We start from the raw sequence: 62,150 nt of genomic DNA, 5'->3' as shown, positions 1-62,150 counted from the left end.
CTGTCTTTTTCTTTAATTGCATCAAAAGCAGTTTTATATAAAATGACCATGTGAACCACGTGTAGCGTGTCCTAAAGAGGTAAACTGCTCATACAATGTGAAAACGCTTCAAAACGGAGATCTGAGATAGACAGAAAGCTCTGTGAATGTGCACCAATGAGAAGGCTGGTAGTGCCGACCATATGCTAATGAACACGCGTTTCCTTTTAGGTTTGACAAAAAGATTTGTACGTAGAACAAAAACCTTTATAAATTAACATAGTAAGGATTCGACTTTAAGTAAAACCACATTTTACTGTATGTAACAGGTAAAAGTTGAACACTACCACGGGAACTTAAAACCGTGAGTAAGACCTCTGTACATACTGAGTATAAAGGTTCTTCCAACGGTGAACAGCATCTTCAGTGAGGTACATCCTTACCTGTTACTCCTACTAAGGAGTTTCAGATCATGATGAATGGAGACTCATGAGATATGATTAATATCTCCATCTTGCAGGGAACAGCAACACCCTACAAGACCATTCTGATGAATATGTGGAAAATTAAAAATGTGTTCTGTCAATTTTGAAAAAGGAAGTGATTAGTTGTTGAAGGCTGAAGTTAAATTGCCATTTTTTTCTTATAAATAGATATTAACACAGTCGAGAATGGCACAGTTAGTAAAGATGTTGAAATATTTATCAGTACCATGTTATAACAGTCATGTTGTAGTTACACTATGTTTTATTCTAGGTAGAAGAGCCCTGGAAGAAGAAATCAAGGAGCTCAAATTAGTCAGTGACTCTTTGCAGAAAGAGCTGGAAACTTGTAAGACAAAATCATCACTAATATTTTCATTTGATCCAAATGTTTATTTTATTATTGTATATTGTTACTAGGCATTGTTGTTGTTTTTATAGTACACACTGAAGCTTACCAACTGGAAGGAATCCATAAAGAAAAAGAAGGTACACACTTTATTCTAGTGGTTCTCAAACTGGGGGGCGGGCCACTGCATTTATTTCTAGCAAATTCAGTTCCTTTTTTATTTGTTGCTTCCCCAGTATAGTTAATGATCGATACGAATTAAAAACATTTATGTGTGGTGAACTTTTTTCAGCTTCTGAAGGGGACCATGACAGAAAAGGTTTGAGAACCACTGCGCTTGTCAAACAAACAATTTTAAATGTGGAATTGATTGTAGCGCAATAAGTATGAATATTTGATACCATACAGAGTTAATGCTTTGGTTGACTGTGTCTGGAAACATGGTGTGTAAACTGTGTTTCTATTGTAAATACACAGACAATAAATATGAATAAGATGATGAGCACAATTACTGTGTTATGTTTCCCCAGAGTTGTGCAGGAAGCTACAGTTCCAGTGTGAGGAGTCTGAGCAGGACTCTGCCAGGTGAGCTCAACACTAACCAGAGAAAGAATGCTATTGAATGTCTCCATCTATAAGGAATGTGCTTAGTCTCCATATTGTGTGTTTGTGATGTGTGACAGTAGATGGCAGCAACGTACCATGGTAGAATGGTGGGTTTTTTAAATGTCCTTTGATAAATTGTCTGGTGTTAAACCTTAACATATCTTGTTTGGATCTACTGTCACATATTGGATTTGTTTTCTTTAGTCCTGATGTAGGCTGTGTTATTTTTTACTTGTTAATCTTCAATTTTCTATTTTTATTATATATAGACCATTTAGACCAGACCATTTTAGTGTTGTCTTGTCTAATTTCCTATTGATACAATTTTGAAAGTTTCCAAATAATGTACCTTTTTAATGATACATTTTTATTCAATGGGATATATTGACTGTTGTCTCCTCCACCAAATTGGAATTAAGATAAGTACCTGTGTCTTACTCCAATTGCATTTGCGGTTTTTGTGAAAAGAAAACTTTGTTGTTGTAGCATCAAGGCTAATGAGTTGATGATTGATCAACCATAGATTTGTTGTTGGCAGAAATAACAGGATTATGTGGTGATGATGATGTATTGTATCCAGTATTACACACATCAGCTTTACATTGTAATAGACTTGGCCCTTTACCTGGAGATGGACTCAGGTAATTGTTTCCTATATATGGGATCAAAAGTCATAATATGAGGAATATGTTACAGATCAAAGTAATGAAGTGATGATAATACTTAATAAATAAACAATTTGACACTGTAAGACTAGGTGAATTAATGGTACCATGGACATTTTTTGATATGTTTATATGTTGTACTGAGTGATGAATCGTTGTGTGTTTTGCAGGCAGTTAAAGCGTAACAAGAAAAGTGACGAACTGCTGGAACAGTACAAATGTGAAATCCAGGAATTCAAGCTTAAACACCGGAAGCAGCGGTACCTAAAAGTGCAATTATAAATTACATTTAAAAACATTTAACAAACAACCTTGTATGTGTCATACAGTTACTAAAGTCAGCCTTATTTTCGCAGGATGAGGTTTGAAAACCAACTTCTTCAACTGATAGAGCTGCATAAGAATCTGCACTCCGTCTTTGTAAGTTTGTCAATTTTATATAAAAATGATTGGGACTTAATTTCCATCTGTATCTTTCCCCCACATCTCTAAAATAGAAATAATGAAAATGTGACTTGTTGATATTGTTAATGACTGTTGTTCTTCAAATTGTTACTTAGACTCCAAAAAGGCTCCCAGATGAAATAGTGAGTGCTGAGGATACAAAAAGTCAGCTGTTATCAGCTGGTAGGTAACCTCTCGTAATTTATGCACATTCTTCTGCAAGCAAGCACGCAGTAAAACATTCATATGTGTACATGCATGAATACAGTGTTTGTTTTCCATTTCCAATCCCTTTGATCTGGTCATGTTTTGTGATTCTTACAGAACAAATGAAGTTGGCTCAGCTGCACCGACTCTCTAAAGAGCTAGAGGAGGTGAAGAAACAGAAGCACCCAACTGCTACAGAGACTCAGGAGGAGTAAGACTTCCTGTTTGTAGGGAGTTTTAAAGAATCACAGGTAATAGTCTGGCTCTGAAGGAAACCTTAAATCTCCCAAATGTCAGCTACTGAATTCCATCAGTCCAAGGGTTGTTGAATCCTGCCAAACCTGTACAGCAAAAAACTAAAACTTCAGTTGACCTCATGAACGAACGAAATGAAATGTTTGCTTACCAAGATAAATGTATTCCTGTATGCTTGGTTATTTTTCTTTCTTGTTTTTAAATGAATTGTTCAATGAGACATAGGCTTGTTTATTAACTATTTTACATTTGATGAATGGTGTTTTTCAGATTGGTAGATACCAGTAGTATGTGTATGTATGCTCATCTTACTTAATTATTGTGTACTGATGTAATAAAGATGTTCATATATTTAAAAATATAAAGTTGTATAAGTGTTGTGACAATGGGTTTTATTTTATGAATCTTGAGTGCCCATAAATGAAACCGGTACAACCATTCACTACGATATACACACGTACTGTATATATATATATACATATATATACATGCGCACACAGCCACATTCAACTTCAGTTTTAAACAGATTTAATAAAAGAGTTGCAGTATTTCAAATACAATGTAATACTATCTCAGGTTTTTTTTGTTTTTTTTTTAAAAAAAAACACATTGACCCGTGCAACTGATTTCCCTCTAATTACTGCCTATTCGTTTTTACAGCCAAGACCACATACTTGCATATTAATTAATAATAAACAGAAGGCACTTTGATAGCACAGTGAGGGTGATCATAATCTAATTTGTTACTTAGAATAGCCAAGCCCTTTTTTATATAAATATATACAATATAATCCCGCATAGAAAACTGTAACCCCATTAAGTGTCCAAAGAGAAATAGATCTTCCAATCTTTTGATGTACTGTACAAAAACACACTCAACACAAAATTGTTTGATGCCCAGCCGAGCTGTCAAGCAGTCTGGGAACTGTACCATATAACTAAATCTTTGGTTTAACCATGTTTACAGACCAACAAAGGAGTTGAGAGTCCTGCATTGGGCGTAGGTCTCAGAAGTTAGGTGACTTATGTAAGACATGGCTCTGCTCCAGTACTGCAAAATGAAGCTATCCCTTTTCTCTTCCTTTCCTTTAGAGGTCATGACTAAAGGTCCAGGTAAAGAAAGAGAAACGGCAAATTTTTGAGTCTTTTTTTTTACAGTGATTCAGGGCAACTGTAAATGCTTTACATTTCATTTACATTCCGTAAGAAAGACTAGTACGCTTGCATTTAAAAAAAAAAAACTCCACTCCTCTAACCATGAAAGCTTGAAGGCTTCCTCTCTGACTGGTTATTTGACATCTTTAACCCTGAGAAGTGGGTCCACGCCTTCATAGAAAGGTACACAACGTTCTCTTGAGAGGGTAAAGTTCACTACAGGCCCTATATTTTCGAAACTCTATTGCTGCTGCCTCAATATTTGAATTATACTTTTTCACATTTTCTCACTTTCTGATTCAGATTTTGTCTCTCTCTTCGTTCTCTATAATCTCTCAGACCTGCCCTTAAATTTTCACCCTTCATCAGTTTTGCATCTCATTCTGTTCCTCTTCATATTCTCAGCTTTGCTTTCTGGTCTGGGTTAATAATAATTATTATTCCAGCTTTGGTAATGCCCTTGGTGGGCCATTGGCACATGGTGAATCCACAAGGACATTTTCTCCCACTCTCCCTCTTCAGTTTCAAACAAGTCCCAGCTGCACAGACAATTGCAGAAACACACAATACTGGTACTGTGCACGTGCAGTCATATACCACCATGTTTTATAACTGACATGTATTTTCTTTCCCTCAGGTGCAATATGTAATGACTTTCTCTTATCCTCTCTAACTCCCTCAGTCACGTTCATACAAGCTCCATTATAGGTAAGTTGTCCTACCTTTTTCTGTTTGGTGAAACATTAGCCCATGAAACCAGCATGCAAGTAGAGTCACTCTTCTTTCTCTGTTACCATATAAGGTAAAAGTTGTACCAGGTCTTGGCAAACAGGCACATTCCAAACGCAATGACTTTAGTTTGTTTTCAGCATTTTTATATATTGTCTTTTCAAGTTTTATTACTCAGTGTGAAAATCCAGGAAAGGCTGCAGCGTGGAGCCACAGAGGTACTTTGACAGTGTTGTTGGCACATACGGGCAATGGGTCTTTTTGATCATCTTGCATAAATAGTTTCCATATTAAAGGTCGCTCCTCCATCTTTCGTTATCCCAGGTTATTCCCCATCTGTTAACAGAACAACAGGGATAACAGTGAATGCAAGGGAGTATGAAATCCCACCCATTTTCATCTTTCCTTCCTCCTCTCTACAGTCAATATTCTGAGGCTTCAGGGGACAGTACTAAATACAGTGTTCTGCTTGTTTTAATGACACTTAAATTTAACCAGTGTATCAACAACGGTAAAACCAAATTCAGTCATGTCTAGTGTATATATAAAGCAATGAACATTGTCCACCAAAATGTATTTTCACAGCTTAAAAGCAAACACTATGTCAAACATTAATCATTGTTTGGGAAAATAAACTACTTTCAGTTATACAAACATCATTACTTATCTAATTAAGTAGACCATGTATTAAAAAAATATCATTAAAAACAAACTGTGTATGAACATTTCAAAGACTTAATTTCATTTTCAAACTGACTTTCAAAATCAAAATTTTCATAATACCTAAATATGAGTTTAAACAAATCTGGTCATTTTTATGGCTCAGGAAGTTGCAAAGAGATTGTTTTCTCACATTTGACTTTTATAGTTGTTCTGTATACTACTCACACAAGTGTACTGTATACTGCTGCATCTGATCAACTCAAACAATATAGGACTTGGTCTTGGTCAAAGGCTTTTTGTAATGTCATTTAATCTAAACTCCTGATTCCACCAATACATGTCTTCACTACTTTTGTTGTTTACACTAAAGACTACTTTTACTTTTGTTCATATCTCTTTCCCATCCACGCTGCAAACATCATCCTTGCAGTGATAGACTACCTCAAAGCGGCTGTAGACCTTCTTCTCCTTCCTCAAACTCTCTATCCTCTTCAGCAATCCCTCCCGCTCCTGGATGTTGCCCTGCGGTCGTGGAAATCTAATTTTTTTTATGGAGCTCTGTCTCTCCAGATCCTTTCCCCCGGCGTCACTATCTCTGTCCCCTCCTGTTTCTTCTCGCTCCAGTCGGTTCTTCTGGCTGTTGGCTGAGATCTGCTCTAGAATGACTTTGGTGTCATCTCGTAGGTTGCTACTGAACAGAACAGAGCTTCCCGGGGCCTGGTATCGAGATGGGCCTGATGTGCCGGTTGATGTCTTGTGATTGGCTGTAGTTTGGTCGGTAGTGGTAGCTCCTGTATCTTTAGCTGATGAACTCAGCTTTTTGCTTGAATCTCCAGTGCTCTCTAGGACTGTGCTCATGCCCCTATCGTCTCCTGAAGATTTCTTTTCTTTATCCTTGGGCCCCAGGAATCCCTTTAGCCTCTGAGTCTGCTTCTTTAAGAAGTCAAGTGTCTTACCTTCACCCTTTCCCTCACCAAGTGTGTTGATGGATGTATTAGATCCCATAACTTTTTGCAGACCTTCCTTTAAGTCATCACGAGGCAAAGTTGAAGAACTCTGAGAGCGGCTCTTTTTCATTTCACTCTTCTCCGCATCTGTAGCGTCTGTGGTCAGAGTCTCCTCACCACAGGAGATGCGGCGAGGATTCAGTCCTTTGAGCTTCAACGGGTCCCTCTTGAAGATCTTAGGTGAAGGAAGGGGCTTTAGAGACTTGAATATATCCTTCTTTAGACCCTCTGACGCACTCTCCTCTTTATGAGGTTGAGCTGTCTCTGAAGGCTTCAGGTTGCTTGCAGATGGCTTGGCAGAAATTATGGGTGGTTTTGAGGAACTAACTGAAGGTCTGCGAGTGAGCTCTGCCAGTTTTGCAGAGATGTCTACCCTCTTTGTTTCAGATTCTGTTGAACTAAGAGAGACAGTTCGGATCTTTGGAGTCGTCGCAGTGTTTAGGGGAAGTATATCAGAAAGGTCTGGCTTTTTTTCAGCAGGCTCTGGGGCTTTTAGTGATGACTCTGTCCCCATTTTTGAGGCTTTTCTCTTGGCAGCCAGGTCTTTGAAATACTGTAATCGATTGGCTGGGTCATTCATGTTCAGAGATGATGTCGTGACTTCAGATTTCTCAACAGTTGGTGTCGGTTTTACCTCTTCGTTAGTTTTCTGAGGCTCCTCTTTTGCTTTAATCTCATCTTTCAATCGAATCAATCTTTCTTCTTGCTGTCGCTCTTTCTCCTTCTCCTTTTCTTCTTTCTCTTTCTCCTTATCTTTTTCCTCAGCCTTCTTTCTCCACTCAAAAGGCTCACGAGACCATGACCTCCTCTTCTCTAGGATCTGAGCCACAATCGAGGAAGTGCGTACTGAGTCTAACTCCTCGTCTTCTTCTGTGGCTGGTTTTAGGCCCAGGCTACCACTGTGCATCTCTGCCTTGGAAGACGAGAAAATAAGTGAGGAACGCAGACGAGAGCTACGTTGAAGGAGTGGGTTAGCACGTGTGCGGAATGATTCATGTTTGGACAGGAAGAGATCTGGAGCGTCTTTCACCTCCACATCCACACCCACCTCCCTTGCTACACCCCTCTCTGGCTCTCTCTCCCTTTCCTTCACTGCCTCTCTCTCAACTGACGTAATCAGATCCTTGGTTGTTGTTGGGGCAGAGTCTTTGCTGTTGCTCTCAGGTAACATTGGCTTTCCAAAGCGTGGTCTCAGGATATCTGGTCTGGGTTTGGGGGGAACATTCAGTTGCTCCTTTATTCCAAAGCGGGGAGCTGAACTTTCAGTGGCAGCTGGCTGCTGAGATGGTGGCGGATCTTCAAATGCATCAGGCCCCATAGGTTGAGTCAGACCTTCTTCTCCACTGTCCTCATAAGCGCTAAGATAGGAGTGGATTCTCCATCTCCTCAGGCCTTGCCTTGCATCTCCATCTTGATCATGCCCTTGATCAGATTGTTTGGGAAACTGTTTCTTATCTGGTGGGTGGGGCTGCGTGGGTGAGCTCTGACAGGCATATGCCTGACCGATGGTTGGCCTCTTATGGGAGGAACCTCCTCCATACCTCCCAGCTAATGGAGGAGCCAGGTGCCCCTCAGGTCCTCTCAAGTCCTCAGATGAAAAGTAATCTCGGCCATAGTTTCCGGGTGGAGGCTCCGGATCTGAGCGATAGCTTGAGTCTGAATACTGGTCAATGGAGAGGTGTGGAGGACGACCTCGAAGTCTGTCGTAGTGTCCGTGACCAGAACCAGGCCCAGGCCCTTCAGTGTAGTAATGGCTACTTTGGGTCAGCTCCCTGTAAAGAAAATACAGTGGTTCTTATTTGTTTGATTATAAATTTGTTATGTGTAAAGACATGCTCACATAAGATGTGATGCATTTGATGATTCTGAATACTTGATTCCAAACAGTAGGTATTAAAGGGTTAACTACCTGTGGTCTGTCTCATCCAGATTATTCATGACTCTGTGTTTCATGTATTTCCTTGAAGATGTGTAGTTTTCCTGGGTTCCCTCTGCATAGCTGTGCCTCTTGAATGCACTGGAACTCATCTCCATCTGCCTGGAAACTATGGACCTTCCCTGCTCCAAGAACGACTGCTGCAGACGAAACTGTTGCTGTGAATATTTCCCAATTGTAATTCCTGCCCCAGGTTCAACGGTGTGACGAAATGGGTCGTTCCTCCGGAAAGGAAGTGCAAGGTTACGATCAGAGTCTCCATAGGGGAAGGCAGAGGTAATCTCAGGCTGTCTGTGGTAACCTATGGGATTACGCAATGACTGGGTCCTCTTCAAACCCAACTGGCTGCTGAAGTAACTGCTGGTGCTGCTGGTGTCAGAGAGAGCAACTGCTCCATCTGATGGGCCAATGACTAGAGGCTCTGACTGAGCAAAGAGAATGCGAAACTCTTCATCAAAGGTGGCAACCAGTTCCCCGAGGAAGAGGTGCGCGATGCAGCGGTGGATCTTTTCGTAGGACCACATGAAACTATAAGAAAATAAGAAAGAACAGTGGAGGCAATTAAAGTACTTGTATTTACAGAATGAATGGTAAAGGAGTCTTGGCAATTTAAGGAACTCATAATAAACAAAACTGAATGACTCACCTGTAGTTGCCACTGAGTACTGCCCTGCAGTCAGCCAGTAGGAAGCGATCTTTCACCTGCCCCTTAAATGATTTCCCTGTCCGGGAATAATAGGTTATTCCTGCCACAGTCCTGACACGCATCATCTGTAAAACAAAATTTCAATCATGTTATGGACAAGTGCAAGCCTTAGTGGAACTTTTGTGTTATAAATAATTAAATAACCTGATAAATGCCACAGGATAGCAGGATAGAGTTTTACCTGGCTCAGAATGGGGGATGACTACGTACGACTGAGACTGGTAAAAAAATTATTTTATTACAATATTGGAAGAGGGGTGAGTTTGAGGGAGAGCAGAGGCAGTCAATTGCAGAGGTTACATCCTGCAGGAGTGACGCTCTGTGGTGCACTGGGATTTTATAACTGAACTATGATCGTTTTGAGGAAATCAAAATGAAGTGAAATTTTGAGGAAATGTAATGAAAAAGCAAACTCACAGGAACTTGGTCCAAGTTGACTTTGCAGTTGATGACCATAGAGACAAAGTGATGGACTCCCAGCTCATCCAGTAGAATGTAAACAGGAACGTGGCGTGCTGCTGCATCCAAGAGGTCAGCAAATATGTCAACATCTGTGAACTTGTCCATCACTACAGCAATAACCTGGAACAGAAGAGAAAACGACAAGAAAACTAGTCAAGGTTTGCTCAGTATAATAAGGTCTTTGTTAGTCTAGTTTTATAATTATTTTGTAGCCTTGTTTCTGTTAGTTAAATTAATACGTTATTTAAAATTGCAACACCTGAACATTGACATCATTTGAAGGAACGTTGACAGTGGAAGCTCTTCATCGTGTTTATCAGCATTAGAAGATAAAGCATAGAACATTACGCTCGACATAATACATGTACATGTTTATGGTACTTTTAACGGGTTTCTCTTGTAAGTGTGAAAATTAAGTCGGATGTTAAGACTAATTTATTCATTTATAGATACTATGAACACTGTATTATTGAATTTAAAAATTCCAAATACAATAAACACCTCTCAACCAAATAGTGTAAATGTGCATTTAACTACACTGTGTATCAGCAATACAATCTACTAAACCTACTTAACAAACACGGTATAGACAGATTAATGACTCCTGTCTCGTAGAACCTGTCTGTCTTCTATGTGCATGTTGAAACACTGACTTTATGCCTAAACACAGGAGAGTCACAGTCACACACATTTTGTCACAGTAAAAGAGACATCCATGTACTCTCTAAACACAGACAGAAAAGGAGGAAAGACACCAACAGGTTTGACTGCTTGTGACATTTGGAACTTTGCGTTAATTATATTTTCAATTTTGCCAAAGGCCAGCAAGTAAGAAATTCATCTGAAAGGGTGTGGTGACAAAGTTGGCAGTGGCAGATAAATAGTAAGTAACTAACAATGAGATAGCATAACCCACACATACACTAATCACTGGCAGCCCTTTATCTCAAATGTTTTTTTGTTTTTTCTTTGAAGAGATAACATGCAGTACATACTGATAAGTGACAGAGACAGAGTTTAGAAATGGTGTGTTCATTTATTACATCATACCAAGTTTCCCACCCATCCACTTTTAGGTCAGCAATGAAAAAGTAGTGGATGTGCATAGAAACAAAAACATATGTAGCATATTTGTAGTTGTACACACTGAATAAATATGAATTTATGAGCGTGGAATGCATTGTTCTCATCTTCAGATGCCATTCTTTCTCAGGCTGAAAGTAAACCAGATATGCAAGTTTAACTCATCTCCCCGTTTGCTATCCCTCCCTTTTACTTACTTGGCATGCATTCTTGATGAGTCTCCTGGCCTGCTCCTTGATGCTTGGCATGTCTGGGTCGGAGGGGTTGACCAGAGTGGTGACTTCTGTGGGCCCATTGAAGCTGTGCTGTGGCAGCGGCCAGCCCAGGTCCAGCCCCGGGGCAGCCACGTCAGACTGCACCGGCCAATAGGTGTCGGAGGAGCCATCAGCATCTGGACTTCCCTCATGGTATGTCAGCTCTGGGAAGGTGGAGGTCTGGTTGGGAGCCTGGATTGTGGACTTGATATATTCAATTTCCTGCTGTGACAGGAAATTGACCACATCTGCAGTCTGGAGGAACTCATAGTAGCCCTGGTGTGACAGGAGACACATTCATTACATCATAAAACCAATGTATACCTCTTTTTGGAGTATTTGAAATTAATATTAATTCGACATCAAAACACTCAAATAGAAAACTGCAGTGTTACCTTGGTGTCATTTTCTATCAAAGCATCGATAGCTAGACGGTACTCCTCGCGGTAATGTGGGGGCAGGTAGTTTGGGTCGAGGGGGTTATCACCAATCGATGAACTCTGAGATCGGCGGGCCATGGCTGGAGAGGGGTGGGGTCAAAGGTCACGGCTCAGGAGTGAGAAGAGGAATTTGAACCTGTGCAGAAAAGTCAGAAAGAAAGAAAAAGGTCAGTGAACAGAGAAATTATGTTGGTAAATTAAAAAATGTGATGCACAATGTTTTTAATATTGTTTGTATTATTATTATTTATCTATTCAGTCTGTACAGCCTGTTTTAGAGCAATAACATACCAGGTTTCTAAGAATCCCAGAGCAAACACAATAGCATGCAGGGACACAAAACAATTCAATATTCTCATGTGTTCAGTCACACTGCTTTTGTAGTTGCAACTAGATAACACACCACTCCTCCATCCGTGATATACAATACTCATAATTCAACTAAATATTCCTTAGGGTGGCGAGAGGAAGAACGCTTTGTGTCCGAATACACAAGCAGACAGATTAGCTGTAACCTCTTCCACAAAGTGGCTATTGTGGTCAAAGCCTGTGCAGTAAGTTTAACGAGTACACCTTTCATTATAACACACCTTTACCAACACAGAATACCATGTGCTTATACTCCAGCAGACGTTAACAGTTATGACAGATCTATTGTTCTATTGTACAGAAATATTGTTCTTCCCAACCAAGGGACACGTTTCTAAGTTTACAAGGCAAATGAATGCAGTCAAGGAGAGAGCGATTATTATTAAGCTGTGTTTGATGTTAATGCGAGGTTGATTGTCATTAATATTACACGAATACAAAAATGGTGTGGAACTTTCACTAAACTAAAAAACTTATGCTATATAATATTTGCCTGGATGCCTGTAAACAATCATAAGGGGCAATACAAATAGATAATTTACAACCTTCAAGGACAAAATATCTGACCTTTTTTGTCATTATTCATTGTACAAATTTTGTCTTCTGTAGTTCATTGTAGACTCCATTTTTATGATTAATCTCTGCGATTAAAAGTTAATATATTTACAACTTAGTTACATGACAGACCCTGCTTAATTGCCCGTTTGATGTAACATTAGAGTAGTATTCAGTGACTAAATATCCTAATTGTGATAGCTCAAATGATTAACTGAAATTCAATATGGCTTGTTATAAAACTGCACACAAAAGGTAAGAGCAAAGAAAAACAAAAGGATATGGAAAATTCAATGGGAGTAAGAAAGACGAAAGTCAAGTGAGAGAAAAAGGGAGGTGTCAGGGAGAGGTGGGAAAGGCATGAAGAGGTGTACGGACAGGTTCTCTCATATCTCTGCTCAGTAAACCTTTCATGTTGGTGCGTCATGCTTCAAGTCGCTACTCAGACCTCATCCTGAAAAATCTGTGTCAGTCATAATTCACTAATTGATTGAGGAGAGCACAATGAATAAGCTATTAGCTACGCCATGGCTTGAAGTGACTTATACTTCACTTAATGTAGTGAAAGGAACATTGTTACATAACAATTTGTGAACGTGCGATTGGTTAAATGAGAAAGAGAGGGTGCAGTTTAGGATTCACAGAGCCAAGTTCAATTCATTCACATAATTCAATATGTGAATGAACCGATTCATTAGATACTAAATCAATTCTCTTACTCCAAGCCCAAAAGAGACAATAAGCCACCACTGGAAAAACAACATAGATGGAAGACAACTAAACCGGACAAACAGAAACTTTATGACAACACAACACAACAAGGAAGGACATAATAATAATTAGGGCAATTATTTTCGTTATCAATTCATTTGCAGATTATTTTCACAAGTAATCAATTAATCATTTGATATTTATATAAATGACAGAAACAGTTAAAAATGCCAACCACAATTTCCTTAAAGCCCAACGTGATGCCATCAAAAAGCCTGTGTTGTCTGAGCAACACTTCAGAACCTAAAGATATTCAGTTTACTATCACATAAGAAGATAGAAAAGCAGCAAATCCTCACAATTGAGAAGCTGAAACAAGGCAATGTTGGGCATTTTTGTTTGAAAAATGACTTAAACGATTAGTTGAATATCAAAAAAAGTTGCTGATTAAGTGGCCAGTTTCAGCTCTAATAACAACAGTTGGTTCAATCCACTGTGGCCATCATTATTTGGCATCTGTTAATTATTTTGTGATTAACTGTATTTGCATTCATAAGGTACATGATTACTGCCACTTGTAGGATTAGATGAAGGAAGAGAGAAAGAGGAAGAACACACGTGATAAAGGTCCCAGGCTGGATTCCAACCCACAACACACTTATGAGTTAGGCACCATCGACTGAGCCAACCAGGACACCCCCTCATTGATATTTAATGTGGTCCTGATAGCTGCATACTGGATGGGTCATCTGATGGTGGAGATGTGGGTTGACAACCACTAAACAGCTCAAGTATCCAAAGTAAGCTGGTTAAACACTTAAATTAAATCTCAGGAATATACGCGGGTTCCTTCTGCACATTGCAGCTTGTGGTCTAAACGGGAAGTGTTTTTGACTGTGTGGATATATCACCATGGAAATGTACAGCCTTAGGAACTGTGGTTGATTGACAGTCTGGGCTCATGCTCAGGGTGTGTGTGTGTGTGTGTGTAACCTGGGGTCTGGGTGGGAGGTTGAGTAGGTGTTTTGTAAGGTTGTACCTGCTTGATGTGTTTTCTGTAAACTTCCATGCACACTTACAGGTCAGTGATAGCAGAGAGTCCTAACCCGCAATCACTGGGAGAAGCTGGTTTACTCAGAGGCCTGGTGAGTCACCGGGGAGCCCGGCATGGCCTAGCCTGCAGATAACTTGCAACAAGCTGCTCTGTGGTGATTCATCTGCTTGCAAAATGGCTGACATCCTGTTTCCTTTCTCCGTTCTAGCCATAGAAAATTAGGCCTTTGCGGTGTGCTGTTCCCATTTAAAAGTTCCACGTTGGGCAGGGAGGCATGTTAGGCGCGCATTACTGCTTGCAATGAATAATTTTACTCCTGCCAAGTTTCTAAAATGGAAGAATAACAACTACTTTGATCTGTTTTGTTCTTTAATTCAAAGTTTAATTTAAATTCAGCAGCCTGGGGCTTGATCCGTAAACAAGTGAATTGTGCTGAGGCAGCAGTAAAGTGCATACCTGAGGGCTTGTGATAACAGCCATGAACAGAGAGATGCACACCTGCCTGTGCTCGTCATAATGTCATAACCTCAGAAAAGCATATGTGGCAACACAACAACAGCCAAAACTAAAGTGTTTTTCAAATAATGAAATAGTTATATAATAGTTACTGTTGTTATTGTCTTTCAGTTACAAAAATGGCTGCAACAATTAATGTCATTATCGAATAATCTTTGATTCATTTCCTTTATTAATTGTTTAGTCAAAAAAATCTGAAACAGTCTGACCAACAGTCAGCCCAAAGATATTCAGTTTATATCACACAAGACAAAGAAAAGCAGCAACTAGGAGAAGGTAACGTTCAACATTTTTACTTGATTGATTGATTATCAAAATTGTTGAGATTACAACACTGGAAGAAAAGGGCGAACCAGTGCAAATCGACCCCCAGGTGAATATGAGCTAAGTGGGTGATTCAAGAGCAGAGACGCACTAAAGAGAGCCTGAGGGTTTCTTATTCACCTTCCTGACCTTTGTGTCACTGCAGAATGAATAACACAATGTAAGAAGCATGACAGACTTTCTCCACCTCACCTGGCTGACATGACAGGATATTCAAACAAATGCTGCTTCTTTGTTTGTAGTTATAGCAACCGCAGTCAGCATCAAACTGTAGATAGTGACACATGATAACAGGGATCTTTCTCTCTTTTTTTCCCCTCACCCTGTTATACAGCTTTCCGTTGCTCACACGAGGACGAGCCTGCCCTAAATGCACCATTAACAAAGGCAGTTTGAAACACTAAACCACCGCAGGGTAGGCAGGCGGCAACCGACTGCAGCTCCTCAAGGCTGATATATCCAATATTCAGATGTGCCCAATGTTTGCTCACTAGGCGTGTAAATGGCTCATTCTCTGCATTCCTGCGTGAACATTGCCATGAGAAGAGGGAGAGAAGTGAAGAGCTGAGGGAGGGACATTTTTTATTTATCTGTCTCAACATGTGAATCAGAGAAATAAGCCTGAAGAGATACAAACTATCACTCCAAACTCCAAAAAAATATTTTCACTCTCTTTCTGTTTTCTCTCAGATGTGCATTGGAACACGCCTCACTAAACAAACACCATGATTGATCCGGCATACCTCTTCGGTCGATTCATTTTGTGTGATAATTCGACGTGAATGCAGTGAGAAAACAATGCCAGAAAACAGGTTTGGAGGGATGAGCCAGTAATCTTCTGATGCTCATGTCAGGACCTTTCAATGCCACTTTCGACAGATCAGCACACACAAACAGAGATAAGAGCAAACAGAGCACGACTTGTCTCGCTGTACATCATCACACCTCAAATGCCACAAAAACAACAGCTGAAGGTCAGGTGAATGTATACTGTATGTGAGAACACATGGCGGCACCGGTCCTCCCTTTTTCTAAATGTGGTTTACACAGCAGCACTGCTAGAAAAACAGGTCCTCTGAGGTCCTCGTCATTTGTTCCAACTGCCTTAATGTCTGCGGTCATCTCGAGTGGAAAACCCAACAATAAAAGCATAAAAATGTTTCTACTTTGCTTCCTTACTCCCCTCAGAAGCACATTATTGCTCATACATGAATTACAACACCTATATAAAGAAGACAATGACCCCTTGTGACACATACAATGCAAACAAAGCTATGAATGGGATGCAGCCTCGGCCATATGGCTAGTGTGACAAGATATAATCTATAATAAGAAGCAAACAAGCGCCACAGAAAAGCTGGCACGACAAACTTTTCCCCCTCAAATTACAACCACATGTTGGATTATTCCTTCCCAGTGACTCACTTTGAATGAATCGAGGCAAAGCCTGTGAAGGTGAAGTTTAAATCAATACATTGCTTGTCTGGGGCAAGAGCTGCAAAACACATTGATCTGTGTGTTTGTGTCTGTAATACTATCAGAGCCTGTAGATCAAAGGATGTAGGATGAGGTAGGTGTCTTCCTTGCTCAACAGACGAGGCTGTATGATTAGAAGGCAAAGACCCTCTAATATGTCACCATTATCTTTAAATTAGAGGGATCTCAAGTTAGCCTAATGACATGACGTGCAATGCATACATAGTATTGTGCAACCAGGGCATTGGACATGCTTGTAAAAGTGTCTCTGCCTTTTCAGGCCTTATTTATAGCCCCATACAGTACAAGACAGACAAAGCCCTACACAGTACGTTCTCATTCTTGAATGTCTTCAAAGGACTGGAGAGAGAGCAGCACAGTTAGTCAGAGCCACCCAGCATAGAGCCTCCTGTGTGTGTGCTCAGACTATAATAACAATACTGTTCAGGTTTTGCAATGCACAGCAGCTACCTGGATGACTTAATTCTCTATAAACTTCAGGCGGGCTGGTTCAGAAAGTAACCAGCATTTCACTTTTTTTTATTCCACCCACACTAATGGAGTGATGAATGTATTAGGACTTATTAAACCAGGGAGATGCCATAAAACAATAGAATAGATTATAATAGAGCATGGGACTGACTGCAGTAGTATAGTATATAATAGGTTACATTAAAACGATATAGGCTAGGTTCAAAACAAGGCAGAATAGAACTGACCCTCTGTACAAATGGTTCTTTTGTCGCAGTTTGTCTATATTTCCACTCCGTACCTCCAACTTTGCTGCAGAACTTGTCTCTTCTCTTTGTACCGACGGTGAATCCGCCGACGAGCGTCTCCTTCACGTCGGTGCGTCACATTCCTCAGATCGGGCAACAACTCCACCCAAACCCCCGGTGTGCACCCTCCAGTGCCGACCAGCGAAGACAGGCGAGGCGAACACGGACTCCAGGCCCGGGCTGAGCGCTTCACTGGGCGGTGTGTGGACCTCCAGAGCCGCCGCCACTACGGCACAGAGCAGCGCGGTGAATAAGGAAGGAGCGGGGCGACTCCTGTTAGGCAGGGCTTTCCCACCGGCGAGACTCCTCCCAAACCCGTTGATCACTGGGAACAGAAGATCATTGGAAGTCCACTCCCAGTGGCATATTTCAAAAAGCGCTGGCCTTTATGTCATGGCTTATAATTGGTGTTTTATGTAGCTTTTATGAGGAAGGAAGTTTCTCCAACCTTTTACCCAAAACACTTTCAACACAGATTCTTCTTTGTTTTTGCATCTGCCAATTTGAGCCAACAGCCAGCCTATTTCACCCTCCTTGCACTGACTCTGTACACTGTTCGTGTCTTGTCTTTGCTCTGTTTGGCTCTCGTTTTGTTTTGTCTTGTTTTTATGTTGTCTTTATGTACTTCATGTTGACTGACTTGTTTTTACTGCTTAAATACAAAATGTAGCACCATTGGATGAAATGTCATCCTTACTGTGTACTTATATTTAGAGGATTTCATTTCACTGTGATTGTACTTCATATGATTACATGTGACAAATGATGTGTATTATTTGATACTAATCATAAAAGTAGTCTTTTCGGATCATCGCCTACATCTGGGGAATGAAGAAGAAATTGACAACAACAAATAAACTTGATTGATTGGTTGATTGACAATACAGTTTTCTCTGGAGTCAGTGTGTGGGTTGGAGCCAGTTTAAAGCTGCATTATGTAATTTATGAGCGAAGAAATAACACAATCTTCCTCAAACCAATGAAAAGTTGAATTCACACAGAAACGTTGTATTAATTAGTCACCTGCTGTTTTTCTCTATGCCAAAACACTTGTGCTGAGTCAACAGTTCCCTTTTCTATATGAATCATATAGCCAGCGTCCTCGCTGCAGGCCGCACCACTCTGTTCCTCCTTCTGTAATATGGGCTGGATTTGGGAAGCTTGTTTCTCTAAAGGCCATACAGGTATGGTGCAGATCAAGTAACCACACTCAGATCCAGTGACACTGTTTGTCTTGGGTGTCCCCATGTACATATATAAACCTTCATTTGTAGGTCATACTGGATTTAGCAGCACACTTTTGGCCAAAAGGTGAATGAGTATTTAACATGTTAATTCAGTAATTCAGCTTCAGTCTCAACACCTTATCTGTTTCACTCTCTTTCTTTTTGTCTGTCTTTATGTGCTTCTCTTTTCTGTGTGTGTGTGTGTTACGCTCAAATACACCTACAACCATCCATGACATTAAAACAAGGCCTAAATCCAGGTAAAAACTATACACTGCTGTGTGTAGGCATTTTATAAGGGACGTCCTTTGTCCCGAGACGTGTCTATCAGACAGAACACACCTTGTTTCATGGATCTCTGATAGCAACACACCACACACTTATGAATATGATTGTGTGTTCAGTCCTGCTCCTAAGGGTGTGCCTCCTGTTTGAATGTCTGCCTCAGCACCCATTAACTATGTTGTACACTCACACTGTAGGAGCCATATTTCTGAGCTCTCTCTTCTCTGCCTGTTTACTCTTTTCCAGTTCATGCAAATGTGCAACTCTCAGCATGCCAGATATGAAAAGAGAGTTGAGAGTTTGCATGAGGCTGTATGAGTGTTACAAGTAGCCTATGACAGCGTGCAAAGAGTGTGAAATAATATCTGATGAAAGAAGTATGAGTGCCAAGAGAGAAAGTAGCCCAAGAGTCTGCTTACATGAACAAGCTCTGATAACAAACACTAACAGGTACACAGGCGCTGAAACTCAGGGTGCGGCTGCTGCAAGGAATGTGCTCAAGGCATCTTACCACACCCAACTCTCCCTCACTCTCTTCCCCCCCCCTCTCTCTCTGTCTTCCTCCACCTCCCTCTGCCTCTCTCTCCCCATCCTCCTCCCCCTCTCCAGTCACCTGGCAGCCATTGAACAGGTATACAGGTCCAGGCAGCGTCCAGGCAGCAGCTAAATCCTGGCCTGCATCTCAACACGCCTGGCAGAGGAGTCTGCCTCAACCGTGACTATTTGAAATTAAACACGTGGCAGCTTTGGAAGAGCTTGTAGGCAGATGTTACCTTTGAACAGAGCTTGGCTAACTGTTTCCCCCTGTTTCCAGTCTTTATGCTAAGCTAAGCTAACCGGCTGCTGGCTGTAGCTACATGTTTACTGCACAGACATAACAGTGGTATTGATCTTCTCATCTAACTCTCAGCAAGAAAGTGATTAAGTGGATTTATATGGAGGTAAAAGTTGCAGTAATAGAACATAATACTAGAATAAAAGTCGTATGTTGTTGGCACACAATCTCACCACAGTCCATTAGTAGCTTTTGTGAAGCTTTTGATCATATCACATGATCTTCAGCAAATCAAGTTTTCCTTGTTGTCAGGAAATGTTCAAATTTACATTTTTCAATCTTTTCAATTTTGTTTTACAATCTCACCACACGGTCCATCTGTAGCTGTACTGGAACTTAATATCTAACATCTGTTTGGGAAGACCATGTGACATGACTGAAAGCTCCAGAGCAGCTACTAATGAAACTTGTGGTGAGATTGTTTTGTCAGCTGCTGTTTCAAAGATCAAGAATTCAGTCTCAAGTCATATGTTGTTTACACTGTCATAGTGTCAGTGTAATGCTGATACGCCAGTACACCAAGCTAAGACTAATTCAGTCAACAATTATGTATTATGTAATAAAAGTCAAGAAACTGCAGCCTCCAAAAGGACTATAAAGGTGAATCAACATCTCTAAATCAGTTTCAATAAAAACAGGACATTATAACATTCATGAAGGTAGAATTTATTACAGCTCTGTATTAGGTTGTATTAGTTTTAATTAGTTTTCCTAATCTACTGGGAACATAGTGTATTAAGATAGATGTTAAACATGGTATCATCTTCCTCCAACAGAGAATAAATGAGAATAAAGTGCGATGAGAGATATGAGAAAAAAGCACAATAATTCTGTAGGAAATGGAAAGTAGCTTTTGTGTCTGTTTTGTATTTAAAGCTGTTTGTGGATTTTTTCCTTCGCTTGTCGACAACTAATGTATGTGTTGTCTCAGAGTAGACTCATCACCATTTACCTGGGTCAGCAGGATCTTACTCCGCAGCTGTAGAAAGATAATACAAAGAGGTTACTCTGTGAGTCTGCTCTTGTCTCGTCTCTCTTTCTTCTCTCTGTCTGGAGCCTGCATCTCTGCGGCCCTGTGAGCTTTCCCAGCATGCTTTTCTCACGCTGTAATGTCACACCTGAGTATAAGGTGACTCTCTGGAGCCTGGGGCTTGAGGTCATCTTTACACCACTGTGCCGGGAGGAAAGGTGCACACACATGTGCGCTTCAACACTGTACAGTATACGGGTTGCTATGCATGTGTGTGGGGTGGGTGGGAGTGTGTGCATGGACTCTCATGCCAATGAGACGCCACTACATTCCCATTACCACCAACCATATAATGATATTTTACCTTTAGTTTCTTCAGTGTGCGCGTCCTTTTTTCTCCACGAAACAAGATCCTGCAAAATAATCACCAGCTGTTAACCGGCAAGAGAGTAAAACATGATCATAAAAAGTAAAACAACACTGTTAGGATGTATATGTGTGTGTGTGTAACTAAGAGACCTGATTACGTAATTGCCATTATGTTGTTACGACAGATAACACCTAAATAATCACTGTCAAGTACTTCTAAATGAGATTTGTCTTATGAGCCTGACAAACCTGCATGTGTGTGTTATCAAATGTGTGTATGTGTGTGTTCCTGCTTTGACCAGAGCTCCGCACCTTGTCAGCGACTCTGACAAGCATTATATCAGTTTTTAGTACTGGGTGGGGCATCATCATGAACTGCAAACAACCTAACGGAGAGGAAAGAACAAAAGTCCCAACAGTGTGTGCAAGGTTTGTCATTTATAGTAAGCAAGTGTTCATGTGTGTCTGTGTGTGTGTGTGTGTGTGTGTGTGTGTGTGTGTGTGTGTGTGTGTGTGTGTGTGTGTGTGTGTGAGAGAGAGAGAACGAACACAATGGTGTCGCCACATACCTGCGACAGGTGTTGTCTTTCTGATGCTATTATTACCGCTGTTGTGAAGCGATGGAAATGATTATTCAGGAAACACCACACATAACTTTATAGACAGGAAACAAAGTCTGAGTAAACAGGGGTACGATTTAACAAACCAGCTTGACACACTAAGACTGGCATGAGTTGTTGATACCATACCTTTACTACTACTACTAATTAATAATGAGCTTGAAACAGCACAATAACAAATATGAAGACATTCAATAGCTTGATTTCAAACTTCACCAGGCAGTCTTGGCTCTTATAGAAAGTTCTTATGTCAATAATGTGGTTGAGGTTAAAACCACACATTCTTTTTCAGGAATGAATGAAATCCTAAAACAGGTTTAGGTGTGTAAAGCGCTCAAGAGCACGAGATTCACCCTCTTTCAAAGTAGAAAGGTGACACAGATTAGTGTTTGCACCAATAACTCTGTGGGCTTTCATTCTCAAAGAATGTCAAATTCAGCCCGCTGAAAGAAGAAGCTGTAGCTCAACAGGGCTGATAGAGGCGTAAACATGCAGTAATGCCAACAGAACAGGCTGACCAAGCAGCTTGATGGAGGCACCTGTTTCAGGCAAACGGTCTTCATCATTAGTAATGTTTGGGGTTCATGTTGAGGTGTAAAGTGTGAGGTCCCTATTGGTTAAATACAGAAAGACATATTGTACTGTACATGTATGTGGAACTGGTGACTTTAACTTGATTGTACTGTTGATTCGGTTTACTGGTAACTGGTTCAGCAACAGGTGTTTTTTTCTGACATGGCAAAATTGGTCCTCTGGGCAACAGGGATAAATTAAAGATCACATTTTGACTTGTGTGATCAATCTCCAGCATTACTTCACCTATGGCAAGAAGAAGGGACACATTCTTACAAGTGAAAACTCCTGCAACAATTGTTGTATTGAGGACTGAATCAGTGAAGCCAGTGTGTTTCGACAGATGGGTCATTCAGATAAAGCTCATCAGGTCAACAGGATGACCCTAATGGTTGGCAGCAACTCTCCAGTTTCCTGTACTTGGATATTTAAAGTACATTTACTTATTGTAATACTGATCCAGTTTGCCCACTTCTGAGAAACAGGCAGTGGCTTGTGGGAAATACCAGGATTCCTTAAAATACTTGTTTCCACTGTGCAGCAAAAGATGCCACCCTTATGTTCAAATGCACTGCAATTAAGTTCACTTCAGCAAGTCATCTATACGAAAACTACCAGCAGTCTTATGCTGCCCCCTACTGAACTGAACTGAACTGAACTGGAGTGCGTTACCTGACATTTGCTATCACTTGCATCACACTTGCAGTGATGTTGCTGTAAATTAAACAAAAATTAAAACCAAAAAGACAAAAAATGAGAAATGTTGCTTGGGGGGAAAAAATGAAACTAAATGATGAATGATTTAATTCGTGCTGAGACCAAAACAAGAAAACAAAGTAGCTGAAAAATAAAAGGAGCTCTTTAAATAAAAGAGTAAAATACTTAATTTATCAACTGATTGGAAAAATAATTTAAAAAAAAACTTCTGTCTTCTACCAACCGATTGGAGGTTAAAGGAAATGAATAAACCTAAACCTGTTTCTTTTTGCACTATTATTTATTGATACATTCTGTGATATACACAGTAATTATCTGTGGCCAAAATCCCCTTCCAAGTTTTTTTTTATCTTTACGCACATACAAAAAACAAAACATGTTCTCGTGATGTTGCCTCCTGGAGCGACTAGATGGAAAATGAAACCATGAAGTTAAGTTTCGTTTTCCTGAGTAACTGTCAATAAACACAACGGACTGTCTGCAGAGCGACATTCAGAAGTCAAACATCGCTTCATCTTGTGCAGCAGGACAGACAACAGGACAACATGAGCAGATCTTCAGGTAACACGGCAAACCTTTTGTGTAATATGCTTTTTAATTTGGTGCCATGCAATATTTGTTTTGATCAAATTTGACGCCATTACTGCAACGTCAATATTTCATATGTGCATAATTGACTTTTTGTCCCCCCTTTTTTTTCTCTCTTTTTTTTTTTTTTTTTTACATTTTCGTGTGATGTTAAATCAGGAAATGTTGATTTAAAAAGATGAAAGAAAGGCGTGACCCTAATTTCCAAAAGGCAGAATAAAACAACTAGTATTTTGGTCGAGGAACAATTTCCAAGCTTCTTTTTATTTCAGTGTTGAGAGTTTGGTCATTTTATCAGGAAGAGCAGAGTCTGTTATATCACAGAGATCTAATTTTATTGACTTTCTCTCAATGTTTTTTTCCCACTCGAGCAGATTGGGTTCCCTCCTTGTGGATGGACACTTTTGATGAATTGCTGGAGGACGATGAGCTGGATTATGGAGACGAGTGGAGTCTCCGCTTTAACTACGGCCTGACAGACAAAGTCACCAAGGAGGAGAGGAAGAGAGGCTGGAAGATCTACAGCCTCTGTGCACATGGAACGTATGTATTTTTCTATATTCTCAAAGTATCAAGATATAACTTTAAACTATACACAGTGACATTCAGGTCACTGAATAGTAGTTGGCTGAATATACAGGTTGTCTTGTTGTGCTTTCTCAGACACTTCCTCAATCTTGTTGCAACTTCATGCCAGGTCACATGATGGAATGAATGTGTGATAAGGAGCAAGTCATGTGCATTGAAACAGTGTCATCCTGTGGAAAAACCTGGTACTGCACCCTGGTTAAAGAGGGCTAGTCATCCAGTTTAACGCAACTCAGAAGATGTGATTCTCACTTGAAGTAAAAGTAGCAATACTACAGTGTAAAATACTTTAAAAAGTATTAGCATCAAAATACATTTGAAGTACCAAACCTAAAAGTACTCATTATGCAGAATGGACCATTTCTGAATCTTGTATATATTATTTCTGGATTATAACTAGTGATGCATTAATGTGTACATCACTTTAATGTTGCAGCTAGTAAAGGTGGGATTAACTTTAATTACTTTATATACTGCTGTGAAGCTTCACCTATAATATATCATCATGTATTAGTTTATTTATATTTTGTATTAATAATCAAAATCAAACTAGTAACTAAAGCTGTCAAATTATTGTAGTGGAGTAAAAAGTACAATATTTGCCTCCAAAATGTAGAAATATAGATTAGCATAGAATGGAAATACTCAAGTAATGTACAAGTACCTCAAAATTGTACTTTCAAAACCTACAGTACTTGAGTAAACATTCCACCACTGGATTTGACCCACAAAGTTATGGGAATGTTGACCCTTTTCAATCGAAATGTTTAATAATTCATAAACTTTTCAGAAACATTCATAACTTACATGTATAGCTGCTGGCCCTCAGGTAGAATCTCACTGACCGCGTGAAGCTCTGTACTTCTGACCCTCATTTACTGTCTTCTCTTTTCCTCACAGTTTCCAGTGTGCATCCTGCAAGAAGACCTGGTCTTCAGCACGGGTGGTGTTGTTGTTCCACTACCGGCTGCGGAGTGACCGGGGGACAGTGATCATGCGGCCCTTTGGACAAGCTTGTCGCACTTGCCAAAACAATACGTTTCGTCTCCCTGGTTTTTCCACGACACAGGTGGAGGAAGCCTTGCTCAAGCTGATCCGCAAAATCCGGAAGAATTGCTACGGAGATGACGACTACGCTGATAATGATAGTGGCTCTACCGAGGTGCCAATGAGAAACAGGAAACCACATGAGGCTTCCCTGTGTGAGGCTTGCATTATGGGCATTTTCTGTAAGGAGGCTGACTAGAATGTGTGTGTGTGTGCGTGCGTGCGTGTGTGTGTGAGGCAGAGACTGACAGTGACAGGTTGTTTGCCGGTTGGCTGAGATGGTCCTTTGCAGTTTGGACATGCCCTTTTTTCTACTATTTCAAAGATGGTTAATGTAGGATAATACTCTGTTGTGAAAATGTTAATGACCAAAGTTTGTACCTTTTTTGTTTTTAGGGTTAGGGTTAGTGTTTGATAGGGTTTGTTGGTACTAATAAAGGCTTTAGTTTGACCATGTTTTGTTTTTTGTATGGAGGACAAGTGGTGGAATGTAAGTAAGTACATTTACTCAACTGCTGTACTTCCATTTCATACTACTTTATACCTCTGCTCTAAACAAATATTGTACTTTTTCCTCCACAGCCTTTATTTGGTAGCTGTGTGACTAGTTACTTTGCAGATAAAGATTTTACATGCGAACAGATGATCTACTGATTAAATATATGGGAGTTATAAATTAACCTATCCAAGCTAAATGACCTCCACCTCAACCAGCTACAACATTAAAATTCTCGTTATGTATTCATACGTCAGTATTAACAATCGAATGATATAATACAGTGGTTCGCCACCTGGGGGTCAGGACCTCCCAAACTGTTGTTGGATCAAGGGCCAAAAAGGTTGGAAACTGATGTTATGTATATTAATATAATTCACGGGACATTTTTATCCGAAATGTTTTCCACTTATATTTCAACTTAAGCAGGTTCATGGTTGTTTACATTACCTTATTCCACACTGTCGTACTGTATCATATGTATTCTGTTTCAGTTTTTGCTTAATTTAAGTTAGATGATGTTGATGGCCGACCTGCTTGTTAAGAAGTTAAATCTGTCAGAAACAAATAAATATATGCATTTTCTGTTTTAAAATGTAAAATGTTTCTCGGCAGTTGTTCATTTTCCAAACTATTACGTTTATATTCATATATATAAATATTAAAACTCACCTGTTATATCAAATACAATTTTATAAAAAGGTAACAATAAGAAAACAGTAAACCAAACAAAACCACCCAGCGAACCCAGATAACCGACCAATCAGGTGAGAGCCCTCCGTATGACAGATGGTGCCGAGCATGCGCAGTACGCTTTTCTCTTTGGCAGCCACAACAACATACTGAAGCGATCCAGTCAGTCTCGCCCCTCCACTCTCGGCAGCATCATCGTCCCCGCCGGGTCCGGTGGCTGAGAGGATGGTTCAGCGGAAAAGCAGCCGGGGATGCGAATGACAGTGATAAGATAATGGCCCTCGATTTACGAAGGTTTCCGAATGTGCGACTAGTGACCAAGTGAAACGACCGTGTAAGTAAAACGGCGGAGATTTGCTGTTGTCCTGCTGTAGGGGAGGTATAGTTGAGGCTAACATAACGCGCTAACGTTAACCTGAGAGGGAGACGGTTTGCTAGCTTCGGTAGCGGCAGGAAGGTAGGGTGCTTTGGGTGTTAACGTTTTCCCATGCGGCAGCCGTGGGGAAACGTTCACACCCAACGTAACGCGTTTTTATGGGCAGCATTTCGGGCAACCTACACCTAACCCTCGCTTTCCAGTCGGGTTAGTAATTCACACAGACTGTCAGTGTGTTGAACAAAGGAGCTTTAACCGAGGGGCCGCATGGACAGAAACATGCAGAGAGAAGTCGGCTGCTGTTTGTTTTGTGCTCCATTTCATGCTGACACACTTCTTCAGGGGTAACCACACGAGGTCTGACCTGAATATTGAGCTGATACACGGTGACCTAGCTAATTTTGGTAAACGCCGAAGTGCTATTGAAGTAACTTGCACTGTATCTCCTTATGCAGCTCTTGCCTGACTTTGACTCCGTCATGTAAGTTTTATGTCAGTTTTGACAACCTGACTTTGTCAGTTTATACAGGAGCATGATCCACCCACACTTGGACTGAGGTGTTTGAGTGGATGTGTGTCAGCTGACAGTAAGTTTTGGTTACTGTAATGATACCACAGTGGGTGGTTTCTGTGTTAAAGACATGTGATAGTGATGATAACAGAGTAGTAACTGTAGATTTCACTTTAAAGTGCTGCCAGGTAGGGTTGAAATGCTGTGCTCTTGTTTGAATTTCTTTCAGTAAAGTCTATGACCAGCTGGACTGTTAAAGCTTCATCATCATAGAGCTGAGATACATATCAGTATGATATTCATGTCTTGATATGACCGCTACTAATGATTGTTTTCATTAGATATGAAAGGATTAGTCAGTTAGTATATCAGCAGAAAATTATATTTTTTTGTAATCATATAGTAGTATAGTGGTCATTTATCAAGCATAACTGCCAAACACTCCCAGGTTCAGTCTGCTCAAAACTACGGATTTGCTGCTTTTCTCTGTTTTATATAATTGTAAATTTAATATCTTAAGAACTTTTTAAGACATCATCGTTGACTTTAGGAAATTGTTATGTCCATTTTAATTTTCTGACATTTTATTGACCGCACAATTACGCATTTATTTGAGAAGATAATTGTTTAAAACTTTCTATAATGACAATAATGGATACTCACAGACTAATCTGACTAATCATTTTAGTCTATAAAATGTCAGAAAATATTGCCCAACACAACTCCCTAGAGCCCAAGGTGAAGTCTTCAAGTGTCTGGCTTTGTTCAGCCAGCAGTTCAAAACCGAATTTAAAATGATATAAAGAAAAAAGAAAATCTTCACGCTAGAAAAGTTGGAACCAGAGAATGATTGGCGTTTTTGCTTGGAAAGTTGTTGATTGATTTGTTGACTAACCATTTAAGCTCTAACTCCACGAGTATGTATGAAAAACACCAAGACGGTCACACCCTAAATATCATCACAAATTGCGGTAATGCTTGTAAAATGTTGTGATGTGTAATTTTGTCTAAATGTGTTTGTTGCTGGCTGAGAGTGCCATGACTTCAAGCAGGAATCATCAGACAAGATTTCTAGACAGGATTCACGTGTTTGGGATTCTTGAGCTCATGAGTCATTAAGTCTCGATTATCACATTGCCAAAAATAGGGAACACCATATGTACAAGAGGTCTACTCTGTGTAGACCTGTGGTACAAGTGTAACTTTAAAAATTTAAATCATAAACATACCTTTTGTTCCTGGCTGGATTTAAGGCTAATAGGACGAGTGTCCGGTCAACAAGGAGTGACACACTTCCTCAGCCTCACTCCACCCGACCACTAAGTGACGTGTAGGCTCAAAGAGCTTTCGTAATAGTAGATAATTGCACTGTCACTGCCAAGAGCAAATAGCAAGACTTGCGATCCCTGAAATTCCAAAGTTCCTCCATGTCCCAACTTCCTGTCCTTATTTAGTATGAGAGACAGAGAGAGACTGGCGGAGATACACAGAGGAGTGAAGTGAACTGGAAGTAAACCAGTGTGCACAAAACAGAGAGCCAAGCAGACAGACTGACCTATTAACTATAGTAACCCACCACCCCTACCACCCCTCTAGATATACACACACAAGATCTGGTCTACTGCATGCATCACAGAAGCAGAACTTCCAAGATGTTGGCTATTATTCGCCAGCGGTAGCAGCTTCTGCGCGGCCTTTATGCCTCCGTCTGTCAGTGTGTATTTTCTCTGTCTGCGTCCCTGTCTGTCACTGTATAGAAATGGGAGGCAGAAGAGGGGAGGCAGCCAGCCACGTTATTCAAATGTTCCAGAGCCCGGCCAGCCAGCGGCCAACTGTAGCCTGGGCTAAAAGAGGCTCTTTGTGAGGGCCAGACAGATGGCCATAGAATGAAGACTGTAATGATACCCTCAACGGCCCAATACACACACACAGACACACTCACTCACATACAGACTCCACTCATTATAGGATGTAATGGTGTGTGTTTGTGTGTTAAAGACAGGACAAACTGTGTATGTGTTTGTGTGTGCGTGTAAGAGAAAGAAAGAGGGAGAGGTGGGGAAGACGAGGAAGGAAATGAAGCAGAATACATTGTCACATTGATAAAGACAGTGATTATGTACTATGTGACAAGAAAGAGTGTATTTCTTTCTCATATCCACACTGTTACTCTTGTTTTGCACGTTGTTTGTATTTTTGTATTTTCTTGTGATATTTAAAAATGCTTGTCATGCAAATAAAGTGAGCAGAGCATGATAACTTGTGGATCTACAGCAGGTTTCTAAGCTGTTGCTGTCTGGGAGAGTAAACTGTAGCAGCTGTAGCAGACATAGCTGTGATTCTTGTGATTCTTTGGTTTAAGCGCCTGAGAGGCAAAAGTAAAACTAGTTTTGGCCCAGCGCATTAGTGCTGCATGGTTTAACACACTTAGACTCTCATATATCCAGTAGCAGACAAGCATGTAAACAGTCTTAAATAAGCAAATTCCCCTCAAACGCAAGCTAACTGGACTCACAGTGGCTAGCTGTGTTAATATTGACTGTGCCTTTTCATCAACTGACTAACAAATCGATGGCTTGGATATCATTAACCCCACCCTCTCGCCTGCCCTCTTTATAATTATTTCTCGGTCTTTCTAGCTTCTTTCTTCTGTCCCTCCGTTCTGTCCTCTATTTCCGGTAAAATAACATCCCAACACATCAGCTGATTGATGGATGGACTGATTTATTGAGCTTCTCTTTCTCTCTCTCTCTCTCTCTCTCTCTCTCTCTCTCTCTCTCTCTCTTTACTTCTTTTCTTCCAACTTCTGTCTTTGTACTTTTTCCTACCTTCACCAGCCTTTTGTTCCCCCCTCATTCTAAAATTTTCCTCATGTCCCTCTTTCCACCATCCTTTTCCTCTAATCAATCTTCCCCTCTCTCTCTGTCTTACTTACAGGGCAGGAAAACACTGAACCATGTTGCTCTAAGTTGTGACCTGTGGTGAACGGGGGAGGAGGAAGAGGAGGAGGAGGAGGGCGGGCAGGCAGGCAGGCAGACGGGCTTCTGCCACAGCTCCTTTTAGGCGGTCCTTTGCAAGCTTGAAGCCATGGGCAACACAGCCACCAAGTTCCGCAAGGCCCTGGTGGGTGGCGACGAGGCCCTGGCCTGGCAGCTGTATGAGGGAAACCCTCAGTTCAGGGATGGCCTGGACCCGAATGCATCGTACGGAGAGCAGTACCAGCACAACACGCCCCTGCACTATGTCTGCCGCCACGCCATGACACGTCTGCTGAGGTAAAAAACATGTTTTTTAGTTTGGATTTGGTTGAGAATAGCAGAGGTGTTGATTGAATTCAGCAGTCATTTTAAAGGCTGTGGCTTGTAGTGTTGTTAAGCAGTTATCCAATACAGTTACGAAGGCAGTTATGCAAGTGAGTCATATTAAATTGAATAACAATTAGCAGTATGTCAGCTTTAATAGATTTCTATGGGTTTTAATAATTGTGTTTTCAAGGCAAGTAAAACAACTTATTGCACAGAAGTCCAAAGAGGCCAGTCGCATATAAATGTTATGATAAATTATGTTACAAGGGGAAAAGTCTCAAAAGTCATATTGACATATGCCAGACACAGAAAGAGTGCGTTAGCCATGAGGAACATTGGCAATCAGTCACAATTAGACCCACACTGGCACTGATTAACAAATAAAGTACAGCCTCAAAAAGGACCAATTACTGGAATGAGCAACTGTGAGAGTCTCAACAAAGAGCAAACATGAAAGGGCCACTCCACCGATATTACACATGAAGTTCAGTGTACTCGTCACGAGGAGTGCTGCTCAGCCTGTGAAAACACCTGTATAATGGTCTCCTGTGGTTCTGGAGGAGCTGATCAAATAACTCGAATCATTTCATCAGGGTTATCTCAAACAGGGCTTCACATTTATATCAGATTATATCAGACATTCAGTTCGTTGCAGCTTGTCCCTTACTAGGGACTAAAAGTCAGGACGTCTCTGCTTCTTCTTTGTAGACGCTCACCGTTTTTTTTTAAAGCTCTTTCTTCCCTTCGACTTAATGAAAGTGCAATGCTAAATCACTGCAGTGCCGTTTTAAGAGTGTGAACAGATTTGAATATACTGCGTGATTATTGTGCTGTAAGGAGTTTCATGCATATTTGCTTGAAACAGGTGTACACACACACACACACACACACACACGCACACACACTGTGTTTAGAGAAACAATAAAGGGGAGTCACTGAGTCTAACACAACCTAAAAGAAAGGGGTCAAACAAAAAAACATACAGAGAGCAAGACACCAGTGTGTCCTTTTACCCCCTGCAGGGATAATCAGGCTGCTGGCCATGACCGAGACAGCTGATTCAGTGACTCAATAGCTGTCCTCACCTCCTCCTCCTCCTCGCACTCTTCCTCTCTCTTGCCCTTTCTTTCCATGATTACGGGGGGGCAGAGGAAGCTGTTTGAAAAGGCCAGTCAATTATCTGTGCATCTGCATGTGTGCACACGTGCGTGTGTGTTTTGAGGGGGGAAACTGTGACTCCACAACTGCTTAATGCATCTGAGTCTGTGAATATAACACAGTGAATCAATTGCTGCGCTATTTGTGTCCCTTCCTACTAACCTATAATGGGCCAGAGAGGCGTGCTGAACGCAGTGCTCTGCTCCTGATAAGTATCAGAGGAAATGCTCCTTTGTTCCAGCAGCTTGATTGGACAGAGGCAAGCGGAGAGACGACCGAGAAATCTCAGACAAAATAAAGACTCATAGAGGACAAGCGTGGGCTGGTAGATGCAGAGTCTGTTTTTCAGATTATTTTTAACATGTATCTGCTCCATGTTTATTCGCTCTCCTCTAGTCGTCTCCGTGGGTTGGATCGGCTCGTAATCCCATGAGATGTGCAAACTGGGAAATCACAAGTAGACCTATTACTGGAAAAATGGGTGTAGTTCAGGAAGTGTAACCCTTCCTCAACAACAACTGAGAACACAGTCTAGAAATATTAGAAATATGTAAATAACAATTGATTTCCTGTTGTTTGAAGAAAATAAAGCAGATGTATTTGTCAACATACAGCAACTTCCCTGAAACTCCCCTTTTTGTGAGGGCCGTTTGATTCCTCTTTGGTCACACATCAGAAACTAATTCAGTATTTCAGTGTGAATTGCACCGTTTTAACCCTCGTCCAATTACTGTACGGTCTGAACAGCTTTAGTGTTCGACAATTGCAGCTAAACGTATGACATCCCCTAGCCTGTTGTTTCTAGTAGACCGATATTAGGGCCATCCATCCTGAACATGGGGCTTTGTGTGTGTGTGTGTGTGTGTGTGTGTGTGTGTGTGTGTGTGTGTGTGTGTGTGTGTGTGTGTGTGTGTGTGTGTGTGTGTGTGTGTGTGTGTGTGTGTGTGTGTGTGTAGTTCGGGGATGCTGGGTTGAAGTTGAGAAGGGAATAATTAGTGATTATTGCTGTGTGGGTGAATTGGCAGTGCATTGTCATTAGGGGGAGGCTGCAGGGGCTTGTGGCTGACAGGATGAGAAGGTCAAAAGTGGAAGAGCAGGACAGCAGTGGAAGAATAGGCTGAAAGGCTGCACAATAAGGAAGCATTCAAACACTAATTCAATAGTGGCTACTGCTGCTGTGTCCATACTGCAGAGCGAACAGAGAGGGAGAGAGGTATTGCCACATTTTTTGTATGTGGAAGTCCAATGACATCCTATCATGCAGCTGTCATAGGATAATGTAGAAGAGGATGTCAAATGGAAGAAAGACGAAAGACAATGGGAAAGGACATTGTAGAGGAGGAGGAAAAAAGTCTAGGACAGGAAAGGAGAGGTGGAAGTTTTCAAAATGATGGGAAAGAAACTTGAGGAAAAAACAGAGTAGGTGGAGCCAAATGAAAGAGCAGAAAGCTAATCAGTAAATGGAGGTTTTGACAGACAAAGAGCAGAGAAAAACTATTTACTAAACAGAACTGCAACCACAGCCAGGCTCCCAGTGCAACTGGCACATCCATCACTGTGTGTGTGTGTGTGTGTGTGTGTGTGTGTGTGTGTGTGTGTGTGTGTGTGTGTGTGTGTGTGTGTGTGTGTGTGTGTGTGTGTGTGTGTGTGTGTGTGTGTGTGTGTGTGTGTGTGTGTGTGTGTCCGCCCGCCCGCCAGCCAGCCAGCATGTCCATTATCTCAGAGATGTTAAACAGAAATAGTCAATATTCTGCCATCCTTCTTCTCCTCCCTCTCTCTACACCAATGCTCATCTCACAATCCATCTTACCATCATACTTTATCCTCATGTCATCTCCACTCACCCCTCCATCTACTCCTTCCTCCACATCCGTCTGTCTCTTAAGTGTGCTCCACTCTTCTCCTCCACCTAATCTTTTCACCCTCTGATTGAAGCCTTCTTCCTGTTGCTGTCAGTTCTTTCTTCTCTTTCCACCTCACCTCTGAACTTGTTTTCTCCCGAAGCCTTCTTCTATTTCATTTAGTCCTGTCTTTCTCGCCTGCAACCGTGTAGGTCCTTCCTGTTCAGTAAAGAGGGGAACCCCAACAAGCGTAACGTGCACAACGAGACGTGCCTCCACGTGCTGTGCCAAGGCCCACAGATCCTGCTGCTGTCAGAGGGAGCGCTGTCACCCCGACTGGCCCGACCCCAGAGGGATGAGCAGCGTCGCGCTGACTGCCTGCAGGTGTGATTCAGTGTACAAACTCGCACATTGGTGTAAAAAAGTGTGTTATTTAATGTTGTTGCTTTCTACAAAGCTGACATACAAATAATGTGTGGTTACTTGTGGGTTCCCTGCTGATAGATGATCCTGAGCTGGACCGGGGCCCGGTTGGAGGGAGGCCAGTACGAGAAGGCCAATGTCAACGCCACCGACAATCACCACAGCACCTGTCTGCACTACGCTGCCGCTGCAGGCATGAAGAGCTGCGTAGAGGTGAGAGAAAGTGTGTGTGTTGACCACCAAACTCACTTTAGGATGAGCTTCATTTTCTGTGTGGCAGATCTGTCTGTAAAATCCAATCACACAGAGCATAGTCAGAGAAATCTGCAGAGAGTATTATGCCAGGCCTTGCATCAGGAGCATCTGCTTTGTGTTTCATTACTGTCGGATCCAAGCAGTGCTTCCTCCCTCGTTTCTTGATTTAGGCAGAAGATCCACTTCCTGAATTGAAAATTGAGCTCAACTCTGATATGGGCAGCCTGGGGAAAAATAACTCAGACATTATCCTTCCAGATAAAAAGTTTGAACACATTTCTTCACTTCCACATTCCCTCTCTTCTTTTCTCTTATTCACCTATTTCATAAACTGTCTGTCGACACCTCAATCTTTCTCCATTTTACCAAACTTCCTTTTGACTTTTGACTTTTGTTCTCTTCCTTATCGTTTTTCTTCTCTCTCTTCCTTTACATTTCACTCTTCTTCCCTTTCTCGTATATCTTTTCTGTTTTTCTACCATCACGTCTTTGTTTTCTCTTTCTCTCTTCTCCCCCTCCTCCTGTTTTCTCTTTGTCTGCTCCACTCGCTCTCGCCTCTCTCTTCCTTTGTTGTCTTTTGTTGCAAGTTCCTTCAATTTCTTGTTCCTCTCCATTATCCATTTCTCTCCTTTTTTCTCTCCCATTCCTTTTGTTCTCCCTTTTCTCCCTCCTCGTCCCTCTCTCTAGCTGCTAATCCAGAGCGAGGCGGACCTTTTTGTGGAGGATGAGGACAAGTTGACGCCATGTGACCACGCCGAGCGGCATCACCACACCGAGCTGGCCCTTAGCCTGGAGTCACAGATGGTTTTCTCCTCCTCTTCAGCTCAGCAGTCAAACACAGACGCACATGGTGAAACCAACCTGCTGCAATACAAGGAGGTGAGACCACAGTTACGAGATCTGGGGGATTCCTGCTGGACTTTAAGTGAATGTGTTATTTTTAATTCTTTTTAAGGTCACGGATCTCAGTAAGTCGGTGTCGCAACTTCAAAATATTCACTTCACAGGGAATGTCCTTACAGTGGTGGGACACATTGAGCGTTTTCCTGTTAATGTAATTTTTATGATTTATTATTATCATTGTGCTAGTGTTAATGTTCCCCTCTCATAATGTCAAATAAACTACACTAAAAACTGTGTCAGGTGCTTACAATTTCATGTAGAAAACAAGAATTTTAAAATTGATTACGTGTCAGTTGTTAACTTTTATGGTCATGGAAACTATTGCAGATAGTCATGAAAAAGTTGTGTGTGCCACACATCAGCCTGTGCTTACAGAGGGAAATGTAATACACCATTAACACAAGTAACAACTTCTTTTTCTTAAACACTGAAAAATCACGTGAAGTTAAAAATGTAGACGGTAACACTTCCTTAAGACACACACAGACTATTTGTTTTTAACTTTCTGCTCCAAGATGGTAACACACAGGGTTATGGGTTAGGGATAGGACAATGAGGACATTGTTGTAAATCCAGGTACATTAAAACAAATGGGAGACCAATTGTGCGATGAATATTTTAAAGGTGTTATTATCTTACTCGTTCATGTTCATCCGGCGTAGGATTTACTTTTGCTGAGTTCAGCCAAGAAATGTCGATTTTTTTTTTGTGTTCTGTATGCGTGTCAGTGATTGCATTGCTGGACAAACTGAGCAGATAAAATTTCTCACTTATCTGCATCGAACGTCTCCACAATGCCTGTAACAGAATCATTACCACTCACCTTCAAATGTCACAAGTTCTCTCTTTGTAGGTCACAACTCACACTGGTTGTTAATAGTATAGTAATACACGTATACGCATGCACATGCACACACACCTTGCCTCATGCTTCTCAGGATCTTAGTTAAACAGAGGGCAGAAGCACAGTCTTCTAGCAGCGGCTGCTGCCAACTGATAGCAGTTTGATCTTCCCTCCTGCAGCCAAATCTATGTTAATACTTAATCTCCCTTTCCCACCACCACCAACCCCCACCCCCGCTGACCCACATCTTTGTCCTGTTCTCTTTTTCACTTCCTTAAACATCTCAATCTCATACTTTTCTTGTTTTTTTTTTTAAAATAACTTTCTTCTCCTTCTCTTTCTGTCTTAACATCTCTTCCCCTGACCTTCCCTTTCTCCCCATCGCTTTTTCTCTCTCTCTCTCTTTCATTTCTCACTCCTCTTCCTTTATTTCTCTCGGTATCTTCCTAACATTTCTCCTACTCTATATCCTTTCAGCCTTATGAGGGACTGAAGCTTCAGGACCTGCGCAGGCTGAAGGACATGCTGATCGTAGAGACGGCAGACATGCTGCAAGCCCCCCTCTTCACTGCTGAGGCCCTGCTCCGAGCACATGGTGTGTGTTTGACACTGTCAGTGTGATTGCAGTATTCAGAGAAAATTACATACATATTTCTGCCTCTAAACTTGTGTCTCTCTCAGACTGGGACAGAGAAAAGCTTCTGGAAGCCTGGATGTCAGATGCTGAGGGCTGCTGCCAGCGCTCAGGTGTGGCCATGCCCACCCCACCACCCAGCGGATACAATGCCTGGGACACCCTACCCTCACCTCGCACCCCCAGGACCCCGCGCTCACCCCTCACACTCACTCTCACCTCCCCGACCGACAGCTGCCTCACACCTGGAGAGGAGGGCCTGTCTACGGTGAGACACCCAGTGCTGACTTAAATAGGACAAGTTTTTATCTTAATTAACTGGTGAAGATGCACCAAATCTGAGGGTTTTTGAAACCTAGTTTTGTGAACGTAATTATTTATGATTAGTGAGGGATTACTGGGCAGGTTGTGGTGACAGGATTACTGATATTTCCCTTCAGAGCCATATGTAGTGAATGGTAGTGAACGGTTGTCTTTATTCTAGTTGAGTTTTTGACAGGCTGCCAAGTGTCTCATTTGTTAGATTATAGCAGGTTAATGTCTAATCTAACTAGAGCAAAAGGAGGTCATAGGCCATCTTTCTAGAAAAAATTCTTGTTTCTGTTCTTTGTAGTTGCACATAAGCATCAGCCTCTTGTCCACTGTTGCTGTTGAGGCAGGTGTAATCACACATCCAGTACTTGTGTGCTTGCAAATCCTGGCTGAGGTTTAACGTGAGACTTGTAGAAGTTAAGGGATGTTGGGGTATATTTTAGGAGCTGCATGGGATATTTGATATTACTTAAAGTATGATGGCAGCTGTGTGGGCCTTTGGAAAAATAGAAATAGGTATTGGATGTCCATAATATCACAGCATGATTACGATTACAGGTCTGTTATATTGTTTTACATCATATTCTAAAGAATATTATGGAAAAATTAATGGAAAATATGATAATTTATTAGGAATCAGTGTGACATCAATAAGTGTCGGACAACATCTGAATATCATGTAACGTGTTGATCTTCTGTCTCCCTGCAGTGTGGAATCTGTCTCTGCTCTATCTCAGTGTTTGAGGATCCAGTGGACATGTCCTGTGGACACGAATTCTGCAGAGCATGCTGGGAAGGGTAGGGAGTTGTGTTTTGTGTGTGTGTGTGTGTGCGTAAATGCTCCTTCATACTTAAGTGTGTTTGGACATTTTAATGTCAACTTTCCTGTGTGCATACTTGTGTGTTTCTCAGGTTCCTCAATGTAAAGATTCAGGAGGGTGACGCTCACAACATTTTCTGCCCAGCCTATGAGTGCTACCAGTTGGTGCCGGTGCATGTGATCGAGAGCGTGGTTTCCAGAGAGATGGACCAGCGATATCTACAGTTTGACATCAAGGTAAAAAAAGCCATACAGATATTTCTGTTCATGTTGTCATTAAGGCTCACCACGGCTAAGTTAATGCCCCTTGTCCATTTTCTTGCTGCAAATTTGTATTTTTTTCGTTTTTTTGGCATTTCTGAATCACTTCTCCTCTTTACATTCCTTCCTGTCTTGTGCTCTGTTCTTCCTCCTCTACCTCTATCATTTATCTGTGCCCCCCCGTTGCAGGCTTTTGTGGAGAACAATCCCGCCATCCGCTGGTGTCCTGCAGCACGCTGTGAGCGGGCGGTGCGGCTCACCCGACCAGGCCCCGGGGACAGTGACCCACAGAGTTTCCCCCTTCTGCCCTCCCCAGCTGTCGATTGTGGCAAGGGCCACCTCTTTTGCTGGTACACTTCAGGATTTATTGGCTGTATACAAACATACAATTATGCACCTCTCACTGTCAGAAATACAAACACTTGACATTGACGTGTCATTTAGAAAACCCAGTGTCTAATTTTTCTCAGACAAATCTCCCTTATTCAGATACAGGCCAATAAAGTCTTTCAGCCACACACGTTTTCCCTCCATTCATTTTATACTTGCACACTCAACCCAGCTGGAAGAAGAGGCCACTGTGTTGAACAACATGGGCATTATTGTTCACTCGGGGCTTGACAGCATTAACCAGTCTTGTTTTTTGAAAACTATGCTGTAAATACCAACAAAATATTTGTTATCAGAAACTTGTTGTGACTTAATTGTTCTGTGCCTTCCTCTTATCTTTCTGCCTATCTTTCTAGGAATGAGTGACAAGTTGTTAAGATAAGATAATCCTTTATTTATCTCTCAGCGGGGAAATTTGCATTGTTCCAGCAGCATACAGGATAGTGCAATGGAGACCTAAGCAGAAAATCAAGATATAATAAATAAAACTGTTATAAAAAAACTACTACAACTAAAAAAAACAACTGCAGTTTACCAAGTTACAAGTTCACAAGAAATAAAGGTAAAGGGATTGTGCTGTATTGTACATAGAGAGGTGTAGGTATTGCACCATTTTTACATTCAGAGTATGTGGATTGTCCTTTCCGGTGTATGTGGTCTACTGGGAGCAGTGCTGATAAAAAAGCCACTTATGTTATGCTTTAGTCTCATTGCATTTTACTGTACCTAATTCTCTGTTCATCGCCTTTCCCTGTCTACAGGGAGTGCCTTGGCGAGGCTCATGAGCCCTGTGATTGTCAGATGTGGAGGAACTGGCTCCAGAAAGTCACAGAGATGAAGCCTGAGGAGCGTAAGTCTGATCCTGTGTCGTTTGTGTTTCAGTGTTACTGAGGATCATTTTAGCTGCACCTCAGTAAGCTGGCTAAGACATTTTTTGTACCTATTAGTCATGGACACCCCAAAATATGTTTTTAAAAAAAAATAGGTAGCAGCGTTGTGGCAGGTTATATTATATATCATTGATATATGCCAAATGTGTGTGCTGGAGGGTGTATCTGCAGGGCAATTGAGATGTTACGGATGTGTGTGTGTTTGTGTGTGTTTTCCTCAGTGGCAGGTGTGAGTGAGGCCTATGAGGATGCTGCTAACTGCCTGTGGCTGTTGACCAACTCCAAACCGTGTGCCAACTGCAAGTCACCCATTCAGAAGAATGAGGGCTGCAACCATATGCAGTGTGCCAAGGTACACACATTAATCTCTCTGTCAGCTGTGTGTCATCATTTGTATAGAGAATGAGTTCTGGTCTCTTGACTATTGATAATTCTATATTTTATATGAAATTATGAAATGAACTCTGCTCTCTCTCTCTCTGTAGTGTAAGTATGACTTCTGCTGGATCTGTCTGGAGGAGTGGAAGAAGCACAGCTCATCAACAGGAGGCTACTATCGCTGTACTCGCTATGAGGTCATCCAACAGCTAGAGGAGCAGTCCAAGGAGATGACTGTAGAGGTATAAACGAACACTCGATTGATCACACACTGATACAAACATGCACACAAACCTGCTCACATTCCCACCTGCAAGAACTGCTCCATCACCTGTCATACATTATTGAAGCACATGTTCTTATGCCCTGCAGCATTTCATGTACTCACACACACACTGAGACCAAGACATTTAAATTAAATTCTTTTTGTTACAGGCAGAAAAGAAGCACAAAAGTTTTCAGGAGCTGGACCGTTTCATGCACTACTATACTCGCTTCAAGAACCATGAACACAGTTACAAGGTAATACCCTCTCAACATGTACACACACATTTACAACAAATTAAAGCCTGAATTTCCAAAATGCAACTCAAGACGCTTATTATAATCTGATGATCGTGTGTATTCTCTCTTCTCGTCTGTTAGTTGGAGCAGAAACTGCTGAAGACGGCTAAAGAGAAGATGGAGCAGCTGAGCAGAGCTTTCATTTGTCGTAAGTCTCTCTTACACTGATCTCAGCCTGTTGTTGCATCAGAATGGAGTTTGAGTCTGATTGTCAGCTGCTCAAGTATGATCCTTTCAACCGATACGAGGTGTATAAAGTATTTTGTTTTGTTTTAATCATAATACATGAATCCTATCTGCATTTTAATGCTGGCTAGCTTCTATCTTATTATTCTTAACAAAACAGGAGATTGAGGTTGTCTTTGTCTTTGTTTGGCTAACTTTGTGTGTGTGTCCGCCCTCTCGTGTGGTCCAGGTGAAGGCACGCCTCCAAACACACGGTTCATTGAAGACGGTGTGTGTGAGCTGCTGAAGACTCGGCGCGTCCTGAAGTGCTCTTACCCGTACGGCTTCTTCCTGCAGCAAGGCAGCACCCAGAAAGAGATATTTGAGCTCATGCAGGTAATCTAATACACATCTGTGACATGTACGTATACTCTGCGAGAACAGGACTAACAACTTTAAAGCCCCTCCAGTGATCCCTAACGACTGCTGTGTTAATTCGACCACACAGGGATAAACTGGTTAGAACAAGCTATGTGTTGTTAGTAAATGCTGTGGCAATCTGACCGTTAGGTTTTGTATTTCTAAAATACAAATTGGTATTTTGGCCTGATGGTGATGCCAGACAACGGGTCAGGGGCCAACAAAATGATCCTCTGACGACTGTGAATATTCATACTGATATTCTTGGGAATTCAGCTCGTCGTTGCTGAGATACAAATGACTTCCACAACATTTTATTCACTTACTGTATACAATTAATATTCTTCAGACATTTTGCACAAACCTCTCTTCAACATTCAACATTTCATAAGATACCAAGTTAAGATTTAACCTTAATTCCAAAGTTTAAAATCTGTATTTTGGATGTTTTGGCCAAGATTAGAATTGAGTTTGTTTAGCTAATATTTTGTTTTGTTTCTCATCACAAATCACTAATCGAATTCGCGACATTATTAAGGAAATGAATTTTGAGTATTGTTATTGTATGTAAGATACTTGCCTCACATTTTCTCACTTGTGGTAACTTGAGGATTGTATGATAATGTTTCTTTTAGTCACACAGAGTGTTGAGATTGTGGTGATTGATATTAAGTAGAGTTAAGCAGAGCAGAGCTTTGCCAAAAATATTTGAACCATCAGGGGTCCATTTCATCTATTTGACACTTGATCAGGCTTAAAATTGGATAAAAGTCTCCTGTGAGATAAAGAATACTCAAAATATACTCAGCTCATGACTTATCTATAGTAGGAGTTAAATATGAGTTGCAAATCCCTCTTTAAATTAGAATTTCCAGTCTCTGAGCTAATGGAAGATAATGCTGTCGTTTGTTTCCTCCCAGACGGACCTGGAGATGGTGGTGGAGGATCTGGCCCAGAAGGTCAACCGGCCATACCTGAGGACGCCCTGCCACAAGATAATCAGCGCAGCACGTCTGGTGCAGCAGAAGAGGCAAGAATTCCTGGCATCAGTGGCCCGAGGCGTCGCTCCCAACGATTCTCCTGACCCTCCCCGCAGGAAGTATGGACGAACACACTTGCACACACTCAGTACATCTTAAAAACTACACCGAAACTGAAAGTTATCTGCTTCTTGTGTGTCACTGTTAGCAAACGTGCTTGTGTTTGCTTTTGTTTCAGTTACCCTGGAGGATCATGGGACTGGGAGTACCTTGGCTTTGCCTCCCCTGAGGTAAAGAAACTCCTCCTGTCTCGCCATAACTAACTGTTTTGTTCTGCTAACTTTCTGGCTCATGCCCAGCTAATGTTATTCCCTAAACCTGCGCTTAGTGACTTAAGTCAGCGAATGCATGACTACGGCTGCAGCTAACTTAGTTTGCTTATGTGTGTTAAGATGGGGAGTCGTCACTCTGTACTGGGAGCAGGAGATCAAAGAGAGAGACTGTCACAGGTAATGCACCTTAGTTCCAGCATTTAGTGCATATGCATGAGCTGAATTCTGTTTTCTGTGCTTGAGATTGTAAACCTGCGCGATACAAAACAGACTTACAACACAGCTTTTGGAGTTTTGTAATAACCCAGTTTGAATCACCCCTTTGGCAGGATTATGCTGACATTCAGTACCGTCGTAGACACAGGCCACGGCGCAGAGGAGACATGCTGAGTCTGCACAACCTTAGAAGCAGCAGCAACACACCAGAGACCAGCAGGAGGAGTGACAACACAGGTCTGGAAAATGAACGTTCTATATAATAGTCTTACATAAAGCTCTTTATTGCAAACAGGATTATCCAAAAGGCAAAATGGTGTATATACAGTGTGGGGCATGTTAAACCATGTTCATGTACATTTTCACTTGCGGGTAGTACCATATACAGCAGACAACAGATATATATATATATATATTAAGCACAATCTACGGATCCCAATTCAGCTCCATTCTTTGCCTTTACTCATAAATTTTTACTTGTCACTACACCAGCCAACCAGAAAATGAGATTTTAAGTTACTGCTCCATAAATCTGGTCTGGTCGAAGCACATAGAGGCATTGACCACTGGGATCAATTGACCTTCGAGCTAAACAAAGCAGCCCTGGTTTCAATGCAACATTTTGTGTTCCAGAAGGTCCAGAGAGAAATGAGGGCCGCAGAAAAGCGCTGGGCTCGCTGGATGAAGATGACCCGAACATCCTGCTGGCCATCCAGTTGTCCCTTCAGGAGTCCCGCAGAGAGCGAGGCCTGGAGGGAGGCTTGGAGAGAGGGATGGAGGGGAGAGTGGAGCTGGAGCGTGGACTGGACAGAGGACAGGAGAGGAGGCTGGGTCCTGCGGGAGACCTGGGTGATGTTGCTTTGCACTCTCTCAACACAGACGGTCCTCCTGGAGCCAGAGGCTCCTCCTTCCCCACGTCTCTCCTGGATCCTCCTCGCCCCCCTAACAGGACAGACTCCACCTCCCAGCCTCCCACGTCTAACTCGCTCCCCCTCCCTCCCCCTCCTCCCTCTCTCAGTGCAGAGCTGCTGGAGCTGGGAGACAGCCTTATGAAACTGGGGAACATAACCATTCCTTATGACCTGGACGCACACACACAGGAGCAGCTCTGCTCCCACCACACATACAACCACAGTACTCTCACTGCTCCCTACACCACTGAACCTGCTTACAGCGACTGCAGCCATAGACAAGACCAGAACACACTGAGCACTCCATATGTGCTCGACCATATCACCATCACAGACCCTCGCTACGACAGCAAAGAGCAGAGTTACTGCCACTCCAGTGGGCGTTTGGCTGAGGCTGAACACACTGCCTCCTGCGCACTTGAACGCACCCAAAACCCCGCCCATCCTAGTTCATATGACCGGGAGCACGCAGCCACGTATGACAGCACCCCTAAACCAGACAGCTCTTACAACCCCTGCCCAGAACACAGTAGCTCTTACACTCAGGAGCGTCCTGCCGCCTACGCTCTCAAACGGCCCTCAGACCCCCAGCCCCCTGCCCAGTTGTGCCTCCCATCTCCAGAGCTCGAGCCGGAGCTGCTGCTTTCACCGGTGATCCCCCCGGGGGGTCCATTCACCCCCAGCGACCCTCAGAGTCTGGAGCCCCTGGACCCCACAGCCAGTGCCCAGCTGCTGGACAACATCATGGCCTGGTTTAACAACAACATAAACCCCCAGAACAACCCCCAGAGCCTGGCCCTCATCCCCTCCCCACCCACCACAGAAACCGACTCCTCCCCTGACACGCACACTGAGACTGAGTCAGAAAGCCAGACCTCCAGGGACGTGACCCCCGCCCCGATCTGGCAGCCCCTGGAGGGTGAGCCAGAAGTGGACAGAGGGCCGGCGAGTCCCCGTCTAGGTGCTGCGGGCGCGGAGGGCCCTAAGACAACGAGGCCCAACACTCTGGACCTGGAAAACAGAGAGGCCTGCGAGGAGGGTGTGGATGCAGGGTGTGTGGCGGACCTGTCGCTGGACGAAGCGCACACACACCCGTGCTCACACTCCCAACGTGGAAACAGTCCCACACACACTGCCCCGGCCACAGAGAGAGACTTAGACCTCATCCTTCAGTTAGAGGGGGACCAATCACCTGAGGAGTGGGAGGAACAAGTACACCTGGTGTGACAGCGACAGGACGGACAGGACGATGTGGAGAGAGAAGGTTGAGCCAAGTAAAGGAAGAGAGAGGGAGAGAGAGAGAGAGAGAGAGAGAGTGTGTGTGATGGAGGTGAAAGAGGAAAGAAAATCAAAGACTGGGAAATCTAGAGAGAAGCACTGATGGAAAATATAAGATAAAACGGTGATGCCTCAATGAAAGATGTCGGTCTTTGGGAGTTGAGTGTTTACTGTGTGTATTATACTGTATCTAGAGAGGACATAAAGCCCTGCGGACTTTGTCCAGTAAAGATGATGTCATACGCATTTTGATTTTCTTTTTTTAAAAGTGCTTTTGTCTGCTCTAAAAAACAGACAATCTATTCTTTGAAACAAATTAGTGTTTAAAACAGAGTACATCAATGGAAAGCTACTGATATCATAACACATAAAAATGCTGCACATTGTTTTGGGTTTTTTTGTTTCTCCATTTTATTTATTCCCTGCCTCTGGTATTTGTCTTCTCAGTTTGTCCAGGGTGAAGTTTTGGTGCTGAAATCCAGACTTGCCTCGTATTCCCACACTTTACACACTGACCCAACCACGAGCCTGTTCAGAGCTCCTAGAGCCAAATATGATGATAACTGTAACCTTGGAGCTTGTTTAGCGTACTGTACAATCAGAGGGCCTAATTCTGATTTTTGGACCTTCATGCACACTGTGCCTGCTTTGTTAGAGAGCCTACTGATCTTTCCGATACACCTGTCTGCTCAGTAAATGTCACGCTAGTACAACATGCTTATCTGGATTTTATGACAGCGATATATCTTTTGTAATACTCCAGTGATCATAGAAGAGAAGCTGTCTTGTGCCTGTGCACAGGGAGGTCACAGGTCCGTCTCGGCTACAGAGCAGCGCCCTTAAGAGTCGGTAGGAACTCAGTGTCTTGCTCAAAGGCACTTCAGCATCATGGGTGCTTGTTGTCAGGGGGAATTGAACCCTCTATTTTTCTTGCTCTCTGCACCACCCTGCTACCCATTCCAAATAATTCTGTCTTTATCAGAGATGAGCCTTCATCCATATTGCTGTGTTTTACAATTGTTTTGGCTCAGTTTTCACAATGTGCAAAACTCTTCACATAAAATGCTTCAAGTCAAGATCCTGTTGGCCTCAAAAGTGACATAAAATACATCTGTATCAAACTAGGTATCAGAGATTACTTAGAGGTGTCAATCACTTGCGAGTTTAATCATTAATACGCTACTGTAAGCATACAACATTAAACCGCCATTTACACTACTGTACACTACACTACTCAGTACATTGAAACATTTTGAGATTTGACTTCCTTTTTTTTCCCCTCCTTTCCCGAGCAATTTTATTGCAACGCTGCTCACCAGAATGTAAAGACATGTAATGTTAAAATCATGTTAGAATCAATTCAGTGATCTTTATGCTTCGTTTAGTATTTGTGTCTCTGCACATCGAAACTGTTGTGAACACTGAGCCAAAGCAACCAGACAATTCTGTAAATGGAAACACTCATATGTTTTTGTCATATCTATTCCACTACTGATGGCTAGTACAGTGTGCTGTTGACAGATTGGAGATGGGTTGGGTTTTTACTGTAATTTATCCTTTTAAAAAAAAAATCCTTTATTCTTTATTATAGAGATTACATTTCTTCCAGTTGAGACCAGAGTTGTTGGGTCTGTGTGCCTTTTGTTTCGTATTTGTTTATTTGTTGGTATTTATTAGTGTCTTTACTTTTTAAACATGCTAAACAAAGTTGCTGATAAGATAATGGAGAACATGCCACCATACACTGAGGTTCTTGATGCACATTAGTATAGTTTGTCCTTGTCTTTCTTTATCTTATCCCCACAGAAGCAGTGCCCTAGTTTCAGCCATTTTACTTGATCAAAAACTACGTGAAGCTACGTGAAAGAATCCATTTGTCAGTTATTTACATTTAGAGTTTCATCAACAACCACTTAATCTGAAAGTTGTTTTGTTTTTCTAAGGATCTTGAATCTTGATCCTGGGTTGTCATTCAGCCTTTATCTTAAAATCTTTATTGGCCAGCTGTAATGTTTACAAGAGAATTAAACACTGCCTGTTGTGTTGAGATACGATTTGGTGCTTTGGGGATTGAAATGATGATAATGGAGTGTTTTAATCATACTTTTCCGGGCAGGCCACACAAAAAATATCCTGTCTAAGAGCAAATTCTGATTTTGATGAAATGTCTCCCTCTACTTTACAAAAGTAGCCAGTTATACAGAACGTGATATGCAATCAAAAATGCATCACTTATAATTGATAGTTTGAGTTTTAAGCTTGTTTAAAGTGTGAGGTCTGGAGTGCTCCACTGAAATGATCCTGACTGTAGAGGAAGTGACAAAAAAACCCTAAAATAACACCTTTCCCTCTCCGTGTTGAACATTAAACTGTGAAGGTGCTGGACAGTGTTGTAGGTGCCGATGAAGACATTTCATGAAGCCTAGTGAGATGTGAGGGCAGCTTGTGACGCCCATAACGTTTCAGACATTGTTTCCTGAGGAATGGCTTATTTAACACGACTGCACACATTTGTTTTAGGTTGCATGGTTGCAACAGGAACACAATGGAAGCACTGAGTCCAGAGTCTTTTAATTTGCACAAGCATGCTGTTTATGTGTTGAACTAATCCAGTGCTATCAGGCAAGATGTGGAGGACTGATGAGTGCGGCTTTTATTATTATTATTATTATTATTATTATTATTTTTTGTTTTGTTTTACTTGATTTAGAAATGGATTTATGGTGTCAAATGAATGGTCCTGTGCCATTTTGTACTCCATATATATATATATAATGTTTATATTTTAACGATCCCTCAACCAACCACTTCAGAATTCAAAAAAATGAAATTGCACTCTCATAGATTATACTTGATACATTCCCTGTCGGTCCATAAGAGAGGTTTGATGTGTGGCCAAAACTGTAAATGAAAGTGTCAGTGCAAAGTTTACTCTCAATAAAAAGAACTGAAAGTGTGTTGCTGTGTGATTTTTTTTTAAGTGCTCTCTGTCAGTGATTTCCAAAACCAACTCAACAAAAATTGGCAAAAGAAAGAATAGGCTGCTTCACATGTTGCTGTTTCTCTGATCGGTCCGATCACAGCATTGTATACTCTATATGTGAGGATTCCTTGTTAGAGCTGTAAGGCTAGTTATCAACAACATGCCAAACATGATTAAATAAACTACATACTTTTTAAATGCATAAATAATCTGCAGCGGTACAACTTGTTGATGACATTCAGGAACAAATCTCATTATGGGTCACACACAACTTGATCATTATATGAATATTGAACTGTTTGACTGTTGTCAAGTAAGATCAGAAATTATATTAATTGATAATTTTGTCAGTTTTAATAATTACTCCAAACAGTCCTACTACCAGTGACACTACTGTACCCATCAATACCTTAGTGATGAAAAAATACTCAGTTAAACACTCTTTAGCAGCATCTACTGGCAGCCAGTGGAAACTACAACAACACCAGCAAACTTCTTCCAATTAAATTTCGTTTTAAAGCACATTCTGTTGGGATTTCCCATTCAAATTTCAAACTTATTATCTGTACTCCAGACACACAATAAGAGTGTGTTTAACAGTTGTTTGTTAGTTGTTGATAACACATTAAAGATCCTTTAAAGCCAATGAAGTGAAAGAGATTAACATATATATTAACACACATATATATATATATATATATTGAAAATCTTAAGTAGAATCAAGGAGAATTTCATGTCAAAGTAAGAAAAGGATAGGTATAAATAATAAAATTCATTTTTTGATATGGTACTGTACCTGGACTCAAATCTGAAGCTGCTATATATTTATAGTGGAGTATTTGTAAGTTAAAATGTATAATAATTAGTTTAGTGATGAACGTTTAAACCATATACTTTTCATAAAGGGTTATATTATATCCAATTACTGTATATAAAGGATTATTTGTATACAGTATGGTATATATAACTTGACGCCACTCACTGTACATGATGGTCTAAATCTGTTCACTACTCCAACGTTAGGCGGCAATGTTGTCATTAACGTTTCCGTTTTGCTGTCGCTCATTCAGTGACGTCGTATCAGCGCGACCGAAACGTAGAGCATACATCAGCGGCTTGTGGTTTCACTTGAGCGCTGTAATTTTTGTCTTTGGTGGAGGATTTCTCTCTACATTCCGTCACCATCATGAAACTAGTCAGGTAAGTGGCGGTGAAAAGTCACCGTTTATTACGTGCTGTTATATGAGATGTTAAAAACAATGCGATGCTGGTGGATGGATTTAGATGTAAACAGAGAGGCGACGATCAGGCGGGAAGCGGTGATCGAAATGAATGGAGGCTGTCCGGTGTTACAATGACCGGGAGCCAGGCTTTGAAATAACCCGACCGATACATGCACACATGTAGTGTTTTGTATTAATTGTTGACCAGCGGATTTAGCTGTAACATTATGCAGGTATTATAGCCGCAATGTTTGCTAACTTGTTTTAATAAACATACCGACGAGAATGTTAGCTTACCCACAGGCCGTGTCTGGTTTTCGCTATTCTCTGCGAAGTTCAGTTAACGTTAGCATTTAGCGGAATAACTTAAAAAACGTACCCATATCCAGAAACAAATGTTCATTCATTTATTATTCCTTCATAAATTAAAAGGAGTGGGCTTTGCAATGTTAAACTCGCCTCGCCAGACCACCTTTGTTTTGGTACTGAAAGCTACATAGCTTAAACTGTAAGCTAACGTTGGCTAGGTAGCTAACATCATGCTAATCTTCACTTTCTTCAGTGTGTAATGTGTGGAATTGGGAAAGGTTGAGCTCAAAAATCTGTGTGTTCACACTGTAATTTTGTTTGATACTCAGGTTTTTGATGAAACTCAGCCATGAGACGGTTACCATTGAACTGAAGAATGGCACCCAGGTCCATGGCACCATCACAGGTAAAAGCCAGCTGGTGCATCAGTTAAATGTTTGTTACCTCTATACAAGTGAACTGTAGTGAGATATTTGTCAAAGTTGAGACAACATGATTTAAGTTAAGATTTCATTTGATATAAATTGTATCCACAGGTGATACTAAATATACACCCAGTAGACAGTTTATCAGGTTCACCTAGCTAAAGCCAATGCAGCCTAATGCAACAGTCCTGCAATAACTCCCACCTCAGCTTTGTAAATTAGAATGGTTGTTTGCTTGTCCATGTTCAAGTATCTCATCCCTGTTTCCTTTCTTTTCCAATTTAGGTGTTGATGTGAGCATGAACACCCACCTAAAGGCGGTGAAAATGACTCTGAAAAACAGGGAGCCCACTCAGCTGGAAACACTGAGTATCCGTGGCAACAATATTCGCTACTTTATTCTCCCTGACAGCCTTCCTCTGGACACCTTGCTGGTTGACATCGAGCCAAAGATCAAGTCCAAGAAGAGGGAAGCAGGTGAGAATTGTCGAACACCATTAAGGGGTTCAGCAGAGAGAACCATAATACAGCACACTAGGCATGAGATGTGGCTTTCTTTTGTTGTATTGGGAAGTATATACTTTGTTACAGTGCATGGACACCCCCTAAATTTAGTGAACTTTAACTTGTAGTAGATCTTGTATGTTGTGGGTGGTGAACTATAATCTGACTGCAAATTATTTACATTTTGGCATCAAATTGAGATTATGTTAGAGTTTATACTGTAACACTTCAGTGGCTGGAATTAACCACACAATGTGTCTCACACAAAGACAAGTTATTTGTCTTGTACCTTTTGGTGCAAAATGTTCAATTTCTAATTGACTGTTTCTGGAGGAATCTTTTTATCTATACATTATTAAGTTGGACATGGCACATTATTTATGGATTTGTGTTAAAGTGATGAAGACATTCTGCTGTTGCATCATATTGTAAGGTGTTTAATGTTTTGTCCACCATGTGTCTAAAGACTAAAAACATGGATGCCATGAATGATTTATTGCTAGTGCTGTCAGTCACAAGTTAATCTGGCTTTATTGCTAATACAAGACAGGTGGCTATACATCTTATCTACAGCCAAAAATTGGGAGATCATTAGAGGATCATTACCTTGACCAGTAATGGGGGTGTAACAGTACACAAAATTAACAGTTTGGTATGTACCTCAGTTTTGGGGTCAGTTTGTTACGTTTTTGGTACAGCAGGGAAAACGATAAAATGTCCAGTCTCGTTACGCTAACACATTCAGATATGCTGATTTATAAATGTCATGTTTGACGTGTTTCCACAGACATACCCGACTTCAGTTGAACAATATCCGCATGCAGCTAGAATCGTTGTCCATTTTCTCTAACTAACTGGGAAACCGTTACTATGTACACACGTACAGTGGATGTAAACTGGTCTCTCATTCGGAGGCAGCAACACTACATGAGCTTGACTAACCAGGCTAACTCTACTAGCTTGCTACAGCAGATAGACAACAATGGGTGCACAGCCAAAACGTTCCGGTTTTATTGGCCAGTGGCATTTAGCTAGTACGTCATCCTTGATTGTATTTTCACCTGACCCAACTGTGTGACTCCAGTGTTACAGTTAACAGTGATACAGGTTGTATTGGATACATGTATCATAGTCGGGCAGAATTGTTCCTGCAGAGAGAATTTAAATACAACTTTTACCAAAACCTATTTTTCCAGAACCAACAAACTGGTTTGTATTTTGATTGTTTGTCTTGTGCAACTTGTTTCCTCACCTTCATGTCTAACAGAAACTTTCTAGAAAGTGACTTGATATTCCGTATTGCGTTAAACAGGTCTACATATATCTATATTGTGATACTCAAACTTGCCGGTGAAAATGTAGCTGACTGTCACTTGTCTGTGTCTTCTCAGTGGCTGGACGGGGACGAGGCAGAGGACGAGGGCGTGGCAGAGGAAGGGGACGAGGCCGAGGTGGCCCGAGGAGATGATCGCCAGGCCGTACATTTGCTGGCCACCACCCCGCTGTTTGTACAGGATTTTGTTTTTTTTTTCTTGAGGGGAAACATTTTGTGAATTTCCATGTGTTTTTATTCAAGTTTTGTTTTTCCTTATTTTGTACATTAAAATCCTTATGAAGAGGATACACTTGACTCTGTGTATCATTGCAGCATTGGTAACAGGATTTGTTTTGTTTGTGTCACTCACTTTGTTTACTCAACATTATGTTTTCATTACATGGCTGAATAAAGTCTCTTTGCATGGAAATGTGTATTCCCCAAGTGCTAATTAGAAAGAAATTCAACATGGACTGGAATTATTGCATTGTTTTGGAACATGAATTTTGTCACATGGTGCATAGTAGCTCTGAAATTAAATGGTTCAAACATAACAAGGCAACTGGTATCAGAATCTGATAGTGGTCAAAGTGAGTAGAATCACAGAACAGCATGTCTACATGACAATGCATATGTTGGTTTTTTTTATAATTAGTAGATAGATGCTTGTTATTTCTAGGGGCAATAACAAGCAGATGATTATTTACAAATGTCTGTCAACATCTAGGAATAGCTTAATGGTACTCATTCCCCCTCCCTTAAACTGCAGCATAGTGTTCCGCGTAGTTAGTTTCTGTGAGAGCCATGAAACTGGTGCACTTTGGTAAATAAATCCTATAAAATCCAAACGTACTAAACCTGTATATGGTAACATTTGGGCTTGAGTATTGTAGAAACATGAAAATGTATTTAAATTGCCTAGATTACATTTTGATTTACATTCAGGGTCAAATTCAAACGCTATGTGGGTTGTTAGCACGAGACCTCCCAGAAGACACTGCTAAAGACCGGCATCTGACCCGGAAGTAAATAAAACTGACCCAGATAAATATTACAACCGAAACGTCAAATATTCTTTCTTTTTTTTTAACCCAAAGAGTCGCAGCCTGTCTATTTGCTGATTATGGATTTGTAGATGGCAAAATCCTTGGCAGGTTAATACATTTGTATGATAAATTTCCGGCGTTCAAATAGGAAGAACGCTGCCGCCAACAAGCTCGACAGCCGCTCACAGCAGAGACATAATTCACTGGATGCTGATGTACCTGCCAGCCTGCCAGAAGAAGACAGCTTCTGGGAAGCCTTTGAACGCCGTCTTTGATACACAGACATCCCTGTATATAACACATCTTTAGCTGTGCTCCTATGTCTCGTCCTGCCGACAGGAATCCACGAAGAACTCTCAAAAGATGTCTGGTGCTGCCAACTGTCGCTTCATGTATTTCGCTTTCGGAAGCAACTTGTTGAAGGAAAGACTACAACTGGCAAACCCCTCGGCGATATTTTGCTCTACCGGCCGGCTGAAGGTAACCAATCAGTTTGTAGAATAAAACCAATATCGCGTTCACGTCATGTGGAAATTACCAAACAACTAAGTGGTCATGAGCTGCTTTTGTGCAATTTCTATCCTGAACTTCCTGTATGTGCAGATTTGCAGTGTCTGTAGAGCAAATTTGACACATAACTAGTTATTAACAACGAATTAATGGTGTTAATTAGCATACACTTGTCCGACGGTATGAGCGCTTACAAGTCGAGACCATGACACTCGTTCACCTTACGTTACATGGACGCAGTAGCCGGGGAGCTAGACGAATCTGCGAGCTCGTGTTTTATTTGCTCAAACTATGAACGCAGCAATGCCTAGCTCGCACAGGTTAGTTTAATGTCCGTGAATATACCGTAGCGTCGCTGAGGGGAAATTAAACAGACATTAGCGTGCTGTTTTCGTTGTAACCGCTTTTAGTAGGCTAAATCCCGGTTACTTAATAGTTTATTGTGTTTACATGATTATATTTGTTCTTTCAGCTGGTTTACAGGTTCCAGTTTAACTCGGGACATTTTAAACAATCCAGATTATAGTTTAACTGCCGTTGCAAATCCGGGCGCACGGGTCGGTAACCATAGCAACAACACATATACTCTTCTTCTTCTCGGTAAAGTGGCCTAATAATGCACTTCAGGGTGTCCCAATGTGGAAAACAAGTGAGTTGGCGACCTCGTCCATTATTTTCTCATACTAGTCCACCTAAATGACAACAGTGTAGCTTTAGCACCTCCGCTAAAGAAGCAGCTGCAACAACAGGGCCTGTGTGTTCTGTGGCCCGGCCATGCTGTGATGAGCAACAGCAAACAGGCTCACTGGGGACACTGCTGGAAACACAAACATAGCACCCCTCTTTACAGCACATTGAAATAAAAGGCATTTTGTTTAAAATGCACAATGCTTCATCACTGTTCACAACCTTTTGTCCCTTACCCCCTATCCCCATCACCACCCCCGTTTGTGTGTGTGTATAGGACTATGAGTTGAACTTTGGCCTTTGGGAGAAACATGCAGACAGCACTTGGCATGGTGGAGTGGCCACCATTGAATCCCGTCCCGGCGCAGAAGTGTGGGGGGTAATCTGGACTTTGAGCAACGAAAACCTCTGCAGCCTGGACAAGTGAGACACACAAACACACAGCTGCTGATCAGGTCAGCAGTTAATGTTTGTCATTTTAACCAACATGTGTGTGGTTCTTCTTTCTCTGTACTCAGCCAGGAAGGGGTGAGCCTGGGAAAGTACTCTCCACTGGAGGTTTCAGTGGAGACTGACAAAGGACTGATGCTCTGCAGGACTTATCAGATGAACAATTTCCACGCCTGTCCTCCCTCTCCTCAGTACAAACAGGTGTGTGCATGTGAACACAAACACTGGTCCAAAGACAGCACAATTGACTTAAGATATAAAAGCTATACTATGCAATAAATAACACATTCCAGTGTTTTTGTGACTAAATCAACACGTTGATTTGAAGATCTCTATGTGTTTAATATAAGGTGGTGTGTCTGGGTGCTGAGCAGAATGGACTCCCGGTGGACTACTTGAAGAGGCTGGAGGCCATTCAAACCAACAACTACAGTGGCCCCTCAATCCTTGATCAAATCAGACCAGTTTTGAAGTAGAGATTGAAAGTTCAGTTGACAAAAACAACCTCACCTCTAGGTCCATTTAGTAGCTGTTCTGAGAGCATAAACAAAACAAAATAGCATGCAGAATAACTACTAAGTGGACCTTTTTGTTTTTGTCGAGTCTTTAAGTAGTTTGACAAAAAAAACGAACAAAATGAAGATCCACTTACTTGCAGTTAAATGATAATAATGTAATATGTAATGGTGAGATTCAGTTAACTGATTGTGGGAAAAGCTAGTGACTGGATCTAGAGTTAAGATTTTGTTTGTCAAACAACTGTTTCTAAAGGTCAAGACTGAGACTGGCTCCGTTACTGAGTTCAATCGGCACCACTGTGTGGCCAGAAGCTAATAATGCATGCACTTACTGATAAAATAATAATTTTGCTGAGCCCAATACATTGTCTTTTATTTCGAGCTGCTATCAAGCAATTAATTTGAGAAGTATGTTGACAAATGTAGTGAATTTTTCGAGCCATCACAATGGAAGACTAAAATGTACATGGCAGGCAGAAAATTGTTTAATTTATTAAGTCGAAATTTAATATTTCTCAGGGGGAATATTAAACACTGATGAAACACCCTTAAGACTTCAGCCTTTCATTGCACTCCCTTTATTATGACTTTAACCATTATGTTCTATTCCTGCTAATAAAGGATTAAAGAATGGCCTGTTTTGAATGATTTTCCAGGTCATTCAGTTAAACATGAAAGAAACATACCTTGGGGTGCTTTAACACAGCTTGATTTCAAATTATAGTTTTTTATTACGAAATGAAAAATAAAAAATTAATGAATCATTTACATAAAAGGAAACCACTTTATTTTTTTTACAACACAGTGGCCTTGGACAGAATGAGAATTTGTACCTCTTCCCACATTTTTGACCCTCTAGGAATTATAGAAAATACATATATGGTACAAAATAAAACCGCTGTCAGGAGAACAGAAGATATGAACACCCAATAACATGTTTTATGTTTTGTTGAATCTCTAGGTAAATTTTCCACAAGTCTATGCAAATATGTAGACTTCACAATGGCACAAATCATAATTTCATCTGACAATAAAACAAATGCTCATGCAAACAACATGGTCAGAGATTTCTAGCAACCAAGTGTTCGTTAACTCTGGGAATTCACCAAACCTGACAACTTGAACATTTGTACATTCTTAGGAATTTGGCTTCAAAACTGCAAGATGAACAATCACCTAAGCAGTCTGCAGGAAACATGTTCCCCTTAAACTGTTTAAATGTAGAGGGGAAGTGGTGTGTGCAAATAATGAGAAAACAAAAGAACAAAGCTGTGTAAATGACACAAATAGGTCCAAATATGTAAAACAAACAAAAAAACATACATTTATAAAGGAAAGAATAATATAAAATAAATCAAGTCTATGTTGAAGTGTGCACTTAATCTTGCTATTAGCAGACAAGCAATGGTGTAGGAATCACAATTTTGTACAAATGGGCTTAAATAAAGGGTGCAAAGAAAGCAGCTACCAGGAGCAAATCAGTGCTTAAATTGAAGTCAACCACTGTTGAATGAGATTGTAATAAGCTAAATACTGTTGCCACTCAACAGTCTGTCACCATAATATCTCACAGACAATACATCTGCATCTTCATTATTATGTTCTAAAGGAGCATCACAACATGGCTCTGTGTTTATGTGGAAATCAGGAATGTCGACCACTGACGACGTACTGAAGTCAAAACGAAACACTATTAATGAAGGCTACATTAAGAATCTGCCCTCACTTACAGGTAACTTGTGTGTTAGGAAATACATTGTATGCACTGCATGATGAACTTCTCTAGCAACGGTTAACATAAAAAGGCCATCATTAAAGTATCAGAGTTTAAGCCAGTTTTTTTTAATCAGGGAGATCTGCATTTGCTGTTTTAAAGATTGTTCCATTTTCACACATTTCTGAACTCATTCCATCTGCTCCACCTGTTCCCCCTCCGTAATTTTCTCATTTCCACTCTCATCCATCGGTTCTGGTCCGTCCTCACTATTGTCCATCTGCCCTGTTGAATCAGCGGGCAGCTGCTCTGTGGTGTCGGCGGGCTTCTGTTCTGGGATGACGAGGTTGTGCTTGACTTTGCTCAGTTCTGTCATGTTGAAGCCGAGGAGGATGGCAGCTGTGTTCCTCTTGAGACTCTTCATGCACTTGCTGCGCTTCTTGCTGAAGTGGGCCGCCAACTCCGCTTTGGTGAGAGACAGCCTCCTGCACAGCTCGTCGGTCTCGGATTTGGTCGCGTAGGGGTTCAGGTTGAAGTATTTGGATATGAAGTCTCTGCGCTCCTCGTTGCAGCGGCGCTCGACCGGGGTGGGCTCCAGCACCAGCTTCACTGTGGGATCGCTCTGAATCACGGGCTCTGGTGGGGGCAAAAACTTCTCCTGGTCTCGCTTCTTGCGCATGGCCGCCTTTTGTTCTCGTTCTCGTTTGTTGGTCTCGATGACCTCCCTCCATGCAGCCTCCAGCCTCTTCTTAGACTGCAGCTCGGCAGCCGACTGTGTAGGATCTGCAGTGGGTGCAGCTGGAATCACACGAGCTGGAGCTAAAGTTTGTTTCATAGTCAGCCCTTGTGGCATTTGGAGGAAGTAGAGTCCGGATGGCTGACTGAGCTGCTGAACTGGTTTTGGTGGCTGCTGTGGTGCTCCTGTAATTTTGGGTTGCTGTGGTTGTTTTGGTGAACACCGGCAACGCTGAATGTGGAGCATCACCGCCTGCTGGGTGACCTTTCCTGTGTACACACCATTGCAGTATATGCACTTGAAAGCCTCAGTCTTGAGGATAGCATGGATGGTGGGTGCTACGAGGTGTTTTTGTTTCAGGTGCTGAAGGTGTTTGGATTCATTCGGAAACTTTTCGTCACAGAAGGGACAGTATGAACTGTTGATTTTCGCAGGTGCTGGGCAGATTTCTGGCTGGCTGCTGGGCTGCAACTTAAAGAAGATAAGGTCCAGGGAATTTGTGACCAGGGCAAGATTGACTTCGGTGTCTCCTAGGACCTCTTTTGGTGCTGTGGTGTGGACATCAAAGTAAGGGAACAGGATTCCTCCAATACCCTTTGAGTAGACCCTGTACTTCTGCCTCAAAAAATCACAGTATGCCTTGCTTGTGGGATTGTGCTGCTTTACATGCTCAGCAAGCTGTTTGATTGAAAAGAACAACGCTGAACAGTACAAACAATTCAGGCCATGTAGCAGGTGTTGGAAGACGCTTTTTTCTGACAGTAGAATTTTGCACGTTAGACATTTGACAGTTTTGTCAGGCATTTTCTTCAAGAATGCTGCTCGTGCAGCCACACTTTCTGACTTGGATGAAGTGGATTTTGTCTGGTGGGCGACTTCTGTGTGCATGTCAAAGACATTGGAAGGGAAAAGTTCATTGCAGAGGGGACAGGTAATCCATTTCTTAGTTTGTGGTGAGGAGTTACTTGTTTGATCAACAGTCTTGAGAGGGGTACTTGTGCTCTGGGAGACTGGCATTGCTACTTGCAGTGGAGCAAAAGTGTACGTAGGCATGCCATTCATCCTGTTGCCAGTGGGGATAAGGTGACTCAGCAGAGACTGTGAAGTCAACATGGTACCCTGTAGGGTGATTTGGTTCGTTGGTACATTTTGTGTAACCACAGCAGGCTTAGATACAGTTCCAGCTGCCGTGTTTGCCTGCAGTCCTGACGGAAGAAAAATTTGCTGCGCTTGTGGAGTCTGTTGTGGTTGAGCAGAAGCAGGAGCTAGAGCCACTGGTGCCTGTCTCAGAGACACATTAGACACTGTGGGAAGCTGGACCATAGATGGTCCTTGGGGCAAAGCACTTCGGAGGGCTATCGTGGCACCAGGCTGGAGCAAACCTTTAGCCTCAGCACTAGCTAGCTGCACTAGTGCCGATGCTTGAGGGGGCAGAAAAGCTTGGTTGGTTCCAGGGGCACAGATAAGAGTAGTACTGTTTGAAGTTCCTTGTAAATGCTGTAATGCCACCACAGTCCCAGTAGGCTGGCCATTACTAGGTAAAACCAAGGACTTACTGTTGAACATTTGAGGTTGCTGTGGTTTAGGAGCAATACTTGGGAATGTCACAAACAAGCCATTACCATTAGGCGTTGATTTAATGATGTAGTTCTTGTTCTCATAAATCATACTCTGCACTTGTGTGCTAACTGAATAGTGCGATGGCTCAACCAGCATGTGATGCAACATTTGGTCTAGGTTTCCAGTGTTCACCCTACACACCTTGCAGCAGTACACCTTTATGGATGTAGGCCCTTGAAGGTTTAATCTGTAACCAATATACTGTTCTGCCAAACTGTCCAGGTGCTTGAGAATGATGTGCTTCTTCATTGCAAAGATAGAGGAGGTTGGAAAGCCACATCTTCGACACTGATACCTCTCATTTCCACGATGGGTGGGTAAAGACACTTCCCTTGGCGATTGTATATGGGTGGTGAGTTTGGCATGGAAGAACAGCATGTGCTTCTTGACAACCTTGGGGTGGCCGATGAAGAGGCACTGAGAACAGGGTGCCAGCGCACAGAATGACTGCACATATCCATGGCAGCGAGAGACATGGCTCCTGAAGTTGTAGATGTTTTGTGAAGAGTACTTGCACAGGTTACAGCACAGAGATCGGGACCGGTAAGGCCACTAAACAGAAAAAACAACCAGTCACTTATTTCATTAGCAAATTATCTTTTTTGTTGATAGGTATTTATTATTAAAAGTTGTCAACAAGAGTTGAGTGTCATATTCACCTTTTTCTGTAGTCTGCTATGGTATCCATCTGTGAAATCCACCCAGTCAGTTTCCTGAAAGGCCTCGTCTTCATCTGAGTTTTTCTCCGCGTTTTCACTGATTTCCTGCACAGTAAACAACACACAAACAAATCTTAAGTACAAGTAACAGTACCACAATGTAAAACATGTCCATTAAATGTGCTACAGTCAAAGTCTCTAAGTTTCTAAGTAAATAAGGATTAGCAGTAAAATATGTGGCAATGATTGTGCAAAATGGAAAGCCATTCTGCCAACAGTTTAAACAATAGCAAGGCATCACACAGCATGAATGAATCATATATGCAGTTGCCAGTTTATAATGTGAACCTAGCTAAAACAAATGCAGCATAATTAAAAAGCCCAGCAATAAATCCTACCTTCATTAAGGATATAATGCTCAGTTGTTGTTTTAGAGAGGTTGATTCAACTGTATGCTAATTGTGGAGGCTGCAGTCTGTGTTGAACTGTATTGCATTATTCTGAGAGATTTTTAATAATTTGTCCACCCTATTTATATCAATTATGGTATAAATTAAAAACACCTCTCTGCATAATGCAATCGTATTCAACAGCACCACAAATATGCACTCATATATGCAGTATAATTGAGAAATAGTTGACACAGGTATGTCAATTGTGTCATCCTTCAAGATTTTACTTCTTTTTTTTTCTTTCTTTTTTTTAATCTCAACAAAACAAATCAAGTTTAGTAGCGAGGCATTTCATTGCTGCTGTGCTTAATGGACCATCTGTTTCCTAACTTGTTGTTGGCAAAAATTATCCAAATATCAAAACATATGAAAATATCTGACAATCCTGTAAATCCAACATTGCCACGAAGCAGTCCTGCTCATTGATTTGCAACATTAATCAAATAAGCCCAATCCCACAGAAAATCTCACAGTAGACATGACATCATATTGCCCAACCCCACTCGTTGCCATAACAACCAAAGTAAAAAAAAAAAAAACCTCTTCCAATTTGACCATCATCAGATCACATTCAAATCTGATAATAATATGTTTTAAAGATGGCTGTATTCAAATGTTTACACCCAAACTTTAACACTATTCCCCATAAACTCAATGATCATTTTTAAACTGTGAGGCTGTCGCTGCACCTGCTATGGAGTTGATTGCATTAGTGTCTATTAAGTGACCAGTGATCAGTTAACAAAACCGTTCTTTATATGCAAAAAAAAACTTCTGTGTAAGATGTTCAGACTTTTAGTGTAATGATAGTTATGGACTATTAGAGCATTGGAAGTACAGAGTGGAAACTTCTGGACAGAAACACTGAGGAGATATATATAAATCATCACAAAGGGTCAGATACACAAAGAGTGTTTGTTACTTTTTGAGCTATTGTGAAAAAGTAGTGAGCTACCATAAACATTTAATACAAAGACTGGCTTATTAACATTGCAGATCTATCTTATGTGAAGTGTTAATTACACGTATATAGGAGCCTTAGGTCAGACCCAAATTTTAAAAAGGCATCTGCAATTATTTTGCAAGATAAAACATACCTTCAGATGGTTTTGGCAGTCTTCCAGGCCAATCTCACTTAAGATGTTTTTCACAGCCTTGCGTGCCTTTCGGATCTTCTCAATATTTCCAACTGGAACCTGATACATTATTCCTCACAAGCCTTGTAAAAGAAAACAAGTTCTGATGTTAGCAAGTATTAACACAAATAATGGCATGAGAAATATCACTGAACTTAATCTTTTCTTTTATGTATTTAGAGTGCTTTCACATTTCCCAACCAAGGCCTAGAAAGTAACCACTATTTCAGTCAAATAATTAAACTTCCACTCTTTACTGCTGCCCCAAATACAGCTGTTTGGTGAAGGGAGACTGTAAATGAAGAACAGCAAACAGAAAATGGCACATTCTGGAAAAAATGGCAAAGGCAAACACTATCAATGCAATCAGCAGTGGTCAGTATGTACACCAACAAGCCAGCATACATTTCAACAAACCTATCATCTATTAAGAAATAAAGTTATTACACTCCTAGGGTGTGTCATTTTATAACGTCATACTGCTAACAAAACAAAAAAAACTTGCATGAAGATGGAATAATGACCATACTGTAGTAAGGATGAAGCAGTAGCATAGTAAACAACAGCATGGAGATAACATCCCTGGGCTAAACATGACAGAATGAAAATAACAGCATGACTGCACATGAATTGTCTGCATATGCGAGGACATGACAGTTGCAGTGCAATAGCTGAATTCGCTTTGAGTATCTCACACTGTAAGTGTCGTATTTTAGCAAATTAAACGTGTGCATTTTGATTTAAATCCCCTACGAACTACAACCCGTGCCTTCACTCATTTGCCATCCATGCTAACAGTGCAGAGTGTATGCTGCTCTCACTGGAGTCATTAAAAAGCCCCTAGTAGCACGCTGACAGCACCAAGCCGGGTTACTAAGCTGGCCACGCCGCTTCTTCCTACTTGAGGATGCCCACAGCGTCCTCTCAGATATTTACCTCGTCTTATTTCAGTGTAGGATAACGTTAGTTGTCGCTGTGCCACCTCCGACAGGGCTAACGTTTTCCACTTCCACCGGCCCTCAACTGTGTGTATCGGTAAGCTGCGTCTGCTCCCGATGCTGCACACAGATACTCATCCGAGCAGCATCCTCTGTCTACATACACCGCTGTAAGAAGAATGTAGTCAAATATTAAACGTGATGTTTGCGAACCCCCTCCAGAGATAAGTTATTTTTGGTTCAGCTTTTGTCCCTTTCTTCCCCCTATTGAGGTAAAAATGGCGCTCAAGTTCAGGATCTGACGTTGCCGTCTCATTTGCATACTGCACAAACTGACCAATAGGAGACTTCTCAGCCTGAAAACTGAGTAACTTTTTATACTGTCGCCGATACTGTCAGCCATTGTTCCAAAGTGTCCAGGTGATACATTTTATAATTTTGTTTTTGAATTTCATGTAATAAATGACTTGTTAATTGGACTTTTGTATTCTACCATAGATAGCTAGGTTGGGGGGCGTGGCTACTGCGACCCCCACTGGCAGTCA

General features: G+C 41.5%; 6 protein-coding genes and 1 non-coding gene across 11 annotated transcripts; 5 read left to right on the top strand and 2 right to left on the bottom strand.

Annotated features, from left to right (window-relative positions):
* Window positions 1-399: 399 nt before the first annotated feature.
* On the top strand, window positions 400-531 carry LOC139299534 (U8 small nucleolar RNA). Its single transcript, XR_011598819.1, has one exon. It is a non-coding gene; the product is annotated as a U8 small nucleolar RNA (small nucleolar RNA).
* A 2,206-nt stretch (window positions 532-2,737) lies between these two features.
* On the bottom strand, window positions 2,738-17,425 carry fam83hb (family with sequence similarity 83 member Hb). Of its 4 annotated transcripts, XR_011598759.1 has the most exons (9): window positions 17,200-17,425; window positions 11,378-11,558; window positions 10,926-11,258; window positions 9,601-9,765; window positions 9,124-9,248; window positions 8,451-9,005; window positions 5,976-8,313; window positions 4,865-5,207; window positions 2,738-3,073 (listed from the first exon to the last, which is right to left on the bottom strand). XR_011598759.1 is itself a non-coding variant. In XM_070921544.1 (8 exons), the coding sequence occupies exons 2-8, from the start codon at window positions 11,498-11,500 to the stop codon at window positions 5,187-5,189; spliced, it is 3,660 nt and encodes a 1,219-aa protein (XP_070777645.1). In that variant the 5' UTR covers window positions 11,501-11,558; window positions 17,200-17,425; the 3' UTR covers window positions 3,388-5,186. The 4 variants fall into 4 exon arrangements, 3 of the variants coding, with proteins under 3 accessions (XP_070777645.1, XP_070777644.1, XP_070777643.1); XM_070921544.1 differs by lacking the exon at window positions 2,738-3,073 and having other exon boundaries at window positions 3,388-5,207; XM_070921543.1 differs by lacking the exons at window positions 2,738-3,073; window positions 4,865-5,207 and having other exon boundaries at window positions 5,640-8,313; window positions 17,147-17,425.
* A 5,873-nt stretch (window positions 17,426-23,298) lies between these two features.
* LOC139299066 (receptor-transporting protein 3-like) lies at window positions 23,299-26,083 on the top strand. Its single transcript, XM_070921949.1, has 3 exons — window positions 23,299-23,362; window positions 23,764-23,932; window positions 24,878-26,083. Exons 1-3 carry the CDS (start codon window positions 23,347-23,349, stop codon window positions 25,221-25,223), a joined length of 531 nt encoding a protein of 176 aa, XP_070778050.1. The 5' UTR covers window positions 23,299-23,346; the 3' UTR covers window positions 25,224-26,083.
* Window positions 26,084-30,187: 4,104 nt separating this feature from the next.
* Window positions 30,188-45,328, top strand: LOC139298773 (ankyrin repeat and IBR domain-containing protein 1-like). The gene is made up of 20 exons (XM_070921533.1): window positions 30,188-30,375; window positions 33,617-33,788; window positions 33,909-34,040; window positions 34,770-34,961; window positions 36,307-36,424; window positions 36,511-36,731; window positions 37,485-37,573; window positions 37,688-37,832; window positions 38,046-38,206; window positions 39,008-39,096; window positions 39,358-39,488; window positions 39,622-39,756; window positions 39,950-40,036; window positions 40,160-40,226; window positions 40,494-40,639; window positions 41,584-41,762; window positions 41,882-41,933; window positions 42,096-42,152; window positions 42,305-42,428; window positions 42,825-45,328. Exons 1-20 carry the CDS (start codon window positions 30,188-30,190, stop codon window positions 44,327-44,329), a joined length of 3,990 nt encoding a protein of 1,329 aa, XP_070777634.1. The 3' UTR covers window positions 44,330-45,328.
* A 3,114-nt stretch (window positions 45,329-48,442) lies between these two features.
* On the top strand, window positions 48,443-51,447 carry snrpd1 (small nuclear ribonucleoprotein D1 polypeptide). Of its 2 annotated transcripts, none has more exons than XM_070922025.1 (4): window positions 48,443-48,563; window positions 49,225-49,298; window positions 49,726-49,797; window positions 51,216-51,447. In XM_070922025.1, the coding sequence occupies exons 1-4, from the start codon at window positions 48,550-48,552 to the stop codon at window positions 51,290-51,292; spliced, it is 237 nt and encodes a 78-aa protein (XP_070778126.1). In that variant the 5' UTR covers window positions 48,443-48,549; the 3' UTR covers window positions 51,293-51,447. The 2 variants fall into 2 exon arrangements, with proteins under 2 accessions (XP_070778126.1, XP_070778125.1); XM_070922024.1 differs by having other exon boundaries at window positions 49,225-49,301; window positions 49,606-49,797.
* A 958-nt stretch (window positions 51,448-52,405) lies between these two features.
* On the top strand, window positions 52,406-54,956 carry ggcta (gamma-glutamylcyclotransferase a). The gene is made up of 4 exons (XM_070921988.1): window positions 52,406-52,665; window positions 53,660-53,805; window positions 53,901-54,033; window positions 54,183-54,956. Exons 1-4 carry the CDS (start codon window positions 52,549-52,551, stop codon window positions 54,306-54,308), a joined length of 522 nt encoding a protein of 173 aa, XP_070778089.1. The 5' UTR covers window positions 52,406-52,548; the 3' UTR covers window positions 54,309-54,956.
* Window positions 54,957-56,254: 1,298 nt separating this feature from the next.
* Window positions 56,255-60,736, bottom strand: adnp2b (ADNP homeobox 2b). The gene is made up of 3 exons (XM_070922339.1): window positions 60,629-60,736; window positions 59,080-59,184; window positions 56,255-58,972 (listed from the first exon to the last, which is right to left on the bottom strand). Exons 1-3 carry the CDS (start codon window positions 60,734-60,736, stop codon window positions 56,255-56,257), a joined length of 2,931 nt encoding a protein of 976 aa, XP_070778440.1.
* Window positions 60,737-62,150: the final 1,414 nt, after the last annotated feature.

Source organism: Enoplosus armatus, chromosome 16, assembly GCF_043641665.1.
Source record: "Enoplosus armatus isolate fEnoArm2 chromosome 16, fEnoArm2.hap1, whole genome shotgun sequence".
NCBI classification, from domain to species: Eukaryota; Metazoa; Chordata; class Actinopteri; order Centrarchiformes; family Enoplosidae; genus Enoplosus; species Enoplosus armatus.
The sequence above is the reverse complement of the archived record's forward strand: the minus strand, read 5'-3'. Positions and strand labels throughout refer to the sequence as shown.

What these genes read in the sequence shown, in the direction of transcription:
- LOC139298773 (XM_070921533.1), top strand. Translation starts at nt 30,188, where the DNA reads ATGGGCAACACAGCCACCAAGTTCCGCAAGGCCCTGGTGGGTGGCGAC. An exon ending in GCATGAAGAGCTGCGTAGAG is followed by an intron (nt 34,041 to 34,769) that starts GTGAGAGAAAGT and finishes CCCTCTCTCTAG; the next exon opens with CTGCTAATCCAGAGCGAGGC. An exon ending in ATCTACAGTTTGACATCAAG is followed by an intron (nt 37,833 to 38,045) that starts GTAAAAAAAGCC and finishes CCCCCGTTGCAG; the next exon opens with GCTTTTGTGGAGAACAATCC.
- snrpd1 (XM_070922024.1), top strand. An exon ending in GGTCCATGGCACCATCACAG is followed by an intron (nt 49,302 to 49,605) that starts GTAAAAGCCAGC and finishes TTTCCAATTTAG; the next exon opens with GTGTTGATGTGAGCATGAAC. An exon ending in GTCCAAGAAGAGGGAAGCAG is followed by an intron (nt 49,798 to 51,215) that starts GTGAGAATTGTC and finishes GTGTCTTCTCAG; the next exon opens with TGGCTGGACGGGGACGAGGC.
- fam83hb (XM_070921543.1), bottom strand. Translation starts at nt 11,500, where the DNA reads ATGGCCCGCCGATCTCAGAGTTCATCGATTGGTGATAACCCCCTCGAC. An exon ending in TCAACTTGGACCAAGTTCCT is followed by an intron (nt 9,249 to 9,600) that starts GTGAGTTTGCTT and finishes TTTGTTTTACAG; the next exon opens with ATGATGCGTGTCAGGACTGT. An exon ending in GTACTCAGTGGCAACTACAG is followed by an intron (nt 9,006 to 9,123) that starts GTGAGTCATTCA and finishes ATTTTCTTATAG; the next exon opens with TTTCATGTGGTCCTACGAAA.
- ggcta (XM_070921988.1), top strand. Translation starts at nt 52,549, where the DNA reads ATGTCTGGTGCTGCCAACTGTCGCTTCATGTATTTCGCTTTCGGAAGC. An exon ending in AACCTCTGCAGCCTGGACAA is followed by an intron (nt 53,806 to 53,900) that starts GTGAGACACACA and finishes CTCTGTACTCAG; the next exon opens with CCAGGAAGGGGTGAGCCTGG. An exon ending in CCTCTCCTCAGTACAAACAG is followed by an intron (nt 54,034 to 54,182) that starts GTGTGTGCATGT and finishes GTTTAATATAAG; the next exon opens with GTGGTGTGTCTGGGTGCTGA.
- adnp2b (XM_070922339.1), bottom strand. Translation starts at nt 60,736, where the DNA reads ATGTATCAGGTTCCAGTTGGAAATATTGAGAAGATCCGAAAGGCACGC. An exon ending in ACTGCCAAAACCATCTGAAG is followed by an intron (nt 59,185 to 60,628) that starts GTATGTTTTATC and finishes TTTACTGTGCAG; the next exon opens with GAAATCAGTGAAAACGCGGA. An exon ending in ATAGCAGACTACAGAAAAAG is followed by an intron (nt 58,973 to 59,079) that starts GTGAATATGACA and finishes TTTTCTGTTTAG; the next exon opens with TGGCCTTACCGGTCCCGATC.
- LOC139299066 (XM_070921949.1), top strand. An exon ending in AGCCTCTGTGCACATGGAAC is followed by an intron (nt 23,933 to 24,877) that starts GTATGTATTTTT and finishes TTTTCCTCACAG; the next exon opens with TTTCCAGTGTGCATCCTGCA.